The sequence below is a fragment of the Saccostrea cucullata genome, unplaced genomic scaffold (genome assembly GCF_032062105.1).
Source record: "Saccostrea cucullata isolate Sc308-1 unplaced genomic scaffold, CSIRO_AGI_Scuc_v1 ctg1743, whole genome shotgun sequence".
NCBI lineage: Eukaryota > Metazoa > Mollusca > Bivalvia > Ostreida > Ostreidae > Saccostrea > Saccostrea cuccullata.
In genome coordinates, this window is record NW_026923646.1 from 75,080 (window position 1) to 147,168 (window position 72,089).

Here is a 72,089-nt window from a genome sequence, read left to right on the forward strand (position 1 = left end):
TGTATTTGAATAAATGCCGAGATACGAGGGGCGTTCAATAAATAATGTCATAAGCTCAATAACATACAACATAGTAGTCATATGGCATAAAGCATGACTTTCTCTCATTATTTAATGAATTTATAACGGTTCATATGACCCCTTTTCATCACATAGTTTTATCGTGAGAAGCTGGGAAACAAGGGCTATTCGAGACACTGCATTATAAATGAATGGTAAAGAATCAGTAAACTAGAGTGAAAATAAAAGCTACATTAAAGCTGCTGTAAAACTTGTTAAAAATCCCAAAGAAATATTCACTGAAATATGTGACATTTACAGCAACCGATGCCTCTTTTATAGACAAATTAGCAGGTGGATTTCAAAGATAAAAAATTATATAATGGGCATCAAAAATGGGTACCCTCCTTGCCAACAAAAATTATAACAACTTATGTACTGTTTGCCAAATTTCAACAAATAATATTTGATGTTCTATGATTGACTTTAAGACACATAGCAAATTTGTTAGACATCATATCGGGAGTAGTTTACACTGTTTTTAAGAAACGTTTGACAGTAATTAAGCTTGGTACTCTAAGATCACCCTGTATTTTGAAAAATGAGTGAAAACCACAGCGTGTACAAATGTCTTAACAAATATTTTAAAATATCAGTAATTGTAGTAATCCACGTTTGTTTTATATTCAAACAGATATTGGAACACGAATCTATTGCTTAAAACCATTAAAATAAAATTTACCTTAAGATGTACTTGATAAAAACGGCGAAGGTCTGTCAAGAGCAAAGGTATGCAAGGGCACAAAAACAGATTTATATGCAATTTTCTTAAATATTAGTGGTATTATTGTTCAAATTCGTATTCGGGGAGACAGTTTAATATCAGGAGGTGTCCAGAAAGCAGTTTTTTTGCAAAGAAATCGAAAGGTTTATCAGAGAAAGGACCCAGAATCAGGAATCCACTACATTGAATTTTTCGTGACAGCGTTTAAACCCGCTTGCCCTAAAGAGTAAACGGGTTTACGGGATAAACAGAAAGTTAATGTTTTTTCACATTAACAATATTTGCCAGATCTTTGACCTTTTGACTTGTTTCTATTTCCAAACTTGAATAAAACACCTTTCAGAAGGGAAAAACAAGTCCAGAAAATCATTGAATCTGCCATTTTCCAGTATACTAAGGTCATACCCAAAAATGAGTTCTAAAAACAATCAGAAATTGGATAAAAAATGTTACGGACAAGTGTTTGAATTAAAATAGATTAATAAGTAAAATCATGAAGACTAAATCATTGAAAAGCGTCGTTTGCTTCTTTCTGAGCCCCAGTGACATTATTTATTGAACGCCCCTCGTATGGAACAATCTGTTTTTATATTCTGCTGTTGTATTAAAGTATGTGGTTAGAATTTCCATTTTTTCAATTTTATAGACACTTTCCAATTATCGTACATCATATACATGGGTGGTCAAACTCGCTGGATGGTTTATCAACACTCCCATGCTCATGAACAGCCTTGCCCCAGGAATTTTGCCCTGAAGTAACATTGCAGTCTCCTTTCCTTTAACAACCCTGGAAGCCATGCAGGTATGCAATCTATGAAAGCCACGAGGGGACAAAGAATTTTTAAAAAATTATAAAAGTAAACCGAGTTCTCGATTTATACAATCCGTTCTCTCGGATTGACAATCTGTTATAATAAATTGCCAATTCATTCTCTCAGATTATCAATTTGTTCCCTCAATTTACACAATCTGTTATCTCAGATTGTATAATTCAATCTCTTAGTTTAAATGATTCGTTCCCTCGGAATGTAAACCCTTCCCATGATTTCATTAAAATTATTTATCTGTACATTTCGGATTAGGTAATACATGTTTAAAGAAAAGAATATTGTAGTATTTTACATCCTACCTTTTATTACATATTACAGTCAAAAATTAGAAAAATACATGCACAGTTTTAAATCCATATGCTAGTACTGATATTTGTACAACAAAAAATCTCAAAGGTTTTTGTGTTGTGTGTATATTAGAATATTAAATTGAAAGTCCTAAATAGTAACAGTGAATATTGGTCCTGTGTAATCATAATATTTCTACAATAAATTTATCTTGAATTAGTTTTGAAGAGGTTGGAAATGACCAGTTGCTGCAACAAAATAAATAGAATGCACTAATTGATTAAAATGCTTGGATGTATCTGCACATATATGTGATGAAATTCAAGAGCACAGATTGCCAAAATCATAAGACGGACGTTATAGCAAATCAAGATCTCGAATTTTTAATCTGTGAAAACGAATTACCAGTATGTTTTTCAAGATCTCAAATTATGAATCAAGGGGGCGAATTACTAATCTGTAAGATCGGATTGTGTAATCAGTGGAATTGGATTGTCTAATTCGAGATCTTATTTTTTTACTTTTTTGAAAAATTGATGTGTCCCTTCATGGCTTTGGTAGCAATCTTATTAAAATTAGATCGTCCATCCACTGCCAGATTTTTTTTTATAAATTGCAATAGCGTAAACAGAGGTCTGGCTTTAGTCAGATTGCCATATATGCTATTTGTTTTAGTTCAGTAATTTTACCATGAAGATTTTACTACAAGGTTATCAGTCCTGATGCATTGACTTAACAATATCATTTAACTACTTGAATCACATAATAATTAAAATCTTAATTTTTAAAAGGAAAATCAAATAAATGTAGAAATTTTAGCACTCTTAAATTAATTTATAAATGTAAATTCATAAATACACAATGACATGTATCTGTTTCAAAATATTTAAATCTTTTACAGGAAAGAAGCTGATCACTTGAACTTGACAGCAAATAATAATGTCTTGGACAAGTCAAAGAATTTCTTCCAGTCTTACAGAGAAATGACAGTTGATAGAAGAATAGTGGGCAGAGAGTAAAATTGCTCTTCAACATTTTGTTGAAGATTTCAGTCTGATTTGGAATTCATCTTGCAATATTTCTGGATTTGTATATTTGGATATAAACGTCACATTTTCAACTTATTGACTAAACAGTTTTGCGTTAAGTATTGCCAATGCTATCTATTATTATTGTTTCCCTCTAAGATAACATGTCAAGTCTTTATTGTACCCCATAAGCTCTGTTATACCAGAAAAATCTTGTAATTAAATCATTTAGTTTATTTTTTCTTGTTAGATTAAATCCATGAAAATAAAGATTATTTTTAATGGCATCAAGAGAATGGATTTTTTTGTTTAACAAAAAGATTGTATACATGTTTTGCTAGGGGCTTGTAAGAAGCAAACCAGAATTCTTTGCTTGCAAATTTTGTCATTCGCCATTTTTATCACGTCAACTATTAAATGATTTATCCATGATCGAAGCATTTCAAAATTGATATTTACTTACAATTTAAAGCAGAATTCAGTTCTGATATGACCTTGACCCCCTTCAGAACAAGAGTGTCAAGGTCAATTTTTAATACAAACATGTTCTTTCATCTTTGTGGCCTGTATCTAACATACAATATCATGAAATATACAAAAAGTGTCGAGAATGTGTCCAGAATGTGAAATAACAAATATGTATATAGCCAAAAATTTTTAAATGTTGTTGATGAGCAACCACTTAAAAGGTCCTTAAACAGATATTTGAACTAAAATGATGCATGGGTATTGCAGATCTGATCCCTTCTTGAGAGTATATTCAGAATTTTCCATTTCAGCATCCATTCTGTAAAATTATGGCAAAAATATTGAAAAGTGTTGAAAAAAATTGATGAAACTTTTGCACTTATTTGACCTTTGACCTCCTAAAAATAGTTCTAATGAGGTCAAACTTTAATACAATTGATCTGCTGTTCGTCCCTTGTAATTTTATGACCTCACATCTAACTTTTATATGTGCTGGGATGCATAAATGTGTCTAGGATGAGTAATAAACGAAAATTCTTGCCCGAAAATTAAAAAATTCTGGGTTGCTAAGCAACCGCTTTTAAGTAGTTATATGCAGAATTGAAAAAAAAAGTTTATGTGTTTCATGTTGTACAGTATCATGATTTTTTCTGAGCATATCCAAAATTTCCTATTTCAACATACATCATAGTAAATTTTTAGCTTGAAGATTAAAAGTATCCAAAAATTCCATAAAATTTTGCACTAAATTGACCTTTGACCTCGATTTTTACTAATAAGGTCAGTTGTTGAGTATCTGAATAGTCATAAAATATCATCTCTAAGACATTCCCTACAAAATAGTATGCAATATACCTAACTTTCTCGTTGAATAAAAAAGTTGGAATTGATTTAATAATGTCATATCAAAAAGTCTCCAAAATCACCTAAAATGTGCCGGTAGAGAAAGGGTTTAGGAAGGTCCTATCTGTAAAACTGCAGCTCTCTGCTTAAGAAAAATTCGGAGAGATAAAGCAGAGAGCTACAGATACGGCTTTAAAAATGGTATTTAATAATAAATCGTACATTTAACTTCAATTCCTGTTAATTTACTTAGCTTTCAACGCTAACAAATAGCTGTTAGTGGTTACGGACGTCGAAATGGAACTCTTCAAAGTCTTTTATACCGACACTATAAACTATTTACTGAACTTTTTCTGACCGTTAAAAGGTTAATAAAATATCAAAAATTAGAGTTAAATATAAATTAATTAAATGATACTATTCTTTATGCCAGAGAAAGCTTAATCTAGATGAAATAAATACCTTAAGCAGCAACAAAAAATCGCCGGCTTAAATCGAAGGTTTTTACAACGCTTTGATCTGTAGCACTCTGCTTATCTGTCCGAATTTTCTCAAGCAGAGAACAAGTTTTGCAGCTAGGAAATTCTATACTTTTACGGATTCTGTTTTAATTTTCACAGCAATTTAAATTCTGATTTTCACTTGTCTATTGAAAAAAATCTTTTTGGATGAATGAAAATTATTTAGCCAGTATATATTTGTTTACCACAGTGTCATTGTGCATACAAGGCATTTGATATACAATTATTAATTCAAGGAAATTAACACTTTGCACTTTGTCCATAAGATGTACTGTCATTAAATTCATGTACGAGGGTCATTAAAAATATACGTAGACAATATTCCTCCTTATCATATTATTTTTACAATATTAAAGACCAGCACACTTTCATATGTAAAAACATCAATTTTGTCGATTTGTGAAGTTCCATTCCATTTGATTAAATGGAGCTCGTGTTAGCCAGCTTGAGAAACTTTAGCGTGTTAGGAACATGTTTTGTCACAACGGAGCACGGTTAATAACATTTTAACGTCAAATCATCAACACACAGGAAAATTCCAAAAATGACCCTGACTTTTAATTTTATAAACGGTTTGTAGCGTCTTCCACTTTCATAAAAACGCATCCATAACACGTGACACCTAGTTTGCTAACAACCATTCGAGAAGTTTAAATTAGATTGTAAATAATGTTTTCAAATTCTTTACCACTTAACTTTGCTTTCACAAGTTCCTCAACAGTGAGGCGCACATCATGTTACATGACATTACGAACTAACTCTTTTGACGTGATTTATAACTATACAATGTTTGTTTGCAGACCATCCATCATACGATTCAAATTGTCCACCACTCCAAAATCGTCTTTTCTGTTTTATTTAAATGCACAGCTTATTTTTATATATTTCCTTGCTTATCCAGCATTTTCAGAGTTTGTGGTAAAGGTTTTCCAAATGCAAAACAAAATTTTATTGCTACTCCCTGCTCCGTGACGTCCTCCAAAGCTATGATTTTTTGCCTTCTTCAATCAAGTATATCGGTCTTCAGAAGCAATTTTTTACAATACCTTTTAGTATCTTAAGTAATACAGCAAGATGCAATTTAAACATTTAAATTTTATTTTGTTTGAGTGCCATATATTAGGGGTATGCCTATAGATAATATAAAGTGTCTAATTAGTAAATATGTACATCCACTGAATATTTTCTTCTTTATTTCTTAAGAAAACCCATTGCGTTCATCACTGCATGAACTACATTAGGCGATATGCCTAATGTAGTTCATGCAGTGATGTACAGATTTCTTGATCAGTGGCCGTTCCATCATTGAAACGTTCAAAGACCTTCGCATCATTAACGCAAAAATTAATATCTTTAATACTATTTAAAATGATAATTTAAACAGATATAATATAAACGTCTTCCTTTGTAAATGTCTTCCTTTGTTTGTTATTACTGGAATTAACGGTCGCAGCTATTGCAGAAAAAAATACATAACCAGCGTAAAAAAGTGCAAAAGCTGTTTCCGTTCATTCCAGTAATAACAAACAAAGAAAGCATTTTATTGTTTAAATAACTCAATTTTGACCCTGCTCCGTGACCCCATTTTTGCTGTACTAAATCTTTAATAATTTTGATAAATATGAAGATATATCCTAATTTTTGATTTCAAATTATTTCAATTTACTGTTTAAATATATGTACAAAACTTGATAATAAAATGACGTTTAATTTAAAATTTTTGATAAAGAGTCTACCACTTTTTGACTGACTCTCGTATATACACGGACACAAAATTCTTAATCTCCTTTATGAACCTAAAGATTTTAAAAAACTTTTTTTAAAAACTAACTGGGCCAAAATTGGCCACATCGCTCACCTGAGCACTGAGGCTAGCAATAAAAGCAATAATCAATCCAGAAAAGCTTAAATGCGCAAGTGGTCCCGACCTACCCCTCTAGGGGGGTATTATTAGAGTTCATACCTTGCAGCCACGTAGCATCGTTTTTTAAAGTGGGGGGCCAGCCAGAATTTTTTTAACTTATCTGAAAAAGTTAACAAGCAAAAAAATAAAGGAAAAAAGAAAAGTTGCTCGAAGTCGAAAATCCTATTTCGTGGGGTGGGGGTGGGGGGGGGGTGGGGGTGGGGGTGTTGTTTAGGAGCCATTTCCCTTACATTATAAAAGTTTGGGGGCCAACCAGCATTTTAATAAACATTTCCTATATTATAAGTCATATTGGGAAAAAATTGTACGTGTCTGCCTTGAATCTACACTAGGAATGCTTACAGATTTTCTACGACTTACTGTCATTTTTACCATATACATTTGAATTTCCATTTTTGCCCGATCCTACCCCCGAGGTCATGATCTACATTTACATGCCTTAGGATGCTTCCAATTATCGTCATTTTCTAGTCTTTAATTGAAAATTAAAAGACAGCATTAGTATTTGTGATCATAAACATTGCTGTTTTACTCTGTTGAATTGAACAAAGGGATTGTCAAAGTGGAAGAAAAACGGCTCGACGAATTGTAATGCATTTTGCTTCAAAATATGGGAATCATTACAAGCAACAGTTACGTTAATTAATCAGACTTACAGAAGATGTAAATACCTGAAAGTATAAGGTTTTCAGAAAAAGACAGGTTTCAAAACTTAAAAAATCTATTTTTTTTAGAGAAAAATATAACTAACAATTATTTCAGTATGCCTCAAAACGAAATTATAGTTTTTCTTCTTCTGCCCTATTGTGCGCGTGGGCAGAAAAGTTTACTAGACTAATATGGTTATAATAGTCTCAAGTAACTAAGAATGGCTGTAGGTATACCAAGAATTCTGATACATTATTTTAAAAAGTTGCTAGAACATATTTATTACATTTACATGCTTCAGTTGTTGTATGTTGTTTACTAGTTTGAACTAAATATAAAAGGGGCGAGACCTTCCATACACAAAAACAACGGAACGTCAAGCACAACCTTCGTTTTTCCGGCACTTTTATCGTGCAGTATTTTCTTGCTTTACAGTGCAGGTTAAGTTTTCGTATTTTCGCTATACTAATAATTTTTATAAACCTTTCTCTGTATGATACAGATATCCTAAGGTATTCGATCCATAATAGGCTCAGATTCAATGAATCTGAATACATAACAGATACATATTGGCCGAACACTCAGTATACGGAGACATAATCTTCATGTTTTATTCTCGATATATAAGAGTGGAATGTGTGCTGATTTTTTAACCATGAACCGTCCTTAATAAGTTATCCTCCTTTGCTTGTAATCAATAAATTTCATTTTATTTTTAAATCTATGTGGTGAAAAATAATTTTTAAATTGTTTTTTTTTTGTTCTTGATAATTATATACATTTTTCTTCCATAGAATTTGTTGATATTCGTAGTATTTAGTTTTTTTTAAAATAACCATTTGCCTGTCCCCTTAGACCTCAGTGCATTCTTAATTGATTAATTACTGAACGAGTAGTTTTATTTTCGAAAATTTCTCTTGGTTAATCCTTTTCTACACTAAATTGTTTTAAGTGAGTTTCGTAGTATTTAATATAGGATGGATATTTAAGGATACTTTTATGGATCAGATACTTTAAAAGAAACACATGATTTTGACTCATTATGTATCTTTGAACAAAACTATCTCTTCCGGACGGCCACCCTTTCGTAAAAATCTGTCTTTTTAATATTTTGTTGTCAAAATCGCCCCTGCTTATACTCGCAAATTCAACTTTCCGGTTATTGCTTACATTGTTTTAATGATAAAACTGCAGACATTTTTGTTTAAACTGGCAATCATTTGAAACATTGACAATGAAAATACTAAGATAATTTTTTAGTTGGGATTTTCAGTAGTATGTACGGACTAGTGCTGCATGAATTAGACTAGTCAGTCAAAAATTTAATAAGTCTCAGACTTACAGACATGATCTAATTTCGAACCCTGCACTTCCTGAGGATGCTTCTTCATAAATTAGACTGATAAGATGGCTGTGTTTTTTTTGGGCAAAAGATTTTTAAAAGATTTTTTCTTAGATATTACTCTGAAACTTTGATCGTGAATTTTGGCTCAAACTTTCCCTTGGGAATTATGGTTGAACAAATTTGAATCGACACTACCAAAGAATATTTCCATATACTAAGGATTGCAGTTAAGTGTGAAGTTTTAGGTTACTTCACGATCTAGTTTGACAGCTGCGCTCAAGGTAAAAAGGACACCGCAAAAAACTACCCGCAAGCTTTACGACTGCAACTTTCTTCTAATCGCTAATTGGTTGCTCGTACAGCAGACTATTTCTGTGTCAATGTTGATAATATGGGTTTATAAATCACGTGAATTATTTACGCTGGTTGATCGTGAGGTAATGCAAAACTAAACACTGAACAAAATTGATAGTAAATATAACCAAACTTGAGTAGAGGATTTTTAAAGATTTTTCCTTTATATTCCTATGTACAAATCTGATCGTTCATCGTGGCTCCACCCTAAACGCGGGGGTCATGATTTGAACAAACTTGAATCTACACTACCTGAGGATGCTTCTATATTTATATGAGCAATCACGGCTCTTGGTTTACAAGGAGAAAATTTTAAAATGTTAAAGATGTTCCTAAATATTCCAATGTAAGACTTTGATCGACCACTTTTGCCCGACCCTATATCAAGGGGTCATGATTTAAATAAATAAAATCTACACTATCAAAGGATGCTGAAAAATTAGTTTCATGATTTCTGGCCAGGTGGTTTTTGAGTAGAAGATTTTTTAACCATTACTATTTCTTTATTATCTCCCCTTGAAAGAGGACATGAACCTTCATTTGAACATATTTGAATCCACTCTTTTTATAAATACCTTATAGAAAGTTTAGATGAATTTGGCCACTTGATTCTGAAGAAGAAAGACATTGAAAATGTGAAAAGTTTACAGACGGACAGACGACGGACAAATGTGATCATAAATGCTTTCTTGTGTTTTCAGCTCAGGTGAATTAAAAGCTAGAGGGCATGTATACAACAAATCAGGCCATTCAAATTATTTTTAGAAAATAAAAAAGTATTACTTTGTTAATATCAAACAAAAACAAGAAAAACAAAGACTATCACACAATCATAAAAATCATAAAAATATTAAATTTGTGCGCAATATTCAGAGCATATAACTTCTGTTAGTATGCAATTTGATTTCAAAACTCTTTTTTTTCACAAATCCTGACTGTAGGCAACCCTTGTCGCCATGACTGTTTGAAATTTCATCAAGTTGTACTTTCTCTCATTTTTTTCATCTTCGATTTTTTTCATCATATCATCACCTATAAAACAAAATCCCATTATATTAATTTTTCCCAGCTCGCTAGCTCACTTCCTATATCATTTTTACGGGTTTTATGGTAAATATTTTTTGGAAGATATAAAAAATATAATTTTGGCAAGGAATGTTTGGCGTTTTGATCATCCATATCCGAATGCATGTAACACTACTTTAGATTATGCCAAGCACAGTAAATCTGAAGTTTCTACTTTAGGATGCGTTTTACACATCATAAACGAAATTTCAAAGAAAACAATACGTAAAATTAAAAATCGATCGAAATGGATAAAATAGAATTAAAATTTAAAATATATAAATGAATATTAATGCAATTATGTGATATTTTGCCATTTGAAAACATATGCAAGAACGTGATCAATATTTAGTGATGCTGAGGATACTGGGGCTAAATGTTAAATCAAATTTTTTTAGCAATATACATAACAATTATGTGTGATCAAGTTCATGAATTATTTATAATAATTGAATGCTATGCAATAAAGGAATTCAACAAGATGCGTTTGTGAGACATTTATTCCCCAATGGTAACACAATTTTTATCGGGACGTACACTGAAGTGGTATACACTTGTAAGATGTTTTAAGGGTAGCAAAGGTGAAAATACTGAAGATCTTTTGTTTGTAAAATAGTTTTGTGATTTGAAAACAGAACATCTTTATTTACTCTTGTCAATAAATGTTGCAATAATAAAGATGGTTCACGGATAGTTGGCAATAGAGTTCTTCGTTCTAAATAACATGTAGAAAATTCTGCTGACTGTCCGAGAGTATCAGAATTCTTTTCTTCTTTCCCCATTAAAGAACCCCAGTTGAAACACAGATGATTCATTTGTCCCAAATCATGTCTCAAAGGAAAAGTTTTAAAGCATATATAATCATTTAGGGAACCAAGAGATTGAGAATGGGAAGATTTCGGGGATAAAACTAACCTTTTTCTCTTTCTGGCACAATTTCTAACTTTTAAAAAAATAATTGCTGAAGTACTTGAGAAAAGAAAGTAAAACTTTTGATCTCCTCGTCGTCTTCTTTTTCCACCGGTCACACCCGCCGTGTGCTCCTTGTCATTAATGAGAAATGACGGAATAATCAGTCGTCATTCAGGGTAAATAATGGACTAACTAATAATTAGTATGAAAATCGAAATCAAAAATTGACTCGATGATAATGCGTATTTCTTGACAAGGTCAATATATCGACCATGGAATTTAAGAAACGATTACTTTAAATGAGACTGCTGATGTTCTTGTTTCGTCAACTTGTTTTTCAATAATCCACCTTGTTTTAGACATTGTTCATACTTAGAGCATGCTCTTGCGCATTGAATCAACTGAGATAAATTAACTGCGTTTACAGGTTCTGAAGGTATATTGCTGTATAAGTAAGGGAAGTTGACGATTGAAGAGTTAAAGCCATCACGTTTATCATAAAGCTTCGTTGTAAGATTGCAATTAGCATCTTTTTCAAGTAAAATATCAAAACATGAAACACATTTGTCAGACTCCGTGGTATCTTTTATCAAGCTCACAAGGCTATATCGTATTGACATAAGAATATATGTTATGGCTATACATCTTAATAAGGCTTTGTTACTACTATCTTTTTTATTGTACAATATTGTCTATGATTCTTTTTTTTATTTTTTTTCTCCAATCAAATAAAAACAAAAAGAGAAAATCTTGGCAATATGTCCTTCACAATTTTTGAAACGATTCTTAAACATTATCCAAAGACATTCGGTCCATTTTGACAAAGTATTCAGATCTTCCTATTTATATTTGAATAGAATTCACAGTAGAAAAAAATATCTATATGACAAAAAATTAACTCACTGTTATTTGTCACTCTATTGATTCCCTTTCGAAACAGAAGACAGATGATGTAGCGTAAACAATAAATGATATTTATCAAAGAGGGTTTTCGTTGTTTGTATTCCATTATCACCGTATAGCGCTCAAACATCCAGAGCTCTTCTGAATTGTTTTGGACTCTTCCGAATGTATAACTGAAAAAAATGTAAAAATACATGTTTAATTGCAACATGATCATATTACACTTCTAAGTATGCAATGATCCAATGCATGGTGGACAACTTTTTAAGCGTCCTTATAATGTTACCTAAAACATCTTGACTCTGTTTCTTAAAATATAATTGTGTGTAAATTCAGTCTGATGAGCTTAAAATGATCCTTAAGTTTAGAATTTTAGAAGATTTAAATCTTATCTTCTGATTGATGGATTTACTGTATATTGTTTGACGTCCATCTCGAGAATTTTTAAGTAATATTCTTAATCACAAAAGGGTCCAGTCTTGTATTCCACCATATTTCAAGTTAAAGTCTACACCATGTATATCCTACAAGTATACATCGACCATTGCTTCCAAACTTTTCAATCACAAAAACACTTTACATGGCCTGGATATCGACCATCTGAAAAATAATCCCCCTTCGTGTTCATGTTCTTCTTCGCCCTATAACTATAGTCCTGCTGGACACGTTATTACAGGTGACGTTAATATAGTTCGTAATGAGGACCTTAGATCACTTATTTTAAAAGGTCCTAAATATAGGGAACCCCGATCTTTCAACTGGAGTCGGAATTTCATAAATATTATGGATTCTGTTGAAAATTACGCCAGACGATGGGCCAAATTTGAAAAAGAAGACATTAACACCTTGTCAGAATGGATTAAATGTATCAGATCCATGTTAAAGTCACGTATCAAAAGATTGAGGGGCAAAATGAAAACCATCTATCCTTCTGTGTTCAATAAACCAGAAGTGAAAAAAGAATTGGATAGATTACACGATCAGTACGTACTGGTTCCTGTCGACAAAGCAGGTAACAACATTGTCTTCGTTTGGAAGGCTCATTATATAAATTGCATTCTAGAAGAACTTGGATTTAATTCTACAAGTGGTAATCCTACTTATACTCATACTTCTCTTTCTAAGGAAGAAATTCTTCAAAATCACCTGTCAGTTTTGAATACTTTTAATATTCCACAGAGCCAAAATGAATTTGAACTACCTTATATATATTGGATTCCGAAACTTCATAAGAATCCTTACAAACAAAGATACATTGCAGGTTCCAGTAAATGTTCAACCAAGCCTCTTTCGTTACTTCTCACTAAAATATTGACAGTAGTGAAGGAAAAACTTCAAGAGTACTGTGCAATTATATACTCAAGAAGTGGTGTAAATCAGATATGGATACTTAAAAATTCTAAAGAACTTTTGGACAATATGAAATCACAAGACTTCACAGAAATCAACAGCTTAAAAACTTACGACTTTTCAACTTTATACACAACGATTCCCCACGACAAATTAAAATCCAGGCTTTTTGATATCACTGACAGCTGTTTCCTCAATAAAAATGGAACTCGTAAATTTACTTATCTCGTTATTAGACATTTGCAAAATTATTTTGTTAAAACAGATTCTGATTGCACACATTAGTACTCTGAAGTTGACATCAAGAAGATGCTCGAATTTCTGATTGACAATATCTATGTGGTTTTTGGAGACCAGGTATTCCAACAATCTATTGGAATTCTCATGGGTACAAATTGCGCTCCGTTATTAGCACTTAGACTTATTTTTATATTCATATGAAGCAGAATTTATACAAAATCTTATGCGTGAAAAGAAGAAAAAACTTGCTGTGGCCTTCAACTCGACATTTAGATATATCGATGACGTATTGTCAATTAATAATGATAATTTCCATTCCTACGTCGATACGATATATCCTGGTGAGCTTGAGATAAAAGATACCACAGAGTCCGACACTTCTGCTTCATACTTGGATATTTTACTTGAAAAAGACACTAATGGTAATCTAACAACCAAGCTGTATGATAAACGTGATGACTTTAAGTTTTCTATCGTCAATTTCCCTTACTTATGCAGCAATATACCTTCATCACCTGCATACGGAGTATATATATCTCAGTTGATTCGATATGCAAGAGCATGCTCTACGTATGAACAATCTCTTAAACGAGGTAAATTATTGACAAGCAAGTTGATGAAACAAGAATATCAACAGTCTCGTTTAAAGTCATCATTTCGTAAATTCTATGGTCGATACAATGACCTTGTCAGCAAATACAATTTATCATTGTCATATGCTGACTGACGTTTTTCATACCAATTGTTAGTCCATTATTTATACACTGAATTGACGACGGATTTTTCCGTTATTTCCTGATCATGACAACGAGCACACGGCGGGTGTGACCGGTCGGCAGGGGATGCTCACTCCTCCATGGCACCTGATCCCACCTCTGATGTCTCAGAGGTCCGTGTTTGCTCTGCTCTTATTTTGTATATTGTTTAATGCACGTTGAGATTGAATACTGTTCGTTATCTCCATATCCTTCCTTTCACTCATATGGAGACGTCATCGTTTGCAAGTGAAGGGCTTCAAATTTGGACCTTTACTCGGCACTCAGTGTCATTGATCAGTGATGGATCTTTATTGTGCCAACGCCTGCTGCTGAGACAGGGCCTCGCAGATCGGTTTTTAAGGTCCCATCCGAAGCGCAGTACAGTTAAGGCTACCCATTGTAATGAGGTTTGACGTCATGACAGTAGCTCAAATTGTTTCATGTAACGAAAAAGAGCTAATAATAACTTTTTACCGAAATTTGCAAGAATCTGTAATAGACGGCAATATTTTCATATTTAAATAAATAATTATTAGTGATTTTCTCTTATATATAAAAACATGTTTAACTTTAAAAATAATTTTCTTTTTAATGTGCCGTTTGGCTGCGTTCGGCTTCACCGAAGCGCTTGCACTCGATGACACGGAATGTTGTTTACTGGTTTATCTAACAACGTGGCGACACCAGCTGAGATATGCAGTGGATTTAAATGCAATAACCAGGCAATCTTTAAAGAAATTTAGGATAAGATAAGAGACAGGACATTGTTTTTCTCTTTTCCGAGAATATGAGGACATTATCTCGGAAGATAATTGAAAACTGAGACGATCTGCACCAGCTCCCTAGATCCATGATTATATAGACATGCTTCAGATAAGAAAATCGAGTGTGCACATGTTCATTTTGATATATTTTTACAGCCAGTGAAAGTGTAATGCAATGTATCATGTGTATCCCCCTTCCAACCATCCCCATGCATAGTTGCGCACTTTTTAAATAGAATTTTTAAAATGTAATTGTACTTAATATATACAGATTTCTTGTTAATTAGCCTCTTTGAGGCAAAATGTGAAGTAATGGGACTCATTAGTAATACAAATTTGAACTAAATTAAATTTGATATTTTCATTGTTTCAGTCAATGATTTGACAATGATTTACTAAACATGTAATGTTGTTGTCTTTTGGCACACAAACATGCTACATTTTCTTTAAAAAAAATATCTGCATCATTATGTTGAAAACATAAAACCACCACTTTAGATCTATGATTGTTAATTTCTAGGATTTATGAATTAATGGGGAATATTTTTTTTTTAGTTTGATTACATGTCAAGTCAATTTAATTCTGTAATTTATTCATAATATATTTTTTTAAAATTATATTATACTTTTATTATTGTAGCTGCTAAGAGTTCCAGACTTACAGAATGAATAAATACAAAATGCATTAATTTCTCCCACAGGCACTTGTTTCTATAATAAATTTTTGACCTATAGTATAATAATAACACAAGGCCTAGGTATCTAACTCCAAATTACACTAAGTACCCCCTCCCTCAGAAATGAATTCATTTACACTTTCAGACGAAATGCACTATCAAACTGTTTAGTACCATTGTCTTCTACAATAAATTATCTACACAACCATACACAGCACGCATATCTTTTGTTTTCGTTTATCCCCGTAAACAGCGTCGAAACTCTGTTCGGCGAGTAGAAAAGTCGACTCAACCATAGAACGATATATGCTGATCCCACACGAGAATTTTGATTGGCTAAAAATCTGCTTCTAAAATTACATCAGATAAACATCGTAATGTTATCAGGGAAAATCAGACGTAAACAAGTTCTATTTACTCACTACAATATCTAAACAATGGAATTGAATTTTTAAAACCACTGATTTTTTTTAATTTGCTCTTTGCCCGAGACTAGAATATACCATTCTATGGTTGAGTTTGACTTTCAATCCGGCGAGCAGAGTTTTGACGCTGATTACGGAGATAAAAGAAAATAAAGGCAAGCATGCTAGATATGGTTGTGTAGATAAATTATCGTTAAAGACATAGGTATAAACAGTTTATCCGTGCATTTCCTCTGAAAGCGAAAATGAACGCGATTCTAAGGGAGGGGGTAATCCGTGTAATTTGGAGTTAGATACCTTGTGTTATTATTATACTATAGGTCAAAAATTTATTATGGAAACAAGTGCCTGTGATTTCTCCACATGCAGGTATGTATATATACTTTTAAAGCTTTTCACATTTTTTTTAAAGCTTGCATGCGTGATATATTTATTTTATTGGCATTTTGGTAAAGATGAAAGAAATATTTTTTTTTCATATCTTAATTACTTGTTTTTGTAAATGTCAGAGGTTTTAATTTCCCAGAAAAGTTTTGTAACACAAATTTGTCTCCATTTCTTTTCAATATGAATAACATAAATTCACTACAGTAAACAGTGGCATGATTTGTTTTGTCAAATTTAATGCCATTTTATTCTACAATGTATATCATTTAATAATCTCATAACATATATATATTGTGTTAAAGCTATTTTATAAGATTTGGACCAATGAATTCATTCAGGCAGCAAGTTAATCCATCATTTAAGGAAAATTGTATGCTCCATATTATAAAATTTATAGCCTTCTGATGATGTCAAAACATGTTCTTATGGACCTGATGAGAGTATATCGACCGAGGACGAAGCTTGTTATGACTGAGTGTGAATTGTCGTAAAAAAAATCCATCCTTTTGAAAGATCCTGGCTTTTTGAAATAGTCGATCGCATTTTGGATTTAGTCTCTTTAGAAATTTGATGAAACTTCTTACTGGACATTTACTGCTCCCTGAAATGAAAAAAATGCATATTTTTGATATTTTTATATTCAAGAAGAATTATACAAGATATTCAAATAAAACATTCTTATTATTTCATCATTAAAACATCATTTTGATGTGATCATTTACGTTTTTAAAAAAATTTTGGTGTATGATTTCTTCAATTTTTACCTTTGATTGCATACATTCTGCCGTCGGACGCTTTATCATTATCAACCTGACGTTTTTTTTGTATTTACATCTGTGCTTTTGTAAACATACAGGGTTCAATTTCCACTTGTTATTACAACAAAGTCATACCTCCTTAAATATGCTAGATTTTCTTTCCCCTTCTTCCAAAATGTAACATAAGGTCAAGGAAAACCTAACAATGCAAAGTATATATGAATTATGATTTTTGTACTTTAAAGCAATAGCTGTAGGAGAGTTAAATAAATGGTTTGCTAATATTAAAAATACAGGCCTTCAATCTAAGCACATTAAATATACTAACTATGTACAGAAGAAGCTGTGCGTCTTCAAGGTGTGAAGTCACAAAAGAGAAAATCTTTTCCAAGTCCTCATCATTGATTGCAGGGTAGTGTACCACATTACACTGTACCAAGTCCCTTTAGCTTCATTCCTTTTGTCAAGCTTTTAAAGGCCTTGTTAGATAACTTGAATTCGGTTCCCTTTAGAATGTCAACACTCTTCCCACCCTTTTTTAGGTGCCGCTGTATGCCATGTCTATATTCAATTAGAGTACTAGTACTTTTCCTATACATTTCACCTTTTTTGTTTCTCATTTCGCAGTAAATTTTTCATCGAGCTCGGCTGCGGAAAAATTCTCAAATTCAGCCGACATATATTTCTCTGTTAAGGTAATTCCACCCTCTTATGATGTCATAGGTTTTTGCAAAAACTGTAATTAGTTTAAATTCATACCTAGTAGAACAATATCTTTTGGAAGAGTGTTTTACAATAGGTAAAATGATAAATATTGTTAAGTAAAAAAAAAAATTAAAAATTCATATTTTCTTTATTTAATCAATTATTTAATTTTAAAAAAAATGTTGACAAGGGCAGTAAATCCTTCTAAGGTCTATTCATTTAGGCATTTGCTTTATTGTACCTATAATGCAAAGATAGGTTCCCTGATATTCACAATTCAAAAATATCTTATAACTAGGAAGTTATATGAGCATTCAGCATCAGAATTATGCATTTTAACCAGTTTTTACACATTTTTCATAGTACTATTTACAAAAAAGGTGCATTTTTTATGTTTACACACACTTTTGTGTATTTATGTTTCGCATCTTAAATAATATGGTGACCTATACATTTTTGGCAATAATTATAAATTTTAGAGTATATTAAACAAAAATAAATGCAGATTTTGTACTTTGAACCATTAAAATTATGAGGGTGGAAACACCTTAAGTATTCCATGAACGCTTTTACCGCTGTGATGGTTGATTTTTATTGCTATCGGCATCCACATTGTCGAAAATTTCTTTCAATTCTTGTTCATTGAGAATGGCATTACTCGGATTAGCCATCATTTCCTCAGGCTAAGTTGCAAACAAAAATAGTTAGGCGAACGCATTATCAAAACTAAACAGTGATTGGCCGAAGAAACACGTGATATCCAATCAAATTAAAGCTAACTTTAGACAGTTTAGGAATCTATTTTAAGTATAGTAGGGTTTATAAATTTTCTATTTTTAGTATAGTAGGGTTTATAAATTTTAATTTAGGAAACATCTGGTTTATAAGTGTTTTATAGCAGAACCACGAGGTATTAATCGACTAATCATAGGTTTTGAATAATATATTATAATATAGCTATAAACCATTCAATATTCCTGGAAAGATTATTGAATTATTTTGTTAATAAAATACACATATATAACAGTAGAATTGCAAATATTTAATTGTGCATTCAATATTCCATGTTTCCATGCATTGTTCTGAATTTCACTTTTTTTAACACCAATTTACTCTCAATAATGGTATGTATACATAAATTTACTGATTTTCTCATGCATGTATTTTCTGAATTGATTTCACCCAAAGAACATGAAGTGATGGAAATAATTTGCACCTGCCCAGTATTCCTTTTACAGTCTAACTTTGAATTTGAAAAGTTGTTTATGAAATAAATTTTCTAGATTAATAATACCTTGACTTTTTCATATACATGTACTTACTGTACAGCTATTAAGATTTGGAAATCTTAATTTGTATATATTTTGTGCGATGAGTGCCAATGCCCATCAGGATCTTATTTCCACACGTACATTTTGTTAATTTGTTTCTCAATAATTGTAACTAAAAAAGGAGACAAAAGCCCCCCCCCCCCCCAATTGATTCAAAACAGAAAATGGGATCACCATTTGATTCTGAAGGGAGGAGGTGGTTGGCAAGTTTTTCTAAGTCGATTTTTGTTTAGTTGTCAATGAAGGACTTTAATTTTCATTTACAATAAGATGAAGGAAATATTATTTATCTTCCTCTTAACTGAAAAATGTTTGGCAAGCAAAAAAAAAACCAATAAACAAACAAACTCTAATTCACGGCAGGGGGAGCACTGGTCTGAGGCAGATTATTTATTTCTTATCTAGTCTGGGACATATTCATTTTCAACATTTTAGAGAACTATTTCTTTCCAAGATCTGCACCCCCCCCCCCCCCCTTCAGAATAAAATGGTCCTCTCCTTAAGAAAATCAGGAGTATTTATGCTTTCCCCTTAGTTACTAAAGGGAGAGTTGCGATAAGGCTGTTTTTCGGCCCCTCGAGAAATGTTATAAAATTGTGACATCTTGTAGATAAATGTCTTATCTTCCTAAAAATATGAAAATAATTTATACTGCACATTTTCTGGTCACGTGATAATTAAAAGTTTAAGTATACCCCCTTCCCTTCTTTTAGGAGAAGGCATTTTTAAAAACTGTATACTGGAGTTTTTTCAACGTCAAATCAAAAATGAAATGTGATAAATGTGAATAAAGACACCAAATAACCAATTTCAATTATGAATATTTATTTTTACAGTAAATTTATAACATTTATTTTATATGAATGTTTTTTTAAGATGCAAGATTTTTTCTCGAATTTAAATTATCACAAGACGAAAGACCACCTTTAAGCAATTGCTTAATGGTGGCTTAATGGTGACTTACTGGTGCTTAAAGAAGTTAACTCCATTAAGCCACCATTAAGCTGCAACTTACAGGTGCTTAATGTCCAAACTTCATTAAGCTACCATTAAGCCACCTTTAAGCCGAGCTTAATGGTGACTTAATGGTCAAACCTCATTAAACTTTTACGTTTTACGCATTTTATATCGAATCTTTGATCTAACTTTTAGAGTTATTTCAATGTCATTTACGCAAAATCTATTATTTTTGTTAATTATAATTTTGTCTCGATCGTAATTTTTGAATAACATTTCTGTCAACATGCAAAATCTCGGGCACTGAGAATAAAGTTAGCTACAATGTAACAGGGGCTTGCTCCCGGTTTCTAATATTTTATTTTAATCATTTACAGTATCAATTAATGAAAAAGAAATTTTATCTTATTACCGCATATGATTTTTTTCTTAAATAAATAATTATTACATACGTTGTTTTTATTATTTGTGTATATGGTTTTCGTTTTAAAAAATAAATAATTATATTATTACACGCCCGGGCCAACCCCCTAGGAAATATCATAATTTCTCAATACCGAAAATCAATCTGCTCTTAAAATTATCTTTATTTATAAACACCAAATATGATTAAATTACTTTAAAAAAAGAGAGAGAGAGTGTGTATTTTTATTTCATGCGTTAAAAACAACATATTCTGCTACATAATTCCCAGGAATATAAAGTCATGTTCTCATTAGAAAAAAAATCTGTCTTTTTTTTGGAGGGGGGGAGCGGGGGGCCGGGCTGGGGCCACGGGTACAAGAAAATGTTTTATTTTCAAAGTTTGACTAAAAAGTGTTCAGTTTTCAAAGTTTGACTTTTACATCATGAATAATTTTAATTAATTCGTCATTGTTTTTTATAATACAGCGGTAAGTATCTGTCAAAGTCTAGTCGGTCTTCAATCATTGTTATTTCAAAATCGATTTTCAGAAGAACAGCCGATCAGATTAAACATGACATCCGACCAGATTTATACACATTGGGAAACGGGGTAAGATTAACAGTGTACAGTACCGACTGGTTAAACAATAGACCTTAATTAGGTGTCCACCGTCCCCGGTCAACTAACAGGAAACTATACATACACAACGTACATTAACAGATTTTGATTATCAATTATTTTGACAAAATTTAAATTTACTGCAAGCATATAACAAATCAAAAATTATGATTCATTGAAAAATGACAAATATTTTGATATCCATTATGATACAAAAAGAATTTTAACTGAATATGATATTCGAAAAGAAGTTTTTGTAAACAATATATAACCAGGTAACTCGTAAACGAGGATTGTTACTAGGCCTAAATCTTAGACACAAAATCCGTTAATATCCGCAGAATATTTTATTATTTTAAAAAAAATTCATCTGTCTTTCTCGATAATAGATTTTTTTTAGTTTTATCTATAATTGATTTAATTTCAATCTTGATTTAATGCTTACACGTATTAATATTCAAATAACAGAGCGAATTCATTACAATTTAAAAGCCGAACTCAACGGTTTAGAAATATTAATGTGATATAAGCCTTTTAAAAAGATCCATAAATAAAAATGTTTATAGTTTGATTAATAAATCAATTCAAGACTTTGGAGACGTTCAACAAAATAGTCCAAAACAAACTTTGTGCAAAATAAATGTTTAATATTTCCTTCATCAATCAAGAGCGGAATTAGCCCAATGGTTAAGGGGACTGCCATCTACACGAATGGTCATGAGTTCGCGCCTATTGTGTGGTGTTTTTTTTTTTTTTTTTAATTTTTAATTTTGTTTTTTTACATAATATTTTTACCAAATAAAGCTATGTGTGAACTCGACATTTATAATTTGTGATGACAAATCACTATAATAATAATTTTTCACCCATAAAAACAGTAATATTGACTGCGTAATGGTGGCTTAATGGTAGCTTAATGGAGTTTGGACATTAAAGCTGACATGAACTCTTAAAAAGGCATCATTTTTCATCTTTGTACGACTTACTACATTCCTGTACGCCTTTGTCCGCCATATTTCTTCGATTCCGCCATATTTAATTGAAAATTTTTGCCCACCTGTACCTGTTATATAAAGCCTGGTGCATTTGTTTCACCCGAGTGATTTTCTAGCCTGGCTGTCGACATGTACACATCTCCGATAGCATAGTTGTCATAAATCCATAAACTGACCAAATACATGTGTTAAAAGTTAACAAAAACTAGAACTATACTGAGAAGTAACTTATTTTTGAATGTATTTGCTGCAATTTAGAAAAAATAACACGGAAAACAGCAAAAGCCGTTTGGATATGCACGCACGCATGTCGACGTCGAGAATACACATCGAACGCAATGATAAAGATATTTACCTGAATACTGCAATCGTTACAGGGATGTGCACATGTCGAAAGAAATATCCTATTTTACTTTTATTGAAATATGCATGTCAGAATTCATGCAATCCATTGCTAACTGAACAGTAAAAAATTGTCACCACATAGCACTTGGACACACGTGGTCCACGACGATTGTCTATTTGGTCAGGGGAAATTTCAAAGGTGGAAAGCTTACTGGTATTTTGGTTGACTGAAAAAGTGCAATTTTTTTTTCAAAAATAAATATTACTCTTGTCTGTATATGTAAATGTAAACAAAATTTTTAGACATGGCTTAGTTACATTAAGTTTATTTTATAGAATGCAACATTACGAATCATTCATCCTTTGACGAGATTCTCCCGTTAAAGGGGGAGGGGGGGGGGGTAAAAAAATGCATAACGCTCTCTGAAAAAGATTTTTTTTTTTACGATCAAATATTTTCATTATAAATAATGTGTATTGGCTTTATTTATTTTTTTTTTAATAAATACCTTATATAACTTGATTTAAACTTATTTTCATAGTTTTATACACAATAAACGAGTTTGATTCTATGGTACATGAATAATCAAAATAGAATTCATTGGCGGATCCAGAGGTGGAGTGGGGTTCCAGGGATTGGAACCCCCGGCCTTTATTTTTGTACACACATAAAGAGAGAGAGAGAGAGAGAGAGAGAGAGAGAGAGAGAGAGAATGTTTTTTCTGTAATATAGAGTATGGATATTTATACGTCTAATAATATGAATAATTTGAAGAAATAAAAAAATCTCTGTCCTTTCAGTTCTCTAGATCTGTAGATTTTCGCGGATTTGCTTTCCTCCGCGTACCTTCAATCATTTTTCAATCAACTATTTGAATCTCTTCACCATTTTACAACAGTATACAAAAATCACAAAATATATAGGTGATTTTAGACATAACAGTAGATTTATAAAGCATGCGTGAATAAGAAACTAAACCAAAAAATTGTACGTTGCTGTAAATGTGAAGTATGGGAATTTAGGCGGGGGCATATTTTTTTTTTCTTTATAAACGAGCACAATTTTCTCAGGAAACAGTGTTTATTGTTATTCATAATGTGTTTAAAATTAATCACATTCTGAAATTTTATGCTTTTTTTCTGTTAAGCATAGCATTCTTTCTGAAAGTATGTAATGAAACTCACCTCTGAGTTCTTTTAAATTACAATGGGGACAAATTCTATCATGTCTTGGTAACCCTGTCTAAGGGCTTCGACCACTCACAAGTAACATGCAAGGAAGATTCCAGCGAACTTTTTTACCATTTTTGGACCATTTTCAGAAGTGACTAACTTTAGGAAGTATGCATGAAATATTTTGATTCGGTAAAGATAAAGGTTTAAAATGTTCCCGTAGTATGCAGATGGAAGGGGGGGGGGGCGCTCACTTTTTCTGAGGATAATCTTTGCTGCAGTTTTAAATAAATTAAAATTTTGATTTGGAAGCGCCCTCCACATTTTTTGTTTGCAGAAAAATACGCAGATTCAAGCATTCAAAAGTAATGTACTGAACAGAAAAGTTACAGGAGGCCTCCTTTATCCCCTACCAAAAAGGATTGTATAGAGTGTGGTGCTTAGGTTTTTTTATTTATTTTTTTTTTTTTGTGTTTGTTTTGTTTTGTTTTTTTTTTTTGCTTGTCAACTGATTTTGGAGGTCCTCCATCAATATAAATTGAAGTGGCTTGTTGTGATTCTATGCATGAGTGCCATGCGCGGATCTAGAGGGGGTTAGGACCCCCCCCCCCTCCCCTGGGATTTGCAAGGTTATTAAATTTATTTACTAAAGCAAGAAAAAAAGTTACGTAGGAACCCCCTCGGAAAACGCAGACTCCCTGGTAAACGCGAATTTGTGTTAAATTGGTATGAAAAGGCTAAGGTTTGGAGCATTAGAAGTCATCGGCTACCCCCCCCCCCCCCGAAATAGGTTTTGAAGTTTGGGCGAGTTTACGGGTTTTTTTTGCATGTCAAGAAATATCTGGGTTGGATATAAATTATTAATAGTCGAAGCATATAGGAAGTGAAAGCAAACTGCCGATGAGAGTTCCACATTCTACCAAAAATTAGCTTTTTTATACCTCTTGTCTAAATAATTTTTGTCCAGATTCCTTACCTGAGAAGGTACATGTATTTGAGAAAGTTCCCAATGTTCCCATTCCTATGATGTAGACTTCACGTTTACATGTATTTTCCTTTCAATTTCGGCGTTTAGGTTTATTTTCTTGTCAAAAGTAAAATTATTATTTCAATTTTTGAACAAGTTTCGACATCCCCGCCTGACAAAAAAAATCTTTGATCTGTCCCAAGATCTAATAAATGGTACAGCACAAAATACATATGATTTTATATCTGTTATTGCGCTTACAGATGGTTACAGGAGGAGAGAGAGCGAGAGAGTTCAATGAATAAAAGAGAAATTAAGAATTATCTGTATTCCACCAGGTTTCAAGTTTCCCTACCAAGGTTTTTAAAAGTATCTCCCAAATATTGCCACAGAAATTATTTTTATTTTTAAAAAAAAACTAGACTGTCAGACAGGGATACTGAAATCTCGAAAGACTTCCTGTAATAATTATAAAACAGCCACATTCCGCAAAAATGTTCATACTTTGTGGTCGGAGTGAGACAATAAAAAATCTTCAAAAATGGAATTGGCAGAAATGTCTGTCTTCCAAGAATATTTAGGTAACGGCCATGTCAATTATTTCTGCCCCCCCCCCCACCCTTAAAATACAAATGCCTCAATATCAGTCTAAAAGGGGGATGTTTTTTCCGCGTGTGTGTTAAAGAACATACAGATGCACACATAAACTTTTGTATTCTGGTTAAATGTTTTTAAGTCTTGAACTAAATATTTACGGTATATCAAATTACTTGGTTTAGATTTGAGATTAGTACTAAAATAATCAGTTGTAATTGACAAATGAATTTTGCGATGCAAAACAACTGCAGACTATATAAAGAATGTTTATTAGGACTAGATAGACAATTTTCAGTTACACCTTATGAAGCCGTTATAATTATACTTTAGAACCCCCCCCCCCCCATTTCAGCCGCGCAAATACCACTCTTTTCCACTTGTGATATTTTCCCTGACCAAAATCTGATCAGCACGGACTAAGTGTATCGACGCGCTAGACTGTACGGAGTAGATACTGTTTATTTATTGAGTTTTATGGAGTTTATTTCTTTTTTGTGATGCATATTTCAATAAATGGAATTCAGGGTGTATATCACTTGACTTGTGCACATCTTCGAACCGATGCAGTGATCTTATTACCAGGTATGGGTACGTTTACAGCGTTCGACGCGTTTTCTCGACATGCATCAAAGTCTGCATAAAACCTGCATATCAAAGACGCTGATTGTTTTGTTCCATTCAAATGATAATAATTTCAAAGTGTGTTTAAGGGTTTTAGTGCTTTTTATTTCATGTTTATTCTGCATAAATTGGCGCAGTGTAAAAATGCGTACTCGTGCAACTATAAATCTCTTTCTGTTCAAACTTGCATTTTCTTTCTCTTTTTATTACATTTGATTCAAATCTATAATTATTCAGAAACATGATTATTATGTTGTGTGGTTTTGAAATGTCTTGATCAACCCATGTGTTTTCAAATGTTTTACCATCGGAGATGTGCACAAGTCGATAGCCAAGCCAAAAAATCATTCAAGTGTAACGAGGGCATTCGGGTATATATCGTTACAATAAGACAAGGTATCTGAAAGAAATATGGCGGAATACGGCTATAGTTGGTATGAAACAAGTCGTACATAGATGAAAAAGTTGCGTTTATAAGAATTCATGTCAGCTTTAAGCACCTGTAAGTTTAGCTTAATGGTGGCATAATGGTGACTTAATGGTGGTCTAAAAGTTACGATTAAGGACCTGTAAGCCACCATTAAGCTACATTTAAGGGCATTATCCTGTTATTAGCATCGCGATGCTAATAATATTTGACGTTTTTTTACGTAACGTCAGAAGCGTTAAATGTGTAAATATTTCAATATTTAATGATTTTAAATTGTTTGAAATAAAATTTAGAGGATAAAATTAATTCAAATGCCTCCAAACTAATTCGCACCGCGATGCTAATAACAGGAGTATATATAGAGAGACGACGTTTCTAAATATCAAGATTATAAGCTCCATAAAGGGAAGAATTCCCGGGAAAAGGGTTTCTTTGGGGGATACCATTAGAAAAAATGGGGCTTGGAGTTTTTGGGGGTATCACTTTCAAAATGACACGTTTTACTGAATAAAATACCTCCAAACTAATTAGCATCGCGATGCCAATAACAGGAGTATATATATAGAGAGACGAGGGACATTTAAATACCCCAAAACTAATTCGCATCGCGATGCTAATAACAGGAGTATATATAGAGAGACGACGTTTCTAAATATCAAGATTATAAGCTCCACAGAGGGAAGTATTCCCGGGAAAAGGGTTTCTTTGGGGGATACCATCAGAAAAAATGGGGCTTGGCTTTTTTGGGGGGATCACTCTTAAAATGACACGTTTTACTGGATAAAATACCTCCAAACTAATTAACATCGCGATGCCAATAACAGGAGTATATATAGAGAGACGAGGGACATTTAAATACCCCAAAACTAATTCGCATCGCGATGCTAATAACAGGAGTATATATAGAGAGACGACGTTTCTAAATATCAAGATTATAAGCTCCACAAAGGGAAGTATTCCCGGGAAAAGGGTTTCTTTGGGGGATACCATCAGAAAAAATGGGGCTTGGAGTTTTTGGGGGTATCACTTTCAAAATGACACGTTTTACTGGATAAAATACCTCCAAACTAATTAGCATCGCGATGCCAATAACAGGAGTATATATAGAGAGACGAGGGACATTTAAATACCCCAAAACTAATTCGCATCGCGATGCTAATAACAGGAGTATATATAGAGAGACGACGTTTCTAAATATCAAGATTATAAGCTCCACAAAGGGAAGTATTCCCGGGAAAAGGGTTTCTTTGGGGGATATCATCAGAAAAAATGGGGCTTGGCTTTTTTGGGGGGATCACTCTTAAAATGACACGTTTTACTGAATAAAATACCTCCAAACTAATTAGCATCGCGATGCCAATAACAGGAGTATATATATAGAGAGACGAGAGACATTTAAATACCCCAAAACTAATTCGCATCGCGATGCTAATAACAGGAGTATATATAGAGAGACGACGTTTCTAAATATCAAGATTATAAGCTCCACAAAGGGAAGTATTCCCGGGAAAAGGGTTTCTTTGGGGGATACCATCAGAAAAAATGGGGCTTGGAGTTTTTGGGGGTATCACTTTCAAAATGACACGTTTTACTGAATAAAATACCTCCAAACTAATTAGCATCGCGATGCCAATAACAGGAGTATATATAGAGAGACGAGAGACATTTAAATACCCCAAAACTAATTCGCATCGCGATGCTAATAACAGGAGTATATATAGAGAGACGACGTTTCTAAATATGAAGATTATAAGCTCCACAAAGGGAAGTATTCCCGGGAAAAGGGTTTCTTTGGGGGATACCATCAGAAAAAATGGGGCTTGGAGTTTTTGGGGGTATCACTCTTAAAATGACACGTTTTGCTGGATAAAATACCCCCAAACTAATTAGCATCGCGATGCCAATAACAGGAGTATATATAGAGAGACGAGAGACATTTAAACACCCCAAAACTAATTCGCATCGCGATGCTAATAACAGGAGTATATATAGAGAAACGACGTTTCTAAATATCAAGATTATAAGCTCCACAAAGGGAAGTATTCCCGGGAAAAGGGTTTCTTTGGGGGATACCATCAGAAAAAATGGGGCTTGGAGTTTTTGGGGGTATCACTTTCAAAATGACACGTTTTACTGGATAAAATACCTCCAAACTAATTAGCATCGCGATGCCAATAACAGGAGTATATATAGAGAGACGAAGACCATTTTAAATACCTCAAAACTAATTCGCATCGCGATGCTAATAACAGGAGTATATATAGAGAGCGAATGTTTATAAATATGAAGATCATAAGCTCCACAAAGAGAGAAGATTAAAAAATATTTTTTGGTATCACAATGCATTTAGTTTTCTTAAAAATGTAGATGATCGTGATAAGCGACTCATTCACTATTCAACCTATACAGAAGCGTGCGGGATTTCTTTACACTGTCACACAACGTACAAACAAAGGACTTTTACTTCCTAACCTGTTCTGGAATACACTGTTCATTGAAATCCGTGCAGAAATAAAATATCCGATGTGAACATTTTAAATGTTACTTTATTGTAGTCAATGAAATTGATCAGAGAAGGAATAAATGAGAGTGCCAAAATGAATTGTGCATTTACATGTAATCGCAATATAGATAGCATTTATTCCGTATATGTTCAGAAAAACGGAAGAAAGCGAATACCGGGGTGTATTGAATTTTGATAGTTTAGTTTTTGAAGACCGTGGAATTTGTTCCGCTATTAATTCATCTCAACTTATTTCTAACGGAAAAAAGTACATATAATGAATTTTGATAGTTTTGTTTATGAAGACATTTATTCCGTTAAATATTTATCTCAACTTATTTATAACGGAATAAAGTGCATAATTATATTGAAAATTGATAGCTTGTTTATGAAGACATTTATTCCGTTATTTATTTATATCAACTCATTTATAACGGAATAAAGTATACATATTGAATTTTGATAGTTTTGTTTATGAAGACATTTTTTCCGTAATATATTTATGTCTACTTATTTATAACAACGGAATAAAGTACATATATTGATTTTCTTAGTATAATTATATTTATGGAGACATTTATTCCGTTATATATTTATCTCCACTTTTTTTTTATAACGGAATAAAGTCTATATATTAAATTGAGATAGTTTTGTTTATGAAGACATTTATTCCGTTATATATTTATCTCAACTCATTTATAACGGAATAAAGTACATATATATTAAATTTTTTATAGTTTCATAATTTATAGTTTTGTTTATGAAGACACTTATTCCGCATTTTCAAAAATGCATTATTTTTTTCCGTACTTGAGAATAAGTTATCACGGAAGTTTAACAAATCTCCCATGCAGAGTTGTCTTTCGTTCTTCTGTCAGACATGACTTATATGAGCTGATGGCAGAAAGTGGGAATTAACGGAATAAGCATAAAATCCATAAATATTGTTGTTTAAAGACTATTTCTAAGCTCGCAAAATTATAATTTTATTTACGTCAACAACGTCAACAACGTCAAAAATTATCAGCATCGCGATGCTAATAACAGGATAATGCCCATTTAAGCACCCATTAAGGACTTTTAGATGGCTTAATGGTAACTTAATGGTGGTGTAAATGTTACTTAAAGGCGCTTAATGGTGAATTAATGGTGACTTAAAGACAACCATTAAACCAAGCTTAAAGGGTGTGTTTCATCTTGTGTATAACTTCTTTGAAAGAGGAGAATTTAACTTTTAAGACATATATACACAGTATAGACAGAAACTTTTACAAGAGGAATTTACTGACAGTTTATATTTCAATATAATAATCAATTTATAACAGTTCTCCCGTACTTAGGGAAGCAAATGTAAAAATAAATAGAAATGAGATAGATTACCGGTAATTTTGACTGTAATTTACAGGTCTTTAGAACTGTTTGCAATACATTTTCATCAACTCAAGTTATTGCGCAAAATCTTTTGTGAAATTATACAGTAATAATATTAAATCTAATTTTAAACCATGCTTTGAAAAAAATGGATTTCGGTACGATTAATGAAATTTAAGTATATATTTATATTAATTTAAAAGTATATTCAAAAGCATCACATTGCAATGCTCATTGTATTTTAATATATCAATAATATTAAACACAGTCAATATATTTTATCGAGATAGCAATTATACATCCCTTACCAGTGAGACCACAGGGGACTACAAGTATAGTTTCCTTATCGTCTGTCCATATGTCTAGCTCTCCGTCCCTCTGTCTGTCTGTCCCATTTGGTTTTCCGCATTTTTTTCTATAAACGCTTGCTTGCAGATTTTAATTTAATAAGTTTATTTTTGGTATTAAGTGTATCCTGCTGAATTAGAGATTGAGTTTGAATTCGTTCCGCTTCGAATTTATTAGTCGCACGTGTGGCGCAGTGGTTAGATCGTCTGCTCTAGAGTCGCGAAGTAAGGAGTCAATCCTTACGTCGCGGGTTAGAATCCCACTGTTGGACGTGGAGGCCGGTCCTTCGGATGAGACCGTATAAACCGAGGCCCCGTGTCGCAGTAGGTGCTGGCATGAAAAAGATCCCTCACTGCTCAAAGGCCCTGAGTGCCGAGCATAGGACAAAATTTGTAGCCCTCCACCGGCAAGTTGTGGCGTCTCTATATGAGTGAAAATTTCTCGAGAGGGACGTTAAACAACATACAATCAATCAATCAATCGAATTCATACATTTTTTACGGAATTACCATTTTAACGCTGTTGCGAGGGGGGCTGGGGGCATCTAAATTCTTTTTTGAAAAGCTTGTTAATATTGTGCTAAGTTTTGGCATAGGCACTTGGGGTATGGTCCCCCCCCCCCTTTTCCATTTTTTTCTTTTTAAATCTGGGTTCGAGTCACCTTTTTTCTATTTTTCTGTTCTAATATGCACTATATGTTATCAAAAATGTAACTCTTTTGTCTCTTCAAGCTGTTTTTAAATATGTCGTTTTCGACTGATACATATAAAGAGAGAAGGCTTCCAACTCTTCTTATTTTGATGTGCACTGACTGGGACGGAAGTAGAAAAGAACGATAACTCTAACTTTACAACTGTTCTGCATTCACAAAAAAATCCAGGCGTTGTAATAACAATATTGTGAAATTTGGATGTTTATGTAGTATGTTAAAAGTTAATCGACATTTATCAGAATCTACAAGTTACAGTTATCTTGTTACATGGCGAACTTACCGTTACATGTAATATGAAGAGAAAATTCGGGATTTATTCCCTCTCGAATTTAGTGTTCCGAATGACATTACACTTAATGATGACGCCAAAAAATACCGGGTACTTCCGTCCCAGTCAGTGCACATCAAAAAATTTTACCCTAGATGCGAGTGATTTCATCGAAATATTTACAGATAGGGGGCACATAAAAATTAAATGGAAATATGAAAAAGAAGAAGAATGTATAACAAATTTATTAATGTATGCATATCCCATGTTTTATTCAGGTTTAGATAAATAATCGAGCGAAGTTTAAGCGAGTTGAGGCGGATGACGAGAAAAGAGTTGCAAGCCTTCTCTCTTTATATGCATCAGTCGAAAACGACATTTTTAAAAACAGCTTGTAGAGACAAAAGAGTTACATTTTTGATAACATGTAGTGCATATTAGAACAGAAAAATAGGAAAAAGGTGACTCGAACCCAGATTTAAAAAGAAAAAAAATGGAAAAGGGGGGGGGGGCATACCCCAAGTGCCTATGAGTTTTGGTAAATGAGTTAACCTACGTAAGTAATAGATCATATTTGTATTTTGTTTCGCTTCAATGATTTTTTTTTTTTTTGCGAATTATGGAATTAACATGGTTTTTTTTTTAATTAAAACCAGGTTATACTTGCAGGTAGAAAACTTTATTTGGTAATGCATTGAATGCTCGCTCGAATAAATAGCCGAATTATAAACAAGATGCCCATGGGCCTTATAGGTCACCTGAGCATCATGCAACAACTTTCAAATGATTGAATTTGATTTATATTTTAAGGGAGCTGCTATGGCATTCACAATTTTGAAAGAGGCACCATTGATAATCATAACTATACACTTAGCAATTGTTTAGTTTGTTTACTTAATATCCATAAGCAGGTTAGGGGAACAAAAATGTATTTCAACTAATCAGTATTATTCAGCAATAATCAGGAGTGCTCCTACCACACAATTGAACTCCAGACCCTTGGTCTACACATTGCACAATTTTTGAAAAGACACAATTGCTTATCAAAAATGCTTGATTAATACTAAGGAGCAGATTTCAAACAATTCATTTTCAGTATATAAGTAGACCCCCCGCCATTTTGGTATCCCTGACTCAGAGGCCTTGAAATTCACAATTTCAAGATTTTCAAAGAAATAATGTATTTTCACTATATAATCAATAATGCCTCGCCCTAACACCAGAACCCATGACCATGGGGTTATGAATTTCAAAATTGTGGTAGAGGACTCAATGCTGATTACAATCATACCAAGAGTTTGACAGCCGGGTGTAAAGAAGAAGATTTTTAAAGATTGCACCAATTTAAGTGGTTTTTGCCCCACCCCCAGGCCCCAGGGGGGCAGGGACCACGAAATTCACAATTTTTGTTCCACTTCACCCATAGATGCTATATGCCAAAATTGGTTGAAATTGGTTCAGCGGTTTCAGAGAAGAAGCTGAAAATGTTGAAATGTTAACGCACGACGGACAAAACAGATAGCGTGACCTCAAAACACATAAATAGATTTAGTGTCTCCATTTCATTCTGAAAAATAGAAGTATTTAACAACTTAAAGATGCGCATTATGTTCTCAACAACTGAAATTATGCAAAGACCATGTTTTTTTTTTTTTGCTTCCCACTGCTCTTGCTTCACCAATTCTAGTTACATTTATTAGACCTCATTGATTAAGTGTTAGTCCAGATCGCAGTTCAAAATACATTTATAAATCCCAAAGATATGTGTTAAATCCCAATCCTGCAGAAATATATTAACCAAAATTTAATTTTTAAAAAAAATTAACGTTCCCTACATAGATATCAACCACACAAAAAACACATAGCGAACCTTCTCGAGCAGATTAGAGCAAGGGTTTCTATTCGAAAAAAGGCTCGTATAATATTTTTTCTGATATATGTTTGTTACAGAACGTTAAGGAATGGACTTGTTTTCACTTATTTAATTCAATCAGTCAGAAAATATAAGAAGTAAAATCCGGCATCTGGACCATTTCTCATAATGTGCAACCCTATAAATGCATCATCGTGCATGTTTGGTCAACATTTTACTCTGAGCATTCATCAATGAAATGTAAGTCAGACCCAGCATCTGAAACAAGTCTGGTTCTTTGCCTCCGAAGATGCATCATGAAGCATGTCTGGTCATCAAGTACTTATAGCGGCACTGCTAAAAAAGCTTTAACTTACTTTAAAAACATTTACCTCGACACATACTAGCTTGAAATACAGCATCTGAAACCCGACAGGTGACAAGGAATTACTGGATCAGGGGACTAGATGATACAAAAAAAAATTGCTTGAAAAATATTTAAATGGGAACGTCAATCCCGACGAATTAAGAAAACTCTCCCTAGTCTGTGTAGTTGAACTAAAATGTGACGTTAACGTTATATGCTGGCGGCGAAATAAGTATGGAAATAGAGACAGAATCAGAAAATGTATTCTATTGTTAATATTTTTGAGAATTATCTTTGATAAAAAAAAATATGTAGTTTTGCCTTAGTATTTTAACCTGGTGTTTGATTAAGTAAGCAGAAGATTCTTAATTTAGACATCTAAATTTTAGAAAATTTTCAATTTTTGGATATTAAGTGCACACGCGACACTCATCATATTGTAAAATATTAATGTGAATGGTATATCAAATAAGTGGGCAAAACTAGGTGAGTGTCCCTCATGCATTTCATATTCCAAACATCGATTTATAAATGCCACCCTTTTATTTTTCCCATAGGCCTAATGTTAAAGCATTTGCGGGTACATCTAAGTTTGTATCAGCTACGGCGTGAATTTATCTCATATTAACTTTTGAAATATTAATAACAAAAATTTAGATATTCATCTTAACTTATAAACTAATTTTGAGAAAATAAATTGAAATTTTATTTCATCAAAATAAGTGGGCCGATAAACAGCCTTATCGAAACTCCCACTTTATAATTAATTAAAATTTCTTGGGAGAAGAAGGTTTTATGAATCCCCTATGCGAAAAAAAAGCGTTTTAACAGGTTGGGGGGAAACGTAAATTCCGCTATAATAGTGGTATCTCACTATTATAGTGAAATTACGCTATATTTCCTGCCGTGGATACCCTCAGTTTCATCCAATAACATGCAAGGCGTTTGAACCGCAAGTCATGGTGGGTATTAAAATGAACAAAAACTGTCATGCTTTGATGTTTTGAATTTTAATAAATTTTCTACCGTTGCGTTTAATAATGCGAGCACTCTTTTTTTAACGGAAGTTGCATTTTTAACATAGCAACCTATGATTGCGGGGATATTTAAGTCTGTTTGAATCTCACTTATTGCTCATAAATGTGCACAAATTAATGCTTGTTGCAATTGTCAACTCGCACTGGAAAGAGTGTATGGAATTAAAGAAGAAAAAGATTATTTCTGTCTGCATGGTAACGGGTATGGAGGCTCGTTATGGTAAACGGAAAGACCCATTATTATCCGACGCTACCGCGGCCGATCTTTTTGTGCATGGTTGTGTTAGATAGTGAACATGGGAACTGAGAAAAGTTATTTTAGTAATAGTTAAGTATAATAATTCATTGATAAAATGTAGAATCATAATTTTTTTTTATAAATGCTTAAATTTAGAAACAAATTTAAAATGTTATTGTTGCAATGTTTCAATTTCATTGTCATTTATCATCAAGATATTTGATAATTTTTGACGATATAAAAAGAGTTTACAAAAGTACTATATGTAGATATAAAGGGAAATTATGATTTTCCGGTCGCATCATCATGACGTGGTAAATAAAGTGCATGGTTAATAAAAAATCAAAAACTGTTAAACTCGTAAAAATTGTTTTGAATATGTTACAGCTGCAAATGCTGCGACTGATACAAGGAATATTTCGCTTCCACATTTTGCCCAGCGCCTTGCAGCATAGCCTATTCTGCAAAACCAGAGAGATTATCACATGATCAAGATCCAGGATGCACGTGGTTCGGTCATTTTTATTTCAGACTGTCTTCAAAGCATTATAAATAAATATTTTTTTAAATAAGTACGTACAAATATATTTTAGTGCATTTGCTCATCAGGTGAATTCATCGATGTAATAAAGTCCATAGGAGTCAAAAGCAAATTGAAGGGGGAGGGGGTTAACCAACAGAAAAGGTAAACCCCAATTTTCAATGCATAAAAAATGTCTATCTTTGCAAACAAAAAGTGAGGGGCTAAGCCCAGCCCCCCCCCCTCCCCCGGTTCTGACGACTATGAAGTGAATGATAAAAGAATTGATTGAAAATGAAAATACTGTGAATGTATTACATTTGGCTTGTACAATATTTGGCGGAAATTCAATTTTCAACAAGTTAAAGTAGGTTTGATTTAGCGCTGTCTGAAGTTGCCAGTTATAAAAGTTAATATATGAGACATTTAGCGATGTACTTGAATTAGCGGACTCTGTTTTCTACCAAAATTGCTAAATAGAATACACAGCTAAATGTAATACGTTTATAGTATACGCTTCTCAAGATTCTAGTTCAGCTTTGAATATCTTGTACTTCCACTGCATGGATATGCTTTCAAAATTGTGAAAGTACTTTTTCAAATGCTAAATTGTTTGCGTCCGATTTGATGCTTTACATCAATTTTTAATTGTGGAAAATATTAATTGAGTCAAGGATGTTTTAGGCATTTCTTATGCTGAATATTGAGCGTGGTGATTGGTTATTTGAAGTTTCCTTGTGGTTTAAACAATAAAACATTGGCATAAATCTAAAAGTCTGAAAAATTAATACTTTTAGTGTGTTTTTTTTGCTATATACTTTAATTTCAAATGAATATAATTAGATATAAATATTTTTCAAATAACAAGAAAAAAACTATAGCTATTTCTGTCAGATTTTAAAGTTAAATCATTCTTGCCTAAGTGCATAACAATAAAGTGTTAAATAAGATACAGTTGTGCGGAGTTAAATAGATTGTTAAATAATAATTATTTGAACATGTGTTAAAATAAGGTTACAGGCACTCTTGTAAAATATTCCCGAAATAAATTGAGTTTTTTTTCTGAAATAAACAATTGACCAGCGGAAATTAAAAATTAGATAGATTTTCTAGGATCGTTTATATAAGTATTTTTTTTATTATTTATAATAAATTGATTTTGTTAAAAGGATAGAAATCGAGTTATGAATATACTCTTTTTTATGTTTGCCATAATGTGTCTTTTCGTTTACCATAACGGGCCTCCATACCAGTAACCATGCAGACAAAAATAATCTTTTTCTTCTTTAATTCCATAAACCCTTTCCAGTGCGAGTTGACAATTGCAACAAGCATTAATTTGTGCACATTTATGAGCAATAAGTGAGATTCAAACAGACTTAAATATCCCCGCAATCATAGGTTGCTATGTTAAAAATGCAACTTCCGTTAAAAAAAAGAGTGCTCGCATTATTAAACGCAACGGTAGAAAATTTATTAAAATTCAAAACATCAAAGCATGACAGTTTTTGTTCATTTTAATACCCACCATGACTTGCGGTTCAAACGCCTTGCATGGTATCGGATGAAACTGAGGGTATCCACTGCAGGAAATATAGCGTAATTTCACTATAATAGTGAGATACCACTATTATAGCGGAATTTACGTTTCCCCCCAACCTGTTTAATTAAACGTGTATATACAGTTTTTCAATGCCTATTATATTATAATTTTCTATTGTATGTACACCTGAATTAAAATGAGTAGCCACAGGATCATTTGTTTCCCTTCTAATTAAAGACGAATTAAAAACATGTCTTTGATATTAACTATCACCAGTTTCTCCCATATAACCTATTTTGTCACACTTTTTTACAAAAAATTCCTTTATATCCACAATTTTTCCACTAATAAAAGTAACTTTCACAATATGAAAAGCCTTTCCGTAGCTTGTTCTTGTTACTTGAAAACTAGTGAAGACACGAGAACTTGAGTTGAGTGAAAATGTCATTTATTGACCAAATAAATGACGAAAGTGAACAAAAACACATAAATATACAATATTACATACAATCATGTAAATTATAGCTGGGATAAGGCCAAATAATGATTAGTTTCGACTTAGATATGATATATTGCGACTTAATGCTTATCCCAGCTATTGTTATGTAATGATTACCAAGTTTGTGTAACAAGAAGGTGGCGTAAACAAAGAGGCCACACGGCATGGTAAATGCTTGATGTTATACAATGAGGAAAAAATTCCATACAACAAAAATTCAAATATTGGTATTACATGGGAGGAGGATGGGGACGTGACGGTAACTTGATTCCAACCTCATGTTTGCGTAAAATCAAATTAATTGAGCACTCGATCCCGATCAAGCCGAACCGATCCAAACATGAGTTCGATCCCGATCCAGTCGACCCCACTCTTTTTACATTAAAAATCAATAACAACTGCAATTTTAATCTAAATTTGTCAAAAACAATGTAAAAAAGATTGTATATAAATCAATTTATGAGACATAAAATTGTATTTATATCCACAACTTTTCCACTAATAAAAGTAACTTTCACAATATGAAAAGCCTTTCCGTAGCTTGTTCTTGTTACATGAAAACTAGTGAAGACACGAGAACTTGAGTTGAGTGAAAATGTCATTTATTGACCAAATAAATGACGAAAGTGAACAAAAACACATAAATATACAATATTACATACAATCATGTAAATTATAGCTGGGATAAGGCCAAATAATGAATAGTTTCGAATTAGATATGATATATTGCGACTTAGTGCTTATCCCAGCTATTGTTATGTAATGATTACCAAGTTTGTGTAACAAGAAGGTGGCGTAAACAAAGAGGCCACACAGCATGCAAAATGCTTGCATGAAGCATGCAGCGCCATCCAAGGAAAGGCATTTCATAAATTATATACTGCTCAATATTAAATGTAGCTAGCAAACATGTGTTCTTTAACAGATAATAACATTGTGAACTGAATATCATGTAACCGTATGGACTAAATAAGCATAAACATTAATAACCCACATAAGCACAAAGTTATATCTGAATAAGTAACAAAATATAAAGGACAAAGGTTACTAAACCTGTGAATAACACAAGGTTAACGAGACTAAAAAAGAGACCATATGCTACCTCATAAACAACATAAGCTCATTTTACAATTAATATTTTATGAACATTCATATGCTCAACTTATGCACAAAATTCAGAACAAAATCCTGCTGAGTTCCAACTAACATACAGTTTTTATAAGCAGCTGTTCGCTGACCTGATACACAAATTTTTGAACTTCTAAGCTCATAACATGATACAATTTTGTAAACAGATATATGCTGACCTGATACACAATTCTCAAGACCAAATTTAAAGCTGAATTGCAACTAACATACATAAATTTTATGAGCAGCTGGGTGCTGTCCTCAAGTATATTAGCTTGCAAATATAAGGCCAATATGAAGAGTAAAATGTGCATCTAACTAGCACTTAATTTTCAAAGCGAACACTTTGCAAGATCACTGACCAAAGTACTATTTTATTTAAGCAGCTAAATGCTGACCTCGGAAGGTTTAAATTTGTTTTGTTTTTTTGATAGGATGCTTTAAAATTTTACAATTTATCACAGCAACCATTAGCTGGCCTAATAGACTTGATTTATACGTTTAATTACTGAAATGGATGTAAAAAGTTTATCAGATTCTAATTAAATTCTGGAAAAAAAACAACATTCCTTGATTTACAATTAAAAGTCCACTTTTACAAGGAAACTCACTTTCGTCCAAGCCCGGGGTTGAACTCTCGATCTTCGAAATCTGTTTCCTAGTAGTACAGGAACAGCGCGTTAGACCGCTCGGCTATCTAGGCAAGTTAAAAACCTTCCTTTCGATGCCGATGGAATTTTCACAACGCTGCCCTACACTACACGGTCATTGAGAATAGAAGCGCGATAGTTAATATTTGGACATTACTTTTTAGAGGATCGTTACCTATACATGTTGTGATAAAATTAATTTTATCTATAAAGCACAAATTACAACAACTCTTAAACTAAAATAATTAATAATTAGTTAATAAATATTAATATAAACTAATAATTGAATACATGTAATTGCTTGAATATGCTTATTTCTGAGGAAATAATAAGGAATTTCATTTCTGAAAAGTTATCAGCAGTGCAATGTTTAAGATGCTGATTTTCTTTTAAATGAGAGTTGCGGTTTTAAATATAGAAATTTTGATCAAACTTTTGCTTTTAGTTATTCACATATGTAACCCGAGCACCACAGAGCGGAGCATACCCAGCTTTTCAATAAATCAAGTCAGTTTTGCTCCTAGTGTAAATTTCGTCCCTTCTGTTATAATAACAGTACAAACTTACTCACCCAAAAATGAAAAAAAAAACAAACAAACTATGTTTCTTGATTCCATTCGTTGCGAGACGATAGAAAGAAAAGTAACAAGATGTGTATGTGAAAAACTATGCGTCCTGCGGCAACAAAGTTCGATATTGCTATTTTAGCACAAAGGTTGCAGTCAGATCATAAAGTCAAGGACATTTGTGTCATTTGAATGATCTTAATTAGTGGAGCATACTAAATTTGAAGTCTCTATCTTTTATGGTTTAAAAATCATATCGAAGGTTTAAAAAGGCTATTTTTTCGCATATGGGTCACAGTTAAAGTAACAAGGTCAATGACCTTGGTATCATGTGTAAGAAATTTATTAGTGGAGTATGCATATCAAATATTAAGTCTCTACCTCTCAAGGTCCATTGTTATTGCGACTGTTCGATAAAGCTATTTTTAACATAAAGGTCAAAGGCAAGGTCACAAGGGCATTGAACTTGGTATCATTTGAATGAACTGCATTAGTGTAGGTTGCATACTAAATATGATGTATATCTCTAATGGTTGAAAATTTATTGCGAATATTAAAGTTGATAGACAGACAGAGGGGCAAAACAATATGCGCCCCCGATATATTGATCTGGGCGCATTAAAAAATTAGAATTTAAATCTCAAACGTATGTAGTACTTAAACGGTAAAAATACTCACGTAAACTTTGCTATGATTAAGTTGAAAAGCAGAAGGTTAGTAAACATCATGTAGAATCCTGCAATTACGTAAGTTGGCCATGTCGCATATAATTCTGTAGAATATGAAAAAAATTGATAAATAAACAAATAAATAATTTGAACAAAAGAAAAAGTGAGCAAGCTCATATACCCCAAGCGTCCCCAAAACTCCAAGTGCTAAAATTCCCGGAAAAATAAAGGAATCGACATTTCCCTGTCATATGCACATCTTCACATTGTGTTCTAAATATCTGCAAAATTTGACTAAATTCTGTGCAGTGCTTTATGAGGAGTTGCGCTGACAAACTGTTCCTCTCTATATTCAAGATATGGCAAACAATCTAAGTTGAAAATTTGGAAATTTCCGGAAAAAAAATAAAGGAATCAGAAGTTCCTGCTAATAAGCACATCTACACATTGTGTCCTAAATATCTGCAAAGTTTGACCAAATTCTATATGCAGCGGTTTATGAGAAGTTGGGCTGACAAAAAAAAGGACTGACGGACTGACTGACTGACTGACTGACTGCAGGATGGGTAAAAAACAGTATACCTCACGCAACTTGTTGCATTGGGTATAATAAGAAGTTTTAAAGCAGTATAATTTTTTTAAATGATATCTCGATAATAAAGGGTTTCATTGTCTATGTCGGTTTCTTGTCATTTCTTCGTTCTCTGAAAGATTAAAGGAGGAAGGAAATTAACATAGGTTATTATTTATCATTTTCTGGAAGAGATTACGCAAGTGGGTATAGGCTAAATATGGGGTTTTCCATGCAAATGACTTAATACAAATGCATAAATTGTATATTTTATGTACAGAGAAAGTTCAACTTGATTTTCTTATACATACTTAGTACCCAGAGTAAATTATTGCAAGTGCACATTATGACGTCATAGTTCTTTCCCATTCAAGGTAATAAAACGCATCAACAAAACAACGTCGGCGCAAGGGCATATCCTATTTAAGTTAAAATAAATTAAATTTAATATTAAGGAGAATATTCTTAAAATTAATAAAATTGCTGCACAAATCCTATCCTCTTCTTCAATCGATAAAAATTTTACTAAACTTACACTGGACTGTACATTTTTACCCTGTTTCAACTTAGAACTGTACGAATAGTAACTTAACAATTGCAGTGTCGATATTTGGAATATTCTGCTTTTCTTTATACCTTGTTTCTTTAAAATAAAGTAGGTTATGCCCTTGCGCCGAAGCGATTTTGTTGATGTTTCTTATAAACTTGTGTAGTAAAGGTCGATGACGTCATAATATAACGTAATAATGTGTACTGGCAATCGCATATCATGGGTACCAAGAATGTATTAGAAAACAAGTCTTAACATTTTCTTTGTGGTATGTATAGCAATTATGGGTCATAATTAATTATTTTGCATAGAAACCTCCATACGTAGCCTTAACTCACTTGTGTAATATATGTGTGTTTTTATCATCTATGAGTTCTCACCCAACAAGAATTGGAAGCGCATGTCATTTAAAAATTTAATGTAAGGCATTATACAGTTAAAGTATATCATTTAGGGAGTCAGCAAGATTCCAGTTCCCCAAGAGTAAGTTATTTCCCGAGGCGCTTGCGCCGAGGTAAATAAGCTTACTCGAGGGGAACTGGAATCTCGCTGACTCCCTCAATGATATACTTTAACTGCTTTATTATACCGATACAAACAAGACATTTGAAAAAGTTATATTCAATACTGCACGTATTCTGTAACAATGAATAGTAAAAAATTACAACAAAACAGTATACAGAAATGAATAAAATCCCATTTTATCAATAAATCAGTTCATTGTCCGAGTTTTTACTTAGTAAAATCGAAAGTATCTTCAGCTCGCCATTTCTGTTGTCGTTTGCTACCAGTAAACTGGTTCTTTTTTATTGATATGGGACCAGTTGACTTGCAATGCATCTCGATTCATTAATGAATATTCATGAGTTTATTCGGAACATTATTAAGTTTGTCGTAAGTCTAAAGAAAATGCTAAGTGTTCCGAATAGGTGTGTATCAGTTCATAAAAAACGTACTCTTTTGCAGGGAATCAGTCTGTTTTGCAGGGAATCGGTTTATTCACGGTGATTTTCAGGAAATCAGCAAAATATATCGATTTAATTTTATATAGTGAAAAATCAGTAGAGGTATAATAACGATTTATAAATAGAATTATTGGGAAAAATTTTAAACCTTAACAGCAAGCAGTTTAATGTCATTATGCGTCGTCCTTCTTTTCAAAATTGTGAATTCCATGGCTTTTGGTTGAAAACATGAACCAAATTCACCTGTTAGAAAGTTGTCACATGATACTCAGGTGACCTATAAGGTCCGTGGGTATATGGAGACCGGTTTTGGAAAATCTTATAAAACAGAGGATTAGTTATATGCTTATATATCAATTAATGTGTTTTTCGACATCATGACGTCAAATTTAACGTGTAGCTACAAGTTTAACTCTAGTAATACACTGTCTACATATACGACATAAACGAGTAAAGTTATCGATTAAATCCTTTTATTTTTTTCATTCACTTGATTGATTCTTATGCGATAAAACAAAACACTAAAATTTTCACTGAATGCTGATTATCAATAAATTAAACTGATACCAAGCAGCATGCTTCTTTTGTGCGCAGGATTCATTTGAAGAAGAATCCGTCCACACACCCAGTCAGAATCCCTTGGGTGATTTTTATGCGCCGGGATCGAAAGATCCGGGGAGTATATTGTTTTTCTCCTGCCTATCTGTCTACAAACTTAAACCTTCGCCGTTACTTTTGTACATTGAAAGATAGAGACTTCATATTTGGTATGCGTACACCCCCAATTAAGCTCTTTCAAATGACACCAAGGTCAATGTCCTTGTGACCTTGACTGTGACCTATATTAAAAGATAGCTTTTTGTCTGCAAACTTAACCTTCGCCATAACTTTTGAACCATGAAAGGTTGAGACTTCAAAATCAATTCATATTTGGTATGCACACTCCATTAATTAAGTCACCAAGGTCAATGACCTTGTGACCTTGACTGTGACCTCTGTGCTAAAGCTTTTTTTAACCTTCACCATAGTTTTTGGACCATTAAAGACAGAGACTTCATATTTGATATGCATACTTCGCTAATTAAGTTTTTTCAAATGATACCAATGTCCATGATCTCTTGACCTTGTCTGTGACCTATATGTTAAAAAATAGGTTTTTCGTACTATTGCCATACATTTTGAACCATTGGAAATGAATATTTGTTATGCAAACTCCACTAATGAAGTTCTTTCGAATGGCACAAAGTCAATGACTGTGACGTATATAAAAAATAGCTTTTTCGTACCTTCGCCATAACATTAAAACCGTAAGAGATGGAAACTTCATATTTTGTATGCATACTCCACTTATCCAGGTTTCTTTTAAATGACACCAAGATCAATGATCTTGTGGCCTTTACTGTGACCTATATGCTAAAAATAGCTTATTTCGAACATTGTTGCCGCCCGTTGTTGTAATGTATAGAGAACCTTTAAACTAGTGTATCCGCGGAAATATTATGAGCGCGTACATAGCTTATTAATATCACGCGGAAAAAAGTACTTCTACAGTAATTTTGTCAAAATTAAAGGAGTAGATCCTTATGTTGCGGGTTTGAATCCCTTTGTGGGACGTGGAGACTGGTCATTCAAATGAGACCGTGTAAACCAAGGGCCCAAGTCCCAATAGATGCTGGCTCAAAAAGATCCCTACTTTTCAATGGTTGTCAGTTCCTATTATAGGAAATAATGTGTAGCTCTCCGCCGGCAAGCCTACATATGAACAAAAAATTCCTGAGAAGGCTATGCATATTATGCCCCTCCCCACAAAATGCTATGCAATTTGATTTTGGTTAAAAATAGACATTCCCCACCCCAGATAATTTTGTTTAAAAAATAAATAGTGCTGAAAAATAATGTAATATCTTACATTAAACTTTACTACCCCAAATTAGGTATCCATATTATGCCCCCCCCCCCATCCCCAGTTAACCAAGACAATATGCACTTTGTACTGAAAAATTGATCAACAACAACGCCTCACCAAAAATGTTTTCAAAAGTAAAGAAGTGGATCCTAATATTGCGGGTTTGAATCCCTATGTGGGACGTGGTGACTGGTCATTCAAATGAGACCGCGTAAACCAAGGGCCGATGTCTCAATAGATGCTGACACAAAAAGATCCCTCACTTTTCAAATCTCCGCCGGCAAGCCTAAATATGAGCAAACAATTCCCGAGAGGGATATTAAACAAAATACATTGTACTATCAACCTTAACTTGTTTAATGTCCGGACTCCCTCGAGAGAATTTATCTCTTATGAGATATTGCCAGTGAAGTCCCTGTCGCGAGGGGATGCTCCGCTTAGCAGTGCCCTTGTGGACTTTTTAACGCAAGTGATTATAAAACTACAGGTACGCTAGTTGATTTCTTTTACAAATTTACGGGAAAAAAGGATTTAGATGATAGAAGGAATATTAGCCTATTGGAAGGCCGATCCTTCATATATACGCACTGGAATGCTAATAGACGTTTGCGGCCGATGAACTGTGGTTGATTTAAATCCTATTGAACGTAAAGGTGAGATGCTCTTGGAACGTGATGATATATTTATATATATGTAAATTGACATTACGTAATATCGTAAAGAGTAATTGGAATTTAGTGATTTTCTTTCAATTAAGGTAGTACAAAACATCCCGGGATTCTATTTTTACAAATTTCTTTAAAAATACTGGAGAAAAAAGAATGATATTACTAAAATGACAACAATTAATTATCCCTGTAAGAAAAATAACAAGATATGGCACGATAGCATCATATTTTGTGAATAAATCAGAGAATCCTTTATATTGGTCACTTGGGAGCTTACATTTTGGAATGTGTTTACCCTATCTTAGTGCAATAAACAAGCATGTAACAGTCTGTTATAAAATGCAGTGTAACTTTTGTTCAATAAATAGTAGAGGGCTGATATTTAGACACATATATAAGGAATCTCGGTTGCTCGTATACTATAAAGGTCAAGGTCATACCATGAGGTCAAAGGTCAAATATTGTGACGTCATCTACTGAATCTTTTAGGTTTTTTTTGCCATTCAAATTTTTTTAATCGCCAAAATGTCAGAAACTAATGGTTCAATTTTCTTTATTTTTACACATTTATTCCGGAACCCATTTTACTTATTCTGTTAAATTTTGACAAAAATTGAATAATACATTTTTACTTTAGGAAACTTTAAGTGTATTAAATTTACATGTGAATTTTCAATTCCAAAGCTATGTATGTTCTATTTTTACTTAAAATTTTTCTCAAATGAACCAGTATCAATATGACTCACTTTTTAAAAGTAACAAAAAGGTTATCTATATCAAAATTATAACACAAACTTGCAATAGATCAATTGATAATTCTAAAATAAGGCTCATTCTCAAGTCGCGTGTCTGATTTCACAATTTTCTTACAGGGGTCTGATATGCCATATTTCAATGTGGGCAAAATATGTTTGGTTGAATTTTTTTTTTCATATTTTATATTAAAAGAGATTTTGTATCCTAGAACAAAATATCAAATTTTCAGAAAAAATGAATTTGAGGAAAAATTTGGCCTATCTATGCTAGTTTTTTGTGTGTGTGTATCTCTTCTGTTTTCTTTAATTATGCCGAAATAAAAAGAAAGAAATTCCACGAACTTTGGTCAAATTCTTGTATAAATTTAAAGCATTACGTTCTTAATTGTTTTCATTAATACAAGAGTTCAGTATTGGCATTTGCAGTCAATCTTTTTTGACATTGTATTTCAAAGTAATTTACTAACCATCGAGATCGTCTTTGCTAGATTCACCAAAACTCTGCCAGTACGCCATACGGTAAAATTCCCAAATCCGAACAAAAAAAGTATATATAGCGAAGGATTTATAATAAGCTGTGTTGACAAAGTAGTATATGGCCACTGCTAAGGTCACAGATATGGTCACCCAAAGAAAAACCAGAAGATCCTTCAACTACAAATATAACAGAAGTATTTTATAAACTCGCTTCAAATTTAAATTTTGATGGTGTTTCACCTGAACACATTTCGTAACTAGAGGCCAAGGGCTTCTATAGCTCACCTGCGCATTGGATTGGATTGGAATAAGGCAAAAAAAGCAGTTACGGTACTCCGATGCTCAGGTTCTAAAAACCAGGCATTGACTAATTGAAATTGCTCAAGAAGATGTCTCTGGATTCTTAGTTATGTGTTTTTACCAACATAATTCTTCGAACGTAATCTTTAAAGTTAATTATAATTTATAAAGAAAATAAATAAATGTCAAATAAAATTTTATGAAATGCGAATAAAACCACCTACTACACCTACTAGGTTTTTCCAATTCAAATACCATCAACAGACATATTTTAGAAACTAGTAAACTATTTGTTCAGAGAACAATAAGACGTCTTTCCACCTTTTTACGTCTTTCCGTGTCATTTGGTTTGAAAAAAAAGAAGAAAACGCAAAAAAGAAGAAAAAAATCCTTAAAAAAGCTAATTCAGAGAATTTGTGTTCCCCGCTTAGGGAAAAAGTAAACCTTGCGCAGATAGGGAAAAAGTAAACCATGCGCAGATAGGGAAAAAGTAAACCATGCGCAGATGGGGGGGGGGGGTTGGATCCCCTTGACATAATTTGTAGAATTATTAAATGTATACTGAAGCAAATAAAATATGCCAATATGGATAAAAAGGTTTGATTGACTATTCTTTATTATGTGTGTAGATGATTCTTTTAATAGGGAATATTTATCACACTGAAATGATGATTTTATGAGTTTGTACAAGCCAGACCTCATAAATTTTTCATTTCACATGCTGAATACTATTATTTAGTAAAAAAAAAAAAGTATTTCGGGAAAAAAATGGGTTTTACGGGATGCGAACCCTGGCCCTCTAACATGTGAAGCGAGAGACATACTACTAGACCATGGGGCCACGTTATCAAGTTGAAAATTATATACAAACATAAAGGCACATACATGTATATATTCACGTTCGATATATTTTGTCAAAATTTAACACAATGCATGGTGTCTGATTTAACCTTTATTAAACAGTTCTAATAGATGTAATAAGAATAAGAAGTCCACCGAGAACCTGTTTCATACGTAACAACTCTCCTTCATGTCCCTGTGCTAAAAATAGCGACATGTAATACAATCAATACTAATAAAACAAACGGATGGGACAACACTTTGCGAGGGGTGAAAGAGGTCCTAGGGACTTTTGGTATAAAATTACATTGCAAAAGCTCAACATCCTCTTGAAATATCGCCCGAAAACGAAAGTGTTACACACATACAGAATGTATACATTTATGACCTTTAAATTTGACCTTTTGACCTCAAAATCAAAAGGGGTCTTCTTTAGTCCATAGGGAGTTGCTATGCAAAATTTATTGCAAAAGCTCAAAGGGTTCTCCAGATATCGTGTGGAAACCAAAGCGTTACAGACAGACAGAAAGACGGAAGGACAGACAGACAGACCCAAATTAATATCCCCACTTTCAAGCGGGGGACAAAAATATATTACATGTGCTCCAGCATGATTCGATCCCTGGACCCTCTGATTAGCAGGCGAGCTTTCTAACCACTACGCCACGGGTTCCGTAAAAATTGTCCTGTATTATTGTCGAGTTCAATTTTCCGGGATTTCCTTGAAGTAGCGCCAATTAATAAACTTCTGACAAGCTCCTAGATGTGTATGTGAGTTTGAATGAGATTGTTTTCGAGTTAAAATGTAAGGTATATGGTCTGATTACAATTTTGATATTGCAATTAACGGAAACACATGCATTTGAGGCTGCGTACCAATTTATGTATTTGAAAAAGGCCGCGTTCGTTTTAACAGATATGGTGAACTCATAGGTAAGATTTAATTATTTTCTCTATTTGAATTGAATTAATAGTTACCAGGATTAATCAAACTTGAAAGATGCATCCCAGGAAGAAAACGGTGTCACTAAGAGCGTGGGCATTTATTCGATAGGAAAAATCGCTATTTTTGAGATTCATTCATTACTATTAAATCTAAAGAAAACTGAAATAAATTCCACATACTAAAGAAAGCTAGAATAATTGGTATTAAAATGTTGTAGTAGAGGAGAAGAATCGAATGATATTAAAAACAAGTGAAGAAATAGCCAATACTAGCTTTAATTATTAACACGCATTCTCTGTAAGCACCAACGAATTTACAATAGGGAGTGGAAACGACATGTCTCAGATTTTGATGAAATTTTCACCATAGGTGTGTCTTGGTACAAAACTAGAAAATATGGTGTTGGAAGTTCCACACGTGCACTTGGTTGCCATGGAGACGGATCCATTGAATTCGGCCATTTTTGGCCCATTTTGACTAATTGAAAACATGAAAATTGAGGAAATGTAAATGAATACTTATCGGTATCTAATACACTCTAACAAAAATCATTGGATCATATGGTAACATGACGTTTTAAGGTACACAAAGCATATAATCGTTTATTCTAGAAATATTCTTCCTGTAAGAAAAAGGTCATGGAAACTGACATGGTTTCTAAAAATTTGAAAAATTGGGAAATTGGAATTTTTGGAGAATTTTGAGGCTAAATAAGAAAAATTGTCCGCGGAAATTTCCAAAATCTTATGTCTGTTATTATACCAATCGCATCATCTTGGGTCTTTCCGTCAGAGATCGGAAAAACAGTCTCGAATGTATTAACATCACCGGATGTTAAAAATTTTTACATTTCCTGTTTATTCAAATATAGGATAGACGGAGTTAGAAGTCCCTTCTATGGTATATTTTAGGTAATGTCAATACATTGAATAAAGATTAACTTCATATTCTAAAGATAAAAGGTCTCCGTGCATTTATTTCAAAGATCCTGAAAAAGGAGTGTTGTCATGGCGGCTACCATATACATTCAAGGTCGTTTTTCCGCTAGTCGTAAAGGCCCGAGAAGTTGCGATTGTTATTATACCTTTGGAATGAGTAGTGTCATTTCATGAAAAAACATAAGTGGGTTTTTGCTCCTATTTTTAGTAACATGTATCTATAAAAAGATATATTTTAGAAAAATGTGAAAAATCAAATTTTGGCAAAGTTTTATTTGTCATGACTGCATAATTAGAACGTATGTTGTAAAATTTAAAATTTTAATGACAAGAGCTAGACACCACTAGCTGGTATGGACAACGGTTGAAGGGAATTCCCCTTTCTATTTTTAGTATCAGGTGGCTAAATATAGAGATGTCCCTGAATATTAGGAAAAATGGCATTTTTGTTCTAATAATTAGGAAATATTTTGTAAAATTTGAGATTTTAATGACAAGAGCTGGACACCACTAGCTGGTATGGACAACGGTTGAGGGGAATTCCCATTTCTATTTTTAGTATCAGGTCGCTAAATATAGAAATGTCTCTGAATATTAGGAAAAATGGCATTTTTGTTCTAATTGGAAGATTCATATAAAAAGTTCTAACAAATATTAAGCTCTCTACAATATGCTTTCAGAATGTTCAGCAACAAATAAATTTCAGACAGAAAAAGATGTAGATTTTGCCGATATCCATTGGAATTTAATTACACTTATGAGACTCACTGTAAAACTCTCAGGACACTTTTTTAGGTATCTTCTATATGCTTACCTGGATTTTATGTCGATATTTGGTGTCGTTTAGTTGTAAAAAATATTCTGATTTGCTAATGATCTTTTTTACAGAGAAGAGGAGGGGGGTTATATTATATAAGCGTTTGCTAAAGTTTGAGTTGTAAGATCTCCAACTACTTAAGCTTGATTGTGACCTTTGGATCAATGGGGTTAAAGATCAAGGTCATTTAAAAGGGTCAAAGGTTAAGATCATAAAAAAAAACACTTATAAAGTTGAACTAACATTTGAAGCTAAATCTAGGTAAAGGTAATGAATATATCTTTTTAACTTTTGAGAAAAGGTCAAGGTCAAATATGAAGGTCAAATCATTTACAGGAAAAAAAACATATACAAACAATTTTGATACTTTCCAAATGACCTTGACCTTTGACCTTATCTTCAAGGTCAAAGGTCGAAAGATATCATGCATTGTCCCAATGACTTTACAACTTGTCATTAAAAAGTTTTTAGTTCTTGGTAAACATCACAAAATGTAAGGAGCAATAACTACTAAAAATGGTTGACAAATCCTTTCACAATGAATAGATTTAAGAGTCTACTACTAAATTAGTCGCAGACATTGTGGAAAGGACTTTTATAGGCAGTGCCTGATGTCCGATCCAATTATGTTCATTCATAATAAAATATTGTTTAAATTAATTAGTCGCAGACATTGTTGAAGCTTTCGAACGTCTGCGGTTTACGGTTTTGGAAGAGTAGTGATAACAATGGTTTAAACCGAAAGGGACATGAACTTTTAGAGGGGTCAATCTTAGGGGACAAGCATGAAATCTCTGAAATTGTTTTAAGAGTACAGATTGAAGATGCAAAGATGTTTAAAATTTGTTGAAGAACAAAGGAGCTACAAAAAAACCTTAAATTTTCATATTTTGAATGACCTTGCCTTTGACCTACTTTTCAAGGTCATTAAAGGATAATAACTCATATAAGGGGTCATCAGATCCGTTCACACTGGAACATACAAGTTATGCCCAAACTCCCTGAAGATATAAATGGAGGTTTCATGTCCCTGCGGTTTAGGGTTTCGGAGTAGTAGCAATAACAAGTCTCAAGTTGTTGCAAGTATATAATTTATGGCTATTTCTTCAATTGTTGTTAATATCATTCGATTTTCCTGCTCTACCACATTTTAATACCAAGCATTCTTGAAATGTATTTAATAGGAAAAATCGCTATTTTCGAGGTTCATTCGATTTATACGGTATTAAATCTAAATAAAATTGACATAAATTCCATATACTAAAGAAAGTTAGAATGCTTGTTATTAAAATGTTATTAACAACAATTGAAGAAATAGCCAGTACAAGCTCTAATTAAATTATATACTCGGCAACAACTAAATTTCAGACATTCAGATATTCATCTATGATGTCGTTTTAGTTGTACAACTAGAAATATGTCCATAGGACATGAATGCCCCGCCGAAGATATATTAGTAGAGCAACATGAAAATTTGTATGTTTATAAAATTTGATCAGAATATCTTGAATAGTGATGCAGCTGAATTGCTTGTTTGGAAAATATAGGTCAGATCCAGCATCCGAAGCAAGTCTGGTAGTGTCCATCCCTAGATGCACCATCCATGCAAGTTTGGCTCAGGTAGGGCTTATAGTTACTTGGAAAATGAAAATATAGGTCAGATCCAGCATCCGAAGCAAGTCTGGTGGCGTCCATCCCTAGATGCATCTTCCATGCAAGTTTGGTTCAGGCAGGGTTAATAGTTACTGAAAATATAGATCAAATTTAAGCAAGTCTGATAGTGTCAATCCCTAGATGCATCATCCATGCAAGTTTGGTTCAGGAAGGGCTTATAGTTACTTGGAAAATGAAAATATAGGTCAGATCCAGCATCCGAAGCAAGTCTGATAGTGTCCATCCCTAGATGCATCATCCATGCAAGTTTGTTCCAAGTAGGGCTTATAGTTACTTGGGAATGAAAATGTAGGTCATATGCAACATCCGAAGCAAGTCTAGTAGTGTCCATCTCTAGATGTATCATCCATGCAAGTTTGGTCCAAGTAGGGCTTATAGTTCCTTAGGAACGGACCTGCTCCAAAAACTTTAGCCTGGTCACTCATCTGCAAAATGTAGGTCAGATCCAGCATCCTCAACAAGTCTGGTAGTGTTCAGCCCTAAATGCATCATCCTTGCAAGTTTGGTTTGGGTGGGGCTTATAGTTCCTTGGAAATGGACCTACTCCAAAAAATTTAACCTGGTCACTCATCTGGAAAATGAAGGTCAGATCCAGCATCCGAAGCAATTCGGGTATTGTCCATCCTTAGATGCATCATTCATGCAAATTTGGTCCAAGTAGGGCTTTAAGTTCCTTGGGAATGGACCTGCTCCAAAATTTTTAACCTGGTCATTCATCTGGAAAATGTAGGTCAGATCCAGCATCCGAAGCAAGTCTGGTAGTGTTCATCCCGAGATGCATTATTCATGCAAGTTTTTATCAACATGTCAAGTTTGATAACACCATCTTGAATGGTTTGCTTAAAACTGAGCAAAACACTTATTTAAAAAAAGGGAGGTCAAGGTCAAAGGAAAGGTCAAGGTGAAAAAATTTTGATGCAGTTGAATAGCTCTTATCAATATCTATCAGCATATGAAGTTTGATGAAAAAATCTTGCATAGTTTCTTTGAAACTTAGCTTTGAACAGAGCTAAACGCAAAGTGTGACGAAAACACAGAAGGGCGGAAGGACGGAAGACGGACATGACAAACACTATATGCCCCGGCCATATTCATGGCGGGGCATAAAAATTGTCTATGTCGCTAGTGATTTTTTTAGAGAATAGGGGGGGGGGGATTATATAAGCGTTTGTAAACGTGAGTGTTATAAATACCTCTATATACTTAAGCTTGATTGTGACCTTTGGGTCAAAGGTCAAGGTCATTCATTTAAAAAAACCACTTATAAACTTTATTTATAAAGTTTAATACGTGATGCTCTTTCTTGGTAAAGACAATGAAAATTTCTCTATAACTTTTCAAAAAAGGTCATTAAAAAAGCATACATGAGCAATTTTCATACTTCCTGATGTCCTTGACCTTTGACCTTGACCTCGTCTTCAAGGGCAAAGGTCAAAAGATCTCATGCATTGTACCTATGTCTTAATGACTTGTGGTGAAGAAATTTATAGTTCTTCACAAACATCTGAAATTGTCAGGGGCAATAACTACTTAAAATGGTTGACGAATTCTTTGGCAATGAATAGATTCAAGAACCTTCTAAATTAGTCGAAGACAAAGAATTTGTATCTTGCGGTTTACGGTTTCAGAGGAGTAGCGATAACAAGGGTTTACATTGAAAGGGGCACTAAATTTTAGATGGGTCAATCTTTCAGGACAAGCATGGAATCTCTGAAATGGTTTTAAGAGTACATACTAAAGATCCAAAGATGTTTAGAATTTGATGAAGAACAAAAGAATTATGAAAAAAGGCTTAATTTCTCATATTTTGAATGAATTTGACCTTGACTTAAATTGTAAGGTCAAAGGTCAATGAATCTTTTGCAGTTGGCCTCATGTCTCTATACCTTGTCTTTTTAGAAAAGATTTTGATATTCGTAAACATCGCAAACATTCAGGGGCAATAATTCATTATAGGAGTTTACGAATGCTTTCGCAATGTAAGTTTGAAGAGTCTACACAACTAGTGGTAGACATTAATAAAGGTTTGGAATCTCTGCAGTTTATGGTTTCGGAGGAATAGCGATAACAATGGCTTTTAGCACAAGGGGAGACAACTCCGAAAGGGGTCATAGGTCATACTCATTGGGTAGTTTTTCCAAATAACTTTTGTTTTCCAGTGTCGTGAAGCTAAAAAACAATCAAAGAAGTCTTTCGGTTGAAAAGTCTGTAACGGAAAAATAACAATAATAAGAAACAAGCATTTCAAGAGGTCTTTCCACAGAAAGGTGGAAAGACCTAATAAATATAGGAAAATCAACAGGTCTTTCCACAAAAAAGGTGGAAAGACCTAATAAGAAGAATTTACAGAAGAAAACCAATAAGTCTTTCAACAGAAAGGTGGAAAGACCTAATAAAAATCATATGTATCCAGCCTTTGAAAAAATACCATAGATACGGTACTTAAGGTAGGACACAATAGATAGGCCAAATTTTTCCTCATATTCAATTTTTCTGAAACTTTGATATTTTGTTCTAGGATACAAAATCTCTCTTAATATATAATATGAAAGAAATTCAACCAAACATATTTTGCCCACATTGTCTGAAATATGGCCTATCAGACCCCTGTAAGAATATTGTGAAATAAGACACTCGACTTGAGAATGAGCCTTATTTTAGAATTATCAATTTATCTTTTGCAAGTTTGTGTTATAATTTTTATGAAGATAACCATTTTGTTACTTTAACTTAAGTAATATTGATACTGGGCCATTTGAGAAAAATATAAAGTAAAAATAGAACATACATAGCGTCGGAATTGAAAATTCACATGTTAATATCCTACACTCAAAGTTTTCTTTAGAAAAAATGTATCAATCAATTTTTGCAAAAAAATAACAGAATGATTAAAATGGGTCTCAGAATAAAATGTGAAAAAATAAAGAAAATTTAACCAGTAGTTTCTGATAATTTAGCGATGAAAAAAATTTGAATGGCAAAAAAATTAAGGGATTCAGTAGATGACGTCACAATATTTGACCTTTGACCTCTTGATATGACATTGACCTTTATATTACACAAAGAACTGACACTCCTTATATGTGTTTCCAAATATCAGCCCTCTACTATTTAGTAAACAAAAGTTACACTGCATTTTAAACAGACTGTAACATGCTTGTTTATTACACTTAGATAGCATAAACACATTTATATGTAAGCTCGCAAGTGACCAATATAAAGGATTCTCCGATTTTTTCACAAAATATGACGCAATCATGCCAAAACTTATTTTTCTTCGGGGATCATTAATTGTTGTCAATACAGGAATACTATTCTTTGTTTCTCCAGTATTTTTTAAGAAATTAGTAAAAATAGAATCCAGGGGTGTTTTGTACTACCTTAAGTTTAGTTAGCTTCGATCATTTTACAATGCAAAGTGTATGAAGTTTTTCCTTTCATTGCAAAACACTATAAATCAATTCTAATGTCACATCATGTTGATTAACATCGGTATCTATAGTTAGGCTGAAAGGACCCCGATTTCTTTAAATATGTAATCTTTAAATCCTTTTATTGGGTAAAAATGTCGACCCTTCTAAATACTTTTCTGAGAACTTAAAAGAACCTTGAAGCACATTCAGATATATAAAAAATTTAATTTTCAATCTTTATTTTTATACTTTTTGAATTAAATTATGAATTAAAGATTTATCCTTCCAGGTTGAGGATCTGAGTATCTTACGTATTGAAAAGCCTAAATGCATAATTTTTTTTAACCTACTACTTTTATATTTGGCGTCAAATTATCAAATTAAATATACCTGAAGATGCACAAATATAAATCTAACTAGAGCCGAGCTCGTTGCAAAGCAACGAGTAGGTCTTCCGTTGGAGCTGTGGACTGGAAGTGCCGACCTTTGGTCAAGGTCACTTTACTTTTTTATATGAACAACTTCTATTCTCGGGATAAGCCTCTTGTAAAGTTATGCTTGAACATTTTTTCTCTCTGTCAGTGACCTTGATTTGCCTTCATCAAGGTCATGACACAACTTCTAATTTTAAATAATCTATGTTTCAGGTACGGCCACCAATGATTTTTATTTATTAATTCGTTAGAAAGAAAATATTTTTTTCTGTCAGTGACCCTGATCTCTACGGAATAACCTTGGATCTGTGTCAAGACAAACCCTCAATCTCAAACAACGTTTAGCAATTAGAAATTCATAAGCCTGACAGGAATTTTACAACTTTTTCTGTCAGTGACCCTGAATTTAAAAAAAAGCATTATTTTAGTTATCTGAAACCGGAGGACCATAAGCAATTAAGTCTGAACTTAAAAAAAGAAAAGGCTAGATTGAATTTATACTATTTTCTGAGTCAAATGATACAAAACCTTTTTGTCACAAAAAACCTCTGTATCAAGTATGAGCTTCCAGATATTCTCGATTACATATATAAATGGCTCGTACAAAACATTTACTCTTTCTATAGTGACCTTGAATTTGCCATAATATTGCCTTGAACCAATGTCATGACACACCCTAGAATCATTGGAAATCTTTGTATCGAGTAGTATGAGCTCCAAGATTCTCCATAAATTTAAAGCCTGCCTTCTGGGAAAACCTTGAGAGGCAAAAGGACAGCTGGACAGTGAAACAGAAAATGTTATTCCTAACCCATCCACCCCCACCCCATCCCCCAAAATACACAATCACTTTGTTTGCGGGGTACAACTGCCTATGTTTAATTTTGAATATCTATTCCAGTCATGATTTGAAAAACAGTAATCTTTATTACATGTATTTCAGGAAGCTTTCATAAGTATGGTTTCTCATTCTTGCCCAGAAGTTCGAGAAAAATAAAATTTTTAAAGACCCCCTCCTATTTTTGCTAATCGTTTTTCTACATTATCTTCATTGTATACCCCCCCCCCCCCAAAGGTCGCTAAACATGTTCAAAAACACGTTGCCTAACCGAAACCACATCGGTTTATACACGCCGTTCAATTTATTTACATTTTTTCCGTTAAGGAGGACGCGCAGGGATAAAAGATTAAAGAAAAATTCCGGATGTACAACAGCACCATGCATGGTCTTTACTAAGTATTTTAGTACTATATATTGTGCTTGAAGTTGAATAAAATCTAATAAATAAATTTAATTAAAATAGGAAACGGAGATAACGTTTAATAGAATAATTTTGACAATATATTTGATACAAGAACCATCTGATAAATACATGTATGTATATGAGTAAGGCGAGTCTCTCTCTCTCTCTCTTATTCATGCATTTTTTAACCAAGAAAAATTAATGTGCGTAAGATACAAGTTCATTATTTTAAAGAAAATACTCAATATTACATGCACATGATGTATATACGGTAAACGATACAAATGGTTTGACTATGCTGCCGGTTATGATTTTAACAATTAAAATTAAGTCGTAAAAATGTAGTAATTACATCTAATAATGATTTTGTAATATTCAGTAGTTAGAGATAGTTATAAAAGTTCTTAAATTTTCAGTTCTGAAAATACGATGCAGGTTTATTACTTCTTACATGTACTCGTATAACCTGCTACCGATATTTAATCACGGAACAAATGAAAATTAAATGCTACATATAAAAAAAATTACGGGTTTTGAATAATGGTAATTATAAAAACAAATGATGTTGGCAAGTATGGTCCTAATACTCTCTTACCGGGGTACTGACTAGTGACTTCACATTAAAACCTGTTTTCAAGCTTTTCAGTTTGACCATATGAGTTGAATGCTTTTATTTCATAAATGCTGAAATCGGGGTATTTCATCCAAACCTGTAATATAAATAGGCATTGCAGAGCACAGAAGTCGCTTTTGAAGTTCAGACGTGCAAGAGTTACATGTACCTATGATGTTTAATCCATTTCACTGACTATTATTCTATCCATATGATTCGAAAGTTTCTTTTAAAAGTTTAAAGATGGTAAAACCATGGAAATAATCTGTGATGGGGAAAGAATGTGTATTAGAAAAATTGTGTTGAAAACGGATTTATTAAATCAATAATGGTTAAAGTATTTAGTAACTGCAGATCGGTAGTTCTTATGCAATGTATCATTAAAATTAAAGTAAAGTTACAAATGGAGCTAACGAACATGTAAAAAAAAATACAGAGACTGATTAATACAAATACTCCAGCGTTTTGTACTAAAAATACATTCTAAGGCATTTGGGTATAATCGAACACAAAACATTTTCATCAGATAAAAAAGGTGTCAATGAACAATTTTGTCCGTAAAATCCAGATCGAAATATTTACCGTTTTTGAGTTATGAAGCAAAAACTTTCAAGGTCCCTAGATCCCTAATTAAAGGGTCCAGCCCCTTTTGATTAGTATTTTATGAAAGCCCTTGCAATTATGCACAACTTTTGTTCATCATGTCTTAACAAAATATTTTTAGTTTTCAAGATAAAAAGGAAAACGTGTAAATTTTCGCTCTTTTAGGCGTTCTATTTTTTGACCCCTATATAGCGCCATTTTGAATACAGAAATCGAAAAACAAAAACCAATGTGCACAACTTCAATCCTTCTGTTATCTAAAACCAGTAAAATTTCTACTCCAGCTCTAGTGGTCTCTGAGCCTTTGTCTGGAAATGAAAGTCTATAATTTTTCGTTTAAAGGGAAATAACTCAAAACCAAAAGTAAATTTTTGAAATTTTAGACAGCATTCTGATAGAGTTTATTACCGTCTATAATGTCTGAAAATTTGAGCAAAATCCATTGAGAAATGAGTGAGATATGAGGCCTCAAAGTTGGCGTCTAGGAAGAAAACAAAAAAAAAGAATCAAAGTACTGAAAGTACTGGGAAGCGCTAAGCATATTGCTATTTGAAATTCATCAGATTTTATTTAATTTGCCTGTTGTATTGGAATTTATACAGTATCTTGAGAGTGCGGCTGCACTAGGCCGAGAACAGTTGTTTGATACATAAATAAACATGTTTGGATATGAAATTTAACATTGTCTTATGCCATTTTTATATTAAGCATTTTACATTTTCATCTTCTGTCAAAAGATCAATAAATTTACATTCATGAAAATAAAAAAAATAATTCTCTGTTTCTTTTAAAAAAAAAAAAACAAATATATACAAATTAAATGACAAATATTGAGTCCAAACTGCAATGTATTTCTAAAAAAAACATGTAAAAATATTTCTTTTTCCATCGCCTTATAGGAGTCTATAAGAGGTCTATTTTCGTATAAATTGCAATTTATTAGAAGCGGGATGGTCGACGAGTTTTCCGACCAAATTAAGATTATAAATATAGCCATACATTTGCTGGAAAATGTGTATGACTGTATATGTCAAAATAATTTTTAACACTTAAAATGTTGCTGAAATTCCTCTCATTTATATGCAACACAGTTAGCTAAAATGCTATGGTGATAATTTTTAAAAAATAAATTCATTCCGTGCTTACGAGTTTTACAAATTGAAGATTGGCTGTTACTAACTGCTTTATTTTTTAAAACTACACTTGGAAAATAAAGATGTTTTTTGTTTATAGTATCGATGAAAAATTCCTTATTGATAACACTATCATTTATTAGAGTTGTGGATAAAACATCTCAAAAATATCGAATACTAGTATTCTTACTAAATTGTTTTTAGTAATTCTCTCTTTTTTTTCTTTTTACATATTCATAAGCGATTTATAAATTTTCGATTTTATAGAAAGAAATACAAGAAATACATCAATGGTTTGTGTAATATTTTTACACAATCGCCACGGGCGCCCAGTATTTATTATAGCTGCAGATCTGTAGCTCTCCGAAAAAAAACAGATTCATTTGATAGACCGGAGAGCTACATGTACAGTGCCACCCATTGAAAAAACTGTATATTTGTTGCGCACAAAAAAGTGCGCTCGGTTCTCGATTTATTTCTCCATGTTTTTAAAACTGTAATCTCAAAATATTACTAACCGTGTGTTCCTAAAATATTCTTTCACTGTTTCCACAACCAAACATTCCTCATAATCGTTGTGAATAGTCCTCCTGACCCCGATATTGTAATCATCGAACATTTCGTTTATTTATACTGCCATTTTGATTTCAAAGATAATTCGGTCCAATATTCTTCGTTCGGATGTCAACTACGAGAGAACTTGATAGAAGATAAAGGAATTTTTTTTTAATTTTTCCTCATTTGCAATTTAGGTAAGAGTTTGGAAGAATTAATTAAGAACCGAGCGCACTTTTTTGTGCGCAATAAATACACAGTTTTTTTCAATGGGTGGCACTGTAGCTCTCCGGTCTATCAAAATATTTTTTTCGGAGAGCTACAGATCTGCAGCTATATTTATTAATGATAAATAAAACTTAGATTATACCGGGGTATATTACATTTTGTTAAATAAGCTACAGCTGTGAATTATACATTTTTAACACCTCATATTCATGGCGCTGTGGAGCATACTTATTATTGGCATCATGTTTGTAACAACGTCATGTGACTAAACTAAGTCAATGAAACGAGCATCCGTAGAGTTAACGTCCTTTACGAGTATAAATTATTATATAAAGTCTTTTTCGTCTGATGATAAAACATTCGCTGCTATCCCTTTATCTCAGATTTTTATATACATGATTTATAACCAAACATGCAATTGTCTTCTCTGTTGATCTTACAATATGATTTGTATGTAATACCTTTTTAAATTGAAAATTTCGTACTTTTCTACTTTGCATTAAAAATGTTATTAACCCCCCCAAAGTATTCTTGGACTATTGTTGAAATACTTTACAATGCTTCAGTATTTTTTTTTTTTTACCGACGTTTACAAAATTCTTAATTTACTTGTTTATGTATGCTTTTCACTACGACATAAAGCGTGTATAGATGAAAAAAAATATCCATAGCACTCTTAAGCTTATGTAAATTGAAAAGGAATACCGAAAACAATTGCCCGTAATATTTCTACTACTTCCATGATAAATAATTCAGCAGAACAAGAAAGAAAATACGGTATACTAGTATTAATCTCAAACATCTATATTTTTTAGGAAGGTATATAACATTGTTTTATTCTGTTTTTTATGTAGTCTTCATTAAGTTGCTTAGCAGTCAAATCGACAACACGCGCACATCTTTACATAACTATTTATTCCTAATTTCCTAATACAAGTATTACCGGGTACACTATTTGCTTACAATTTTATCGGCGTTATTCCGGTCCATTGCTTAGAAAGTGTAAGGTTTTTGCATTTTTCTCCATATCTTGCGCACTGCACACACAACTATAAAGCACAATATTCAGAGAAATTAGTTTTCCTTTTTGATTCCTTGAAAACACAGCCACCATGTTCCCTACATCTACCCACAGCCTCAAACTGCCTTTCATTGCGAATTATTTACTTCATATACAAGTACAGAGTACAACACAAAGTGTAAACAGTCCTTGAATGCATTCCAGTCTGTTATTAATTGATGCTGGGATGCGAAAATCAACTTCATTAATAGCTCTCTGCATGGTGCAAGGGTGATAACAGAAAGTTATTTTTAGTTGCATTGCCTGAAATTAGGGTTTACGCGTAGAAGAAGAAACAATAGTTTATATGGATATACGTTTATAGAACGTACATATGCATCTTGTAAATCAATTTTATGATTGCTACTAAATATCCAATTCCAGTCCGAAGATTTAAATACTTGTCAAAATCTCATCTTAGTTTTTAAAATATGTACTTATTTGATCACTACATAAATGCGTATGACATACAATATACCGTTTCAATTCAGTATTTGTGCCATAAATGCAGCAACTTTTAACTACATGGTACACATGTGATGAGTGTCGATACGATTTAAAATGAACTACAATGTACAGAGATAAGACTGACAAGAACCGCCCTTATCTACTAACAGTGGATTTACCTACTAATTGACTCCTATTATTAGAACTGCACGTAACTCAGTATTACACAAATATAGTTGAAAGAGAGTCGGGGAATTCCAGTTGCATATTTTTAGAAAAACCAGTGGAGTTATCGAACTTGCTTAGTGGCGCTGGATCCCGAACGGAAGTAGATTTACGGCGACAGAAAGCGCTTTGCGCTGCGCTTAGCGCTTAATAATAAGAATAATCTTAATCATCAGAATCAGTAGAAGGTCTTCCGTTGGAAACGGAAGACCTTAATAAACTTTGAAATTTTAATTTAATGATGTTCATTTGAATTTATTTTATAGATGTTCAAAACATAGAATAGGGGGTGCCGCCGCGTCACAACGGAACGTCTTGTTTCAAAGTGTCTTCTTAGAATGTTTGTCCGTCCGTCCGTCCGTCCGTCTTTCTGTCTGTAACGCTTTCGTTTCCACACAATATCTCGAGAACCCTTTCAGCTTTTGCAATGAAATCTAGCACAGCAACTCCCTATGGACTAAGGAAAAATCTTATTGATTTTGAGGTCAAAAGGTCAAAGGTCCATGTCATAAATAAGCAAATTCTTTACGTTATAACACTTTCGTTTCCATACGATAGCTCTAGTACCATTTGAGCTATCGTAATGAAATTTTACATAGCAACTCCCTGCGGCCTAATGAAGACCCTATTGATTTTGAGGTCAAAAGTTCAAAGTTCAAGGTCATAGATTTGTGCATTCTGTCTTTGTGTAACACTATAATTCCGGGCGATATTTCAAGAAGACTTTGAGCTCATGCAATGTAATTTTATACCGAAAGTCCTTAGGACCTCTCTCACTCCTCTCAAAGAGTCCCGCCCGTTTGTTTTATTAGTATTGATTGTATTACATGTCGCTATTTTTAGCACAGGGGTATGAAGGAGAGTTGTTACGTATAAAACAGGTTCTCGGTGGACTTCTTATTCTTATTACATCTATTGGAACTGTTTAATAAAGGCTAAATAAATCAGACACCATGGATTGTGTAAAATTTTGACAATACCGAACATGAATATATACATGTATGTGACTTCACTTCTGCATATACTTGACTCCACGTAAAGCGATTCCGTGGTCTAGTGGTTTGTTTCTCGCTTCACATGTGAGAGGTCCCGAGTTCAAGTCCCGGACGGACCACTTGTTTTTAGAAATACTTTTTTTACTAAATAATAGTATTCAGCACGCGAAATGAAAAATTTACGAGGTCCGGCTTGTACAAACTCAAAAAATCATTATTACAGTGTGATAACTATTCTATATAAAAATATTCTTTTATCCACATAATAAAGAATAAGCAATTAAATCTTTATATCCATAATGATATATTTCATTTGCTTATACATTTAATAATTCTACAAATTCAGTGAGGGGGATCCCACCCCACCCCACCCCACCCCCAGAACTGTGCTTATCCTGCCTCTGATAAAAATCATGAATTTTAATTGGCCGAGAGCAATACTGTATGAAACGATGTTATGCTGTCTACTCACCTCACATTGCTAATGTGCCCCCTCCACGTGACCAACCCACCAGATATTAAAAATTTACCAACCACACATCATTAATATACTGCTTTCACGTGACCCGCATCGAGCTTCATAACTGACATCACAATGCGTCTGACGACAACAATGGATGCAGAACGTCTTGCTCGGACGCTCAGTGAAAGCGGTTTATCAATGCTATGAATATTTAGTCATTAAGAGAACCATCGGCAGGATAAATTCGTTATGTAGACACTTAGAGGGGTAATACGGAAATATGTGGGGTCCTTGAAAAAATACATATTGGGCTCGGCTTACGCCTCGCTCAATATGGATTTTTTCAAGGACCCCACATATTTCCGTATTACTCCTCTAAGTGTCTACATAACTAATAATGTTTTACTTTTTCCTTAAGCGGGGACACACATTCTCTGAATTAACTTCTTTAAACCAGTTTCAGAATTTTTTTCAAACACTAAATTTTTAGAGCACATTAAAGCTAAAACCGCACCTTTTTTGTGCACCTGTCATTATATGGGCATTCTTTGTCCCCCTCTAACAGTCTTTGATTTAGAATACTTGCCAATAGCTTAGCTAAACAACTTAATCAAGTGATACCTCTGTATTTATAAGGGGTTTTGTCACCTTTCTTTAAAATGGGCATAAGTCATCATGTTGACAAACTCTCAAGTGGGTGTATATAATGACCAGAATTAAAAATTTGTTAAAGTTTACATGTAATGTATCAAGATATTCATGCTCATGGTACTTAACTGTCTTTCAATTTTAAAAGAATCTTAAGGAAAATTATTTAAAATAGAAATATTGTGTGATGAAGCGGTTGGTGTATACACAACCCGCTCGAAAAAGTGCTAATGGACATAAAACATATGTTTCATGTTCTTTTTATCATTGCTGAAAATTATTTCCCTTTATTTGAATAACATTTTGTCTGCTATTAGTCAGGATTTTTCTGGCAATTTTAAATGTACATACCATTTCTTTAATCATGATCAAAGTTGTCCCAATTTTACGAATCATCATGAATGCTAGGTTAAATCGCAGATACGTTAGCAGCAGAGTTCCTGAGGAAAAATATATTGAAAATTCGTTGCTCAAAGTATCTTCAATACCCTCTTGGACAAATATTGTAAGTGCCAGAGAAATGTACCACAATAAGTCTAGAGCATTCCAGATGTCATATAGATGAAGCTTCAGTTTGAAGAAAAATCTTTGGAATTTCCCTCGTGGAATGAGTATTAGAAGTCCCTACAGATATACATGTAATAAAACCAGAATCAATACGTAACCAGAAGTCTCTGTCGAGACTGTATCTCTACTGGATTGTACTTATAACAAAGGATGAGAAAAGAAGCCATTGCCATCAGACCAAAACTGTAGAAGGAGTAGCGTTTTAAAGAAATTTCACAGACATTTCTATTTTTAGTAACCATGGCAACACCGTTCATCGAAATCAAAAACTGATGCACTATTTTATATATCTTAGTGTAGTCTACTTGTGTGCCAAGTTATATTGCAATCAGACCAAACCTGAAGGAGAAGTAGCATTTTAAATGAATTTCAAAGAAAATTTTTTTAGGAACCATGGCAACACTGTTCAATGAAATCAAAAACTGATGCACTATTTTATGGATCTTTGTGTAGTCTACTTGTGTGCCATGTTATGTTGATATCAGATCAAAATTGTAAGAGAAATAGCCTTTTAAAGTAATTTCACAAAAAATTCTATTTTTAGTAACCATGAAAACACCGTTCATCGAAATCAAAAACCGATGCACTATTTTATGTATCTTAGCCTAGTCTACTTGTGTGCCAAGTTATATTGCAATCAGACCAAACCTGTAGGAGGAGTAGCATTTTAAAGGAATTTCAAAGAAAATTCTATTTTTAGTAACCATGGCAACACTGTTCATCGAAATCACAATCCGATGCACTATTTTATGTATCTTAGTGTAGTCTACTTGTTGGCCAAGTTATATTGAAATCAGATCAAAACTGTAGGAGGAGTAGTGTTTTAAAGGAATTTCAAAGAAAATTCTATTTTTAGTAACCATGGCGACACTGTTCATCGAAATCAAAAATCGATATACTATTTTATGTAGCTTAGCATAGTCTACTTGTGTGCCAAGTTATATTGAAATCAGATCAAAAATGTAGGAGGAGTAGTGTTTTAAAGGAATTTCAAAGAAAATTCTATTTTTAGTAACCATGGCAACACCGTTCATCGAAATCAAAATCCGATGCACTATTTTATGTATCTTAGTGTAGTCTACTTGTGTGCCAAGTTATATTAAAATCAGACCAAAACTGTAGGAGGAGTAGCGTTTTGAAAAATTGTTTACAGACAGACGGACAGACAGAGAGACAGACGGACGGACGACGGACACCTTACTATCGCATAAGCTCTTCTGGTCTCTGACCAGTAGAGCTAAAAATCAAGTTTAGTTAAATGATGAACACTTATTCATTGTAAAAATGATACTACACAATTATTGCTTTTTTTTTCGAAGATGGCTAAATCATTGTATTGAACGAACAAACAGCAATTATTGTTTTAATATATAATTCACTGATAAAATGATACAGCTCATTACTTGTTTTTATTACTTGTTTACATTTTATTAAGTCCTAGCCAAAAACAATAGAGAGAGGTAGAATTAAAATGTTAATAAACACATTACCAGTCGAATCAATTTGAAACGTTTTTTTTTATCAATTTTAGTTGCCATGAAAGAAATATATAATGTCAGTCTTTTTTATATGAAAGATTTTGAAAGGAAGGAGCTTTATCAGGGAAAACTGACGGCCAAAAAGTATTTTAAAAATTGTTCTTCAGTAAAAGTGTTGGAGAGGGGGGGGGGTACCTGCATCTTACATGTACCACCCTCATCCAAAATATATATTCGCTTATGTTTTGTTCACATGAAAAAAAAAATCATAGTCGTTCAAATAGCTTTCCAAAACAATTTGTATCAATTTGAAATTTCCCAATCTAATTTTTGATCAATGTAGAGGAAATAAATCCTTTACAGAAAATCTTATCAGCTTATCAGAGAGATGGAAATTATTCAACCATATAATAAATAATATTAAAAGTCTAAACTTATGGCCGGTAGGTGAAGGCCTCCCAAGAATATCGCAGTTTATTTGTTATTAAGCTTGTAACACGAGTTTTGATTGGTCAACAAGCCGGGTATTTAATTATAAGTGATGTCAGTGGACTTGTTTTTTTACGCAAGTACTCTAGATCAGAAACTTTCTAGGGATCTTTGTCACCTTATTTTTCCCTATATTCAGGAATAAAGAAAACATCGCTGTAAATGTTAATTTTGAAAGTCAGGAAATTGCCGTTAGCCGATAAATAATATATAATACCTCTAAAATATTGTTTAAAAATGCATCTGATACTGTAACCTTATAATTATAGAGCTAAAATTGCATTTATTTTCCAACATTATGCTGTGAATTAGAAATTGTGGTCAGGTAGTCGATGAAATATTTTAAAATATTGCGTACTTCTTGGACAATCCTCGTACACCTTTGATTTAATCTGGGTAACTTATAACCTTATATGCAGTCCCGCCTTTGAACTACCACTACGCCCCACATTGGTATGTTAAAGGTCAACTTTCATAGGAAATAGATGCAACTGGAAATAGTATATGTTTCACATTAATTTTTAAAAGTGAGAATCAAGATATTTGTTTCATTTTAAGCATCTTTGCTTTTTAATTATTTAAGCACCTGTTTAAATATTGCTAAAAATAACGTTTTAGTCTATCAATTTAGTTGCGTCCCCCTTTTCTGACGTCATTAGAGACATTCAACATCATAAACTGATATAGTGTTTTTTATTATTCAAAAAAATGAAAAAAATAAGGGAACAGAGATCTTGATATACGAGAGATTGATCTTTCAATAAAGAATAAGCTTCATATGAGCCAATCAAGGAAAGTACGCAAATTGAAAATGATTATTCTTCGACAGATTCTGTTTCGTCCAAAGGGGACTGGTAACACACTATATTTGATTTTACATAATCCCTTAACATTAAAAACAAGATGTGTTTGTGAAACACTATGCGCCCGGCGTCAACAAAGTTCGAAAAAGCTATTTTTAGCATATAGGTCACAGTCAAGGTCACAAGGTCATTGACCTTGATGTCATTTGAAGGAACTTTATTAGTGGAGTATGCATACCGAATATGAAGTCTCTATCTCTTATGGTTCAAAAGTTGTGACAAACAGTTGAAAAACCTATTTTTAGCATATAGGTCACAGTCAAAGTCACAAGGTCATTGACCTTGATGTCGTTTGGAAGAACTTTATTAGAGGTGTATGCATACCAAATATGAAGTCTCTGTCTCTTATGGTTCAAACGTTATGGCCAAAAGTGGAAAAAGCTATTTTTAGCATATAGGTCACAGTCAAGGTCACAAGGTCATTGACCTTGATGTCATTTGAAGGAACTTTATTAGTGGAGTATGCATACCAAATATGAAGTCTCTAACTCTTATGGTTCAAAAGTTATGACAAACAGTTGAAAAACCTATTTTTAGCATATAGGTCACAATCAAGGTCACAAGGTCATTGACCTTGATGACATTTGAAAGAACTTTATTAGAGGAGTATGCATATCAAATATGAAGTCTCTATCTCTTACGGTTGAAAAGTTTTGGCGAAGGTTAAAGTTGACAACAGAAAGACAGACAAACAGACAGGACAAAAACAATATGCGCCCCGAAAAAATTCGGGAGCATAAAAATAGTGATAACGTGAAACTAAATAAAGTGTGTTGCCCGTAACTGTGTTTTTTTTCCGCAGCCAGTGATGGTGAAAGTGGAAATGATAATATCACAATTTTCAACAGGGCCTAGCAATTGCGGGTTCATTAGTATTTAAGGATCCTCCACACACCTACAGCTTATGTTCTCATATTATTTAGCATTACTTTTAACAAGCGTATCAACCTTTAAAATCTGCCCAGGGATTAAAATGTAATTTATGCCGATTATTTTAAATAATTATTTCACAAGTTTAAAACAAATTTTTCCAAAGGTGTTTTCATATCTAGCACAACAAATTTTGTCTTATCCTTTCGTATATTTTTAAGCTCACATAATAATCATAAAAACTTAATTTTATCAATCAGCATATTTTTTACAGAAATTTATTTTATTTATAAAAAGTACATAAAACTGATTTTCTCGAAAAAACACCTTGAGAAAAATCAATAAGGACTCTTTTTGTATAGAAAAAACATTAATAAATTAGATTACATCCGAAAATTGAATTAAAATTAAATGCACTGATGTAGAAAAAATATTTCTCAAAATCTTTGGTATCAAAGTTCCTTTTTGGAGTTATCTTTTCTGTTGAAAGGGACTCAAAAACTTTGGCAAGTCTCCGTATAGGTCACAATACTATATTTAGTAATTACTGGCCTCTGAAATGGACAGATATAAAAGAGGAAAACTAGAAACGCACACTGTTTCATAGATCAATATTTATAAACACACAATGAGATAATATTTTACCGAAACGCACAAATTAGTGTACAAAAATTTCAACTATCAAAACAGACTCGGTTGATTAGCCTGAAACTGAGAGTAGAAATAATCTATTCGTTTTTCGTCGTACCAGTATCTGTTGTTTACGAATTATTTTGTAATATAATCCCAGATATGTAGTTCTTTTATTTAAAAAAAAATCCGCACATCTTTATCCACTCCGTGATTATGCCATGTGTTCATTGTTTATGATTAGGTGTCGGAGTACTGCAAACTTTTCGTTTGTAAGACTCTTTTAAAAACGGTGGTACATGTGGGCCAAATCATTCATGCAGAAACTCGATAAAACCGGAGGTAAAAGTATTTTTTTATCTTTATACGTCACAAATCACATGGTGTGGAGGACCCTTAATACCTTTTACTCAGACACTCAATATTTCATATATTTTATGTTTTGAGTTTTGCGTTGTAACAAAGCTGCTTTTACAAATGCTTTTATCTACAAAAATAAAACATTTTGGATTTTTTAATTGGAGTAAACCAATGATGTAGCATAGTTTGAGATAACTCAATTAAAATAATAAATACATACCCCACAGTACCTAACAAAACTTGTTGCGTGGAGCATAAAAAGCAGAACATATTATCAGGAAATTTAAGTCATAGTATGTTTTTAAATAATGCTTTTCACTTACCACAAGTGGACGGTACTCTTCTATGAAATCTCCTAATCCCCAAAAGTAGACAGTATACTCCAATGGTTTAAAACTCTGGTATGTTATGTTATAGTCGTCGCTCCCAATCACCAATACAAAATAGGTGTATAATACCAGGACAATAAAGAACATGACCTTTGTTTAAAATAAAGAATACATAAACAAGGTAAGATAATCATAGATGTTAGAACATAACCAGGAAATTCTGCTCTAATTTTGTATATCGTTTAATGGACTTTGAGATTGAATACTGTTCGTTACCTCCATATCTTTGTTCTTGAAATGGAGGAGTAAATATAAGAAAATCTTACATCAATCTCTTAAACCTACATGTAGATCATTTACGTTTGGTTATATTTATAAAGTTTCTCTGAAAACACTCATAGATATATAATTTAAAATGACATTGTTTGTTAACCCAACAGTGAAGCAGTTTTATTTGTCAAAATAGTGTATTGTGCAAAGAAGAAATACTTACATAGTTAATAACGTAGAACGTTTTTGGCGATAAGTCAAAAATGGAATACAAAGCAGGGCAAGATCGACCTTTAACTACGTCTGCCTCAACCTAGGTAAAAGATATCATTGCACAAATGTAGAATGATTCAAGAAACCTCAATCTGCCCTAGAAATGCTTTAAAATGCTTATAATGCAGTAATTCGCGCCTTTTTCTCATGGTTAATCATACTCTGGTTTGTAGAAATAAACTGAGTCAAATTAGCATACTAGTAAAAACCAGCTCTAATAAGAATTAAACAAACATTGAAGTGAAATTTCTTTATAATTTATGTAAAATTACCAATCCCTGATAAAATTCACCAAAGTCCGACTCGTTCCGTGAAAGTCGAATTTAAAAGAACGTTAACTCTAAAAATTGCAAAATCATAATTTCAGGTTATTCACCTTTAATGATGTAAAATATGACGTAACTTCAAGGCCATTCTCGGGGTATTTTTATCCCAACATGATAAACACAATCGGTATCATTAAAAAATTAAATCTTCATCTTTAAGACAGAAACAAATTAATACACAGAACTCTTAAGTTGAATGAGAGTTTATTGCCTAAAGTTGTACGAAGCAAGGTATGTGTCCGATGCATGGTGAACTCATCCTACTTCTTCCCATTTTAGGAACCCATATAAATTCTGAGATTTTGAATATCATATTTCTTTTATAGTAAAGAAAAATGTCTCCAAAGGTTTATCACTTTATTAATTACTTATTATTGTTCCTCGGTAATTATCAAATTACAGGAAAAAATATATAGTGCGGATTTATTTGAAAGAAAGGGTGAAATTGGAATTGCGTCATCTTAGAAATGATGTAGCTTAAAAATTAAATACAGCTGTATTGAAACATATGTAATAATTATATTGTGTCATTCCTCTTCTTTGTGTCTGTATGTGTATTAAGGTGTTTGCTTCTAAATATACAATTTATTTGTTTCTGTAAATAACAAAAGCGAAAAAGTATCATTTTTGAACATTTATAAATATAATTACGATTTAATACGAGGCAGAGATGTACATTTTCTTAAATGTATATAATATAATCAGTTACAAACTAAGTACCTTCTTGTGCCAAACGAGGTCCATTTTATGTTGTGAGCAGGGATGGCCAAGCACATCATACATCAGATTTTCATAGGCAAATGTTAATGGAGTCGTTTTAACTCCAAAAACAGTAACTTTTTCATCCATAGTAGCCATTGCACTTTTCTGATCCTGATCGTACATAGCATCTAAGAGCATATTTGCTCTTTTTTCAAACAATCTGTATAAGTGTTTTGAAAAAAAAAACATAAAAAGGATCAAAAGGCTGAACTGCAGGGGTAACTAGTGTTCATTGTAACGGAGACCGTTACAGATGTCCCGCAAACGCTCCCCAAATCCCTTTTTGTGCCTTATTCCTATAAGACTTTTTTTTAAAAGTTTGATCAGTATCGAAAGATTTCATTAAAAAAGCTACACTGATACCAACTATATGTGATTCAACGCATTGTACACGCAAGCCCATGCATGCACATGCATGATGATCATGGCATGTTGTCTATATCATTAACATGTCTATATTTTGTGAGAATTAATTTTAAAAATCTTTAAAATATACATGCAATTGTTTTTCAAATATATATATGTCATTTTTGCGTACTTCGCGCGCACACGTGCATGCATGCATGTTGTGCATTCAATTTTGATAGTACCATAATGTAGGAATCCATTAGGTATTAATCATATTCTAAATTTCATCCCGTTTTGTTGAAAACAAAGAAAGTTATGGGCATTTAAAGTTTCAGCCAGTAAGATTGCAGCACACATGCATGCGCATGC

The 72,089-nt window shown here is 32.9% G+C and overlaps 1 long non-coding RNA gene across 1 annotated transcript; it reads right to left on the bottom strand.

Annotated features, from left to right (window-relative positions):
- Positions 1 to 12,007: 12,007 nt before the first annotated feature.
- On the bottom strand, positions 12,008 to 46,712 carry LOC134264575 (uncharacterized). Its single transcript, XR_009991557.1, has 3 exons — positions 46,570 to 46,712; positions 40,698 to 40,791; positions 12,008 to 12,086 (listed from the first exon to the last, which is right to left on the bottom strand). It is a non-coding gene; the product is annotated as an uncharacterized LOC134264575 (long non-coding RNA).
- Positions 46,713 to 72,089: the final 25,377 nt, after the last annotated feature.